Genomic DNA, 72,089 nt, shown 5'->3' on the forward strand with positions numbered 1-72,089 from the left:
TAGGATGATTGTCCATATTGGGTTGAAGAAACCTATTGATTTTGGGGTCAAAAGGTCAAAGGTCAAGGTCACTTTTACTTAGAAATTGAAAGCAGTTTCTTTAGCATAACTTAAAATTAATTTGGCCCACAATATTCAATCTTTATAGGATGATTGTCCATATAAGGTAGAAGACTCCTTTTGATTTTGGGGTAACAAGGTCAAAGGTCAAGGTCACTATTACTTAGAAATTGAAAACAGTTTCTTTAGCATAACTTAAGTTTAATTTGGCGCACAATATTCAAACTTCATAGGATGATTGTCCATATTAGGTAGAATACTCCTATAGATTTTGGGGTCACAAGGTCAATGTCACTATTACCTTAAAACTGAAAACAGTTGTGGGAACATAACTTAAGTTTCACTTGGCCCACAATCTTCAAACTTCATAGGATGATTGTCCATATTGGGTTGAAGAACACTATTGGTTTTGGGGTCACAAGGTCAAAGGTCAAGGTCACTTTTACTTAGAAATCTAAAGCAGTTTCTTTAGCATAACTTAAGTTCAATTTGGCCCACAATATTCAAACTTTATAGGATGATTGTCCATATAAGGTAGAAGACTCCTATTGATTTTGGGATCACATGGTCAAAGGTCAATGTCACTATTACCTTAAAACTGAAAACAGTTTCCGGAGGATAACTTAAGTTCCATTTGGCCCACATTGTTCAAACTTCATAGGATGATTGTCCATATTGGGTAGAAGACCCCTATTGATTTTGGGGTCACAAGGTCAAAGACAAGGTCACTATTACCTTAAAATTGAAAACAGTTTCCGATGCATAACTTAAGTTCCATTTGGCCCACAGTGTTCAAACTTCATAGGATGATTGTCCATATTGGGTTGAAGACCCCTATTGATTTTGGGGTAACAAGGTCAAAGGTCAAGGTCACTATTACCTTAAAACTGAAAACAGTTTCCGGAGCATAACTTAAGTTCCATTTGGCTCACAGTGTTCAAACTTCATAGGATGTTTGTCCATATTGGGTTGAAGAACCCTATTGATTTTGGGGTCACAAGGTCAAAGGTCAAGGTCACTTTTACTTAGAAAATGAAAGCAGTTTCTTTAGCATAACTTAAGTTCAATTTGGCCCACAATATTCAAACTTCATAGGATGATTGTCCATATTGGGTAGAAGACTCCTATAGATTTTGGGGTCACAAGGTCAAGGTCACTATTACTTTAAAACTGAAAACAGTTGTGGGAACATAACTTAAGTTTCATTTGGCCCACTGTGTTTAAACTTCATAGTATGATTGTCCATTTTGGATAGAAGACCCCTATTGATTTTGGGGTCACAAGGTCAAAGGTCAAGGTCACTATTACCTTAGCATGAAAACAGTTTCCGGGGCATAACTTAAGTTCCATTTGGACTACAATATTGAAACTTCAAAGGAGGATTGTTTTGTGAAGGAGGTAATACTTTATTTAATTCCCATGTCTTACAAATGCTTCATCTTTACTAAAAAAATCACTTTCGGGCATATAATGCTCCGCCTAGCGGTGCTCTTGTTAATTTCTGTTCTGATGGCAAGAAACTTTGTTAGCCCATACCGGTTCAACTAATATACACCCAGATTATAGTTTATGATTGAAACCAAATTAATATTTTGTTTTTAATTTATAGCGGACATTCCTTATTTCTATAGAGGAGAAAATATGCATTTTTATTTTTGATGAAAACTGTCAGACATTTACATTTTATAGTGATTTCATCTTGAGTTTATTGCTTCCTCATTGTATTTCATGTTATGTTTTAGAAAATTATTAAAACCATTAGAAATTGAAGGTGTTTTTGTTTCATTTGTAGACCTATAAGTGGATAGTGATGAAAATGAGTACCGCTCGCCACAATAAGCCAAGGCAATTTCCTTATGGCAATCAGCTTGCACTTAACAAGTAAATCCAATTATGCTGGTCATGAAGCCAATTTAGTTTATCAACATAAACAACCTGGTTAAAACAATTGAGATGTACTTTTTAGGAATCGGAAAAAGTATACCAATCAACATGTTTAGCTCCGCTTTGAAGAAAAGTAGAAAATGCCTAGACCTTAGAGGTCAAGTAGTATCATACGTATTATTAAAAGATTTTTCAGACAAGTTTCTTGATTGGGTTGCTACCCTTATTGAATGATTATTCTCGATTCCTCAAACAAATTCACATTTGGTCTAATATTGCCCCGCTTTTGAGGTGCTCTTGTTAATTTATTTTTCCTGATAAGATCAATGCTAATCTGATCACTTTTAACTTGGACAACTTTTTTTAAAAATTGGAATGCATTTCAAAATGACCCATCACCTGGTGACATTTGTTTACAATGACAGGGGAATCAACACAATGCATTTTATATAGACAGTTGATGTAAAACATGACCTTGTTGACGACTACAAAACTTGACTTTTCAAATTGTTTCCCTTTAACCATTGGCCAATATTTAGTACTATATGCTTGAATGAGTCACCATAATTGTGTTTGATGAAAGGGTAATGACAGCAAAGCTATTGTTTCCTTTTTTGCACAAGTCTGTCAGTCCGTCAGTCCGTCCGTCCACAAAACTGGATCCCGTGATAACTTGAAAAGTACTGAAAATATTTTTATGAAATTTGATATATGGATAGATGGCAGTATGGAGATTATGCACGTCTTTTCTTTTCTTCCTATGTTAAAAATTCTGGTTGCTATGGCAACAAATAGGCTGATAATATGGCAAATTTTACACATAAACTGGATCCAGTAATAACGCAAAAAGTACTGGAAATATTTTTATGAAACTTGAAATATGGGTAGATAGCAGTCTGGAGATTATGCACGTCTTTTTCTTATCTTCCTATGTTGAAAATTCTGGTTGCTATGGCAACACATAGACTGAAAATATGGCAAATTTTACACATAAACTGAATCCAGAGATAACTCAAAAAGTACTGGAAATATTTTTATGAAACTTGACATATGGGTAGATGGCAGTCTGGAGATTATGCATGTCTTATCTTTTCTTCCTATTTTGAAAAAATTTTGATTGCCTTGGCAACAAATAGGCTTAAAACATGGCAAATATAACAATATTTGTGATTAGTCAAAAAGAGCTGATTTTTTTTTATGAAATTGCATCTTTTATTCAAGAGTTATCTCCTCTTTAAGAATTTTGCTTTTAAAAATGTTATATTTTGGTAACAGGGATATAGAGGATATTGAATGAGTGTAGGTTTAATACTAAATTTATTGAACGAGTTGAATAAAATCATATTATGCGAGCCTCTGGCGAGCATAATATTGTTTTATTCAACGAGTTCAATAAATTTAGTATTGAATCTACACGAATATGATATTCTATTTATCACATATATAAAATAAGAACGGTAAACTGTTAACAAAAGTCATTTTTCTTTGACGAGCCTATAGTGTAACGCTAATATTAGCGCGCTTTAACGCTATGTTTATAGTGCAAATGACGTGACGTCAAAGTGTTATTACACTAGTGTAATATTGTCTAGTGTAATATCGTTTTTGTTAAAGATCCTGTAACACATTTTTTTTCATGGTTTAATTTCATAAATATGATGCTCAAATTAAGATTTGTCAATATTGTAAGTTCCAATAAGCATTATTTATAAAGATATTACCGAATATAACATTTCATGTGAATAAAGGGGGGTAATAAGAAATTAATTTTCTATAAATTCTAAGTCAAATTTTCCAATAAGAAATGAATGCATAAAATTTATTGATTAAATATAATGTGCACAAATATTTGCAGTGCACATTTTACATATTCTTCGATGTTTGAAAATTGTTTAATTTGCATAATTATATATATATATAACTTTTTGCAAGAGTGGTATACACACAGTAAAAATATCAATCACAAAACATACAGGATCTTTAAATGGCTTTATTACACTCCTGCGCCGCGGTTTATGTGATAAGTTTCAAATATTAACTTTAGAGTGTCCTTCAGTCCATCTGTCTGTCTGTTAATAAAAACTTTTTCCTGTGATCACTTTTAAAGAACTTTTTCAAAAAATTAACTTAAAACATAGAGAAAAATTGAAACATTAGTGAATGGCCAATGGCCCTTCAGAATGTTGATGGGGTTCTAAACCGGTAGGGGACTTATGGATTGCTTGCAATACTATGATAATTGCTTGTTATTTATGACTTATTAACTAATCACTTGTTATAATAAAGCATGGTCAGCCGTCACATATATAGTCTTACCAGTCAACACACATGATACAATTGTATGATAGGTTGTAATGTTGGCTCTTTAATAAAACGATCCTGTATGTCGTAATTAAAGATGTAACATGCAGTTAAATGAAGTTTTATATGTGTACATAATTTTTCTTCTTAAACAATTTCCAAACATCCAAGAATATGTTAAATACATGTATGTATAGCAAAATTTAATGCTTATTCACATAAAAATTAAACATTGAAATTTATTTAATTTTTATTGAAAACACTACCCTACACTTTGTCGACAATAAGTTTATAATTACCTCCCTGTATTTATATGAACTGTTAATTTCGGTAATATCTTTACAAATAATGCTTTCTGGAACTGTAACTTACAGTATTGATAAATCTTTATTTGAGCATCAGATTTATTATATAAAACCATAAAAAATTGCATTACAAGATCTTTAAGTATGACTTTAATTAGAATTTCATTTCCATTTTCAAAACTGGTCCGCTATCAACAATAATTGTGTATTTGACTTTAATCTACCATTTTAGTAAATGATAGCCTTGCACATTTAATTTTCATATATGGTTCCTTATTGTGCCGAGATATATATCAACATTTTTTTTTCAAATCTGTAAAGTTGAAACATTTGAATGTGTGAGAAGCAAAACATAAGCTTCATAAAATTATTAATAGTACATTGTATACAGTTTTTTTTATTAAATTTTAAAACATTTTCCAGCAAGCATTGGAATTATTTTGTTTTAAAACAATATTTGAATTTTTTTAAGGTTTAATATTTAAGCAGAAGTACACCCTTTTTCCATTGTAACTTTTTTCCTAAGCTTCTTATAAATAATATTTTTTTTCTATGTTTTCAGAATCATTGTAAAAGTTTCAAAAAGACATGTAAAATATCTTTAATCAGCAATTCATCATTTTCATATTTTTAAAAAAAATGCATTTATACCAGTTATTTTGTGTTGCGCTAATGTGTAGAATTGTGTTTGGTATTACAAAGGGACACTATAAGAAAGTACAATGTCAAACTTCTCACAGTGATTACCTCCCTTGACAGATTGTACTGTTAAAGGGCAGATCACTGCATAAGAGATTGGTACAATATAAGATGTAATTGGATATTGCAAAAATTAAATTTCTGTTCTGAAGGCAAGAAACGTTGTTAGCCCATAACTGTTAACAAACTATTATATATCTTTATACAGCCAGATAATAGTTTATACTTGAAACCAAATTATTATTTTGTTTTATAGCGGACATTCCTAATATTGAAAGAGGTGAAATTTAAAGATGCATTTTTATTTTTGATGAAAACTGTCAGACATTTACATTTTATAGTGATTTCATCTTGACTATATTGTTTCCTCATTGAATTTCATGTTATTTTTTAGAAAATTATTAAAACAATTAGAAATTTAAAGTTGGTGTTTTTGTTTCATTTGTTGACCTTTAAATGTATAGTGATGAGGATGAGTACTACTTGCCACAATAAGCCAATGCAATTTGCTTACAACAATCAGCTTGCACTTAACAAGTAAGTCCAATAATACTGGGAAATGAAGCCAATTTAGTTTATCAACATTAACAAACTGGTTAAAACAATTCAGATGTACTTTTTAAAAATCGCAAAAAGAGTAGACAAATCAACATTTTTAGCTCCATTTCGAAGAAAAGTAGAAAATGCTTCCACCTTAGAGGACATATAATGTCATAAGGATGATTAAAACATTTTTCAGACAAATTTCTTGATTGGGTCGCTACTATAATTGAAAGATTAACAAATTTACATTCGGTCGTATATTGCCCAGCCTTTGGGTTTTTTCTGCTAAGATCAATGATTGTCAAATCTCATCACTTTTAACTTGAAATACTTGTTCTGTTTTAAAATTGGAATGCATTTCAAAATGACCCCTCACCTGTTGATATTTGTTTACTCAACACTATGCATTCTATATAGGTATTGATGTATAAAATGACCTTGTTGGTGACTACAAAACTTGACACGTCAAATTGGCCACTTTTAATTAACGATTGGCCAATATTAATTATTATAGGCTTGAAAAAGTCGCCACAATTGTGTTTGATCAAAGGCAATGACAGCAAAGCTATTGTTTCCTTTTAGCAAAACTATTTTTTTCCTTTTCCACAAGTAGTCTTCATCATTTCTATTCAAAATATTCACAAATATCTTCGATAGTTTTGATAGACCATTTACTATTTCGTGCCATTTGAAGTTGCTGGAGTCATTCAGGTCATTCAGACAATATTTTTCCTACTATGTTCATGAAATCCCCAGTATTGAAGGGCAACCGATGGACAACTTAGATATTTGATATACGTGTACTCGTTTACGTACCTTACATGGTGCACTGCACTTGCATGATATTTTAGGTCACCAGTTAATTACGAGGTTGAAGGTATTTCTCAATTTTATCATGGGATTTCTCTGAACATCATCATCAGAGATCATACTGGTAGTAGCTACATTCTTACCTAGGAGAGAGATAAATAGGCCATCATTGTTTTAGCTCACCTCAGCAATGCTCAGGGTGAGCGATTGTGATGGCCCTGTGTCCGTCGTGCGTCGTCAACTTTTGAACATTAACAACATCTCCTCTGAAACCAATGACTGCACATCAACCAAACTTTACAGAAATGATCCTTGGGTGGTCCCCTTTCAAAGTTGTTCAAATGGTTCCGGTCTGTTGCATATGTAGGTCATAGGACCAGAAAAGGATTTCAAAAAACACAAAATTAAAAAATCTTCTTGTCTGAAAGTACATGGGCCAGAGCTTTGATTTTTGGTATATGGTATTATCTATGGGTCTTCTACCAAAGTTGTTCAAATTTTGTCCCTAGTGTCAAAGAGCTAGAGCTAAGATAATCAGCATGAAACATGTTCTAATGGATGTCTACCAAGTTCGTTCAAATAAGAGCCCTGGGGTCAAATTGGCCCCGCAACGGGGGCCTATATACAGGTGAGCGACTTTAGGGTCATCATGGCCCTCTTGTTTGGGAAAGGCGTGGGGATATGGTTTGTCAGGAAATTTGTTGTTTTTATAACATCATAATATGCTGATAAAATACCGTTAAAATGATCACTATGACCAAAACTTACTAAAATTCTACAGAAATTTATTCAACTTTGAAATAAATAACTATGGTATGTAAACATCCATAATTTAACATGAACGTATTTTTACTAAAACCAAGCAAAATAACATGGGAACAATTCTACACATAACTCTTCTCTTACTCCAGTACTTATTATTTTAACCCCAGTCTTTTAAAACCATACCTGGATAGCTTTCACTTGTCAACATCCATACACTTTGACCATTTAGCAAATGTTTTACTACTCTACTGCTGGCAGCTCAATTTTTTTTGTATTTTGATCTTGATATACCTTAAATTTTGAATGGACTGTAACAAAATGCATCCCACAAATTCAGCCGGATAAGGGTACAAAACATAAAAAGTTTGGATGGCATAAACTGTAAATGTAAAATTGATATATTAATTTGCAAGTTAACATAAATGTATAATGTCATTGTATATCTATAATCAATGGTTTGTATCAAGAGTTTTCACAAGTAAACGAATTCATTCCAATTGAAGGTGTATACGAGATTGAAACATATCATTATTCTAGTTCGATGATATAAATATTGTCATTGAAGTCACATGTTACAATAATGTTGTTGTTTACTTTGTCAAAGAGCATATTAATAGGACTCTTCAAACCAGGATCTGCTGCAATCAACTCTCCAAGACATTTTCCATCTTTATTGAACATCACAATATTATCGGAAGTATAACCACACAAGAAGACAGTGCCATCATCAGCTACACAAACACCTCGAGTTTTAACCAACTTTCCATCCTGAAGTTCTCTCAAAACTGTACCATCCTTGTTCAAACAAACAGCACCATCAGAGGCATTTGTAACAATCACCATGTCACCAGAAACAGCCATATGTTGAACACAAGTAATTTTAACGTTATTTTTGAATATATCATTATTATTTATCTTTTTTGCGAGTGTCCCTGCTGTATTGTATATATAAATTCTATCTGCTATGGAAAGCCATATGCCGTCATCAACACATATCATTCCGTAAAGACCTCCATCTGCTACTGAAATAATTCTTGTCTTGGTAAGATTTGACAATTTAGTTGATATAAACTGGACTTTGCTGTTAGCCATCTTTACAGCTATTTCATTTTTACTGATGAAACATATACCTCTAGGTGAAGCTTCAATGTCACAAACATTTATTATAAGGTAGTCTACGTTTAGTTCTTTTATTTTATTATTTCCACTGTCAGCAACAAGGATATGCTTGTCAGGGAGTTGGCATATATCCATTATTCTACATCGCGATGCATCGTTGTCCATTTTCACATTGATTTCTCTCTTCGACTTTATTCTGTAGCGTTTTGGTTCAGAAACTTTCTTGCCACCATCGTCTGATATCACCTGACCTAAAACATTTGCAGCCATGACCAAACTATCCAAATTTGTATCACTTGTGTAATATAAGGAAAATGTACCATCAGATGCAATACTTGTTTGTAAATTTAAGGCGTCTGTAGCAGCTTTCCTCATCAATTTCATGTGAACAAATTGTTGCTGTATATCAAGGTTGGTTACCGTTTGCAGCTGCTTTTCATTTTCTTCTAAATCCTTTATTTTGCAAGAAGTTTGGCCGATGCTCAAATTAAGTTTTTCCTTCAAGGAGGCATGCTTCTCATTTAAAGAATCTTCTGTCCTTATCTTTATTTGACGGATATGCTCTACTAACTTCATTTCAGTACTATCCAGTTTGTCTTGGATTACCTTCCTCTGCTTATCAATGGATGTAAGGTTACCATTTTGTTTGTTTACCGTGACACTCAAGACGTCTTTTGCCTTCTTTGTTTCGTATAACAATTGTTGAATCTCTGTCTGATTTACACACGATTTAGACACGGCCTCTATTTTGTTAACGCCCTCACATAATCTTTAATAAGAAAATAATTATAAAATGATTTATAATTTAGTTTTGTAGTTATTTCAAATACACTTAATATCTATACAATATGCAAGTTGCAATTAATGCATAAGAATGCCAATCTGATTGAAGTTGTAGAACATTACTATATTAATTTGACAAAAATGTATCAACTTAAACTACTTCTAAATTTGCATATAATAATACCAAATGTCTATACCTATGTTCTGTAGCAATGCACATAACACAATAAACCATGTCATGTGTTTTGCAGTACATTTCAATGTCACGATCTTGGTGGTAATGGCATTTGGCCTTGGCAACAACTAAGCATTGTTTGGCTGCATTCTTATCAACAAGCACATGTCTCTTTGTAGCCTTTAGCCGACCATGATGCTGACTACAAGTGATACAAAGGTACTCCTGGCAGTCAGGACAATATTTGATAGCCTCTTCTCTTATATTGTCTTCTCCACAAGGTGTGCATGTGAGATCAAAGTCAGCATCAGAACCATCTTTTAATAACTGTTTTTCACCTCCTTCAGCCATTTTACAGTCCTGTATGAAATAAATATAACCACATGTGTGTGAATTCTGGAAAGCAAAATGTCAGTTATAACATATTTTTACTACTTAAATTATGACTGATATTTTATTAACCAACCTTCTAAAATAAAGCATGCGAATAGTATTTTTAACATCTTTACATTTAACAGGGCTCAACTATAATTTTGTTATGACATGAAAGGACTTAAATATTTTCCAGAGATTTGTGTATCGTTTGATCAGGATCAGGACCAATATTTCAGATCATTCTCTCACCTCTTTTTTTGCCAGAATACTCAATTTGGCTATGCAAAATGGCCCAAAATGAAACGTGTTGCATGCTTATCGCTCAAATCGGCCTAGAATCGCACAACAAAAAAATCGATATCTAATTTAAATTTGAGCATATTCATTTATCTTCCTTTAATTTCTTTTCCATTTTAAGTGTTTCATTTGATTTGTGTTACAATTTCAAATTTTATGTTTTTAACGCTTTTGATCTCAGTGGAGCTCATTTATTTTTGAATTAAAAAGTCACTTTAATAAATATTTCAATGAATAAGATCAATGGAAAGAGTATGGTTTCTCATGTGTCTTGTTTGTTAACAATGAGGACAGTTAATTGCATCAGAATGATTATCAATGATTAAAAGTTGATATCCCTGAATATAAAAAAGGCGAGGCGTTTCATTACTGTCAAAATCATATATTTGTGTCTATGACGTCTAGAATGTCTACATGCCTTTCTTTACACAAAAATTACAAAGAAATTATTAACTGACTCTACCATGTTTATGTCTCCCGTTAATGTCACTTATGGAATAAACGCCAACGTATGACAATCCAATTATTTCGAAAGTACTCGATAACCTTAAAATACGAACATTTTTGTCTTGAAAAGTTGTTTAAAAAAACTTTTTGTTAAATATTATGGTAAAGAGTGTAACTTTTCAAACCACAATTATTGAATGTGGGAGATAATTACAGTAACTCCTGATTTTAAAAGAATACATTTGATAGTATTTTAAAAAGATTTATTGAGTGCCTATTATGTCTAATGCTAATATTATATATACTTATTTGACATATAACAGAATACAACACATTTATCCTAGAATTTACTTCCTAAAACATGATATGTAACTCAAGCATGCGCCTTTATTTACAAGATAACACCTTACGATTTATAACGTTTTTTCCCTCGGCCAATCGGCCGGAACTATGCAACAAGGGACTAAGCAACTTTTATCTGTAATTGATAGCCCCGATATACAATTAATTTCATATAATCTCACCCAGAGAACATGTAAGTTTTAACAAAGTTTACAAATAAATGGATGGAATCATTTATGTTGACATTACAGCAAGCACACAATACCTCAACATATACAACAAAAATGTATTGTAAATAACGCATTTAATTCTTAAGATGTAATTTAGCAAAATGAAAATGATAACATATCTTACATCCTTGACAACCAAAGTCAAACTACACTGTATTTTTTATCATTAGGCAATGAGTAGAATGATTCATACAAGACACGAATCAAAAATTGATTAATGTACTTCACTATAGCAATTTTGCATTTTTTTCATGCCGTTAATGGCGAAATTGTTTAATTTAGCTTTTTGTATTTTCTGATCGAAGAGCAGTAAATACAAAGCGGACATTCAATCTCTGACGACAAACCTAACAACAAATAGTTCTCAAAACAGCTTAAATCTAGCGATTTAAAAGAAAGAAATATTCTTATTTTGTTACAAGTATCCAACAAATTACAACTCATTCAAAGTTTAAAAGAAGAGTTGGCTTATAGAATTGTCAATAAATGCACAATCACAAATTACACGGATGAATATGGTTTAAATCAATAAAAATACTATTTTTAGCGATGTCGATTACCGAATACTACACAAATAAATCTGACTGCCGAGTGGAATATAAAGGTTCTACATATCGGACTGTTTGGGCGAGAAGATTTTCGCTAAAATATTTACTTCAATTTTAAACAGGTTTATCCTGAACAAAATACCTCGAAATAAATAAGGATTACAAAACCGAAATGCAATGGAAGTTCTAAATTTAGAATGACTTGATTTTATTCAGGCATTGTTTGTATAACTTCTCCGTGATACAGGGGTAACGCGCTCGTTTTGTGTGTGAGAGGTCCGGAGTTTAAATCCCAGTCGAGGCATCTTTTTTTCAAATTCTTTTTTAAGTGTTAAAGAAGAAGCCATGATATGCAAGGATAAAGTGTGGCTGTCATAGAAAATGAACATAAATGATTTTTTGATGCAACTCTAGTTATGCAAAATTCCGTATGTATCAAACTCTGGTGCCTCTAACACATATATAGTACGATTTAGATTACAAAGACAGAGCTTGCAGCCCTTTGATTATGAATATGTAAGTCTTTGTATATTTTCCTCATCATAATCAATAGGCGAATGTAGGACAAAACCCCTTATGTCAAAACTCCACACCTCATAAGTTAATAGATTGAATAAAACCCCACACCTGAATTTTATAGAGTGGACAAAACCCCACACCTTCTACACTACTTTAACACTGTTAAGTTGAAACCGAAACAAGATAAAATAAACTTAAGATATATCCATCAGTCCATGACCTCATTTTGAAAACAAAATCGATAAAGAAATTTTTAAGCCTGAAAGAGATTTATAAAAAGTAGAATTCAGTCAAAAGAATAAAATAAATTGTGTATCGATATACCTAATTTTCAACACAAACATTAAAAAACAACAACATTAAACTAGAAAGTTTTACCTTGTCCTGAAAGAAGTTAAATTCTTGTTTCGGTTTGATAGTTATGGCGGTTAACATCACATGTTTATCAAGCGACGTAAACAGCTAGTTAAGGTCGCATTAATTCTAGATAGTATAAGTTTTGCAAAAGTTTGTTTGAAGTGTATCGTTACAAATAAACATATGTACATGTATTTAAGCGTAATCATTTAAATATTTAACCATCATACCGTCTTTTATTATTTGATTATCTGTATCTTAAATAATGTTTAAACGTAAAAAACCAACATGCAAACATTTTTGATAATAATATATAAAATTGATAAAATACTCATTTAACCGTCCAACCATAGGTTACTATAATAACGATAGATTAGTAAATACTACATTTGAATGAGAAAGTATGCAAGTTTTGTTTTACCTCAAGCTAGGTTACCTTTCCAAAACACAGTCAAGAATTCATTCTTTACATCTATGATCATGATTTGACTTAGGCATACTTGCATCGTGTTTAAATGGGATATGACAATTTTTGTAATATCTATTTATATCATTAAATGATTGTTTAAACAGATATTGGATATGTAATCATCCTTTTATGTCGTCACTAATTAATGATAGTTGTCTGTGATACGCAACCTTTGATCCACTCTCGAAACTATGTTTTTGTCCTGCCAATGATTGTCTTGTGTAGGACACACGCATCGTTTTTAACTTTTATTTGGTTATTGATAGAAAAAAAACAGACTTTTTCAATGATCATTGCTATATCAACAAAGCTGTATAAGTTGCAAATTCTTAATCATATCAAATATCTAATTCTGCATAGCCATGAAATCGACCGAAGCGTTTAAGAAGCGTTTGTCATGCTTGGTCGCTACCTGTTGGATTACTGTTGTCACGCCAGCATTGTTTTCAGTCAGAGATGCCCGACCTATTTAGACATTCTTGATGCATTTGCATTTGTTTCGTTCAATTTTTATCTTTTCGTTTATTTCTATCTTCTTCTTTTTTTTATATTTTTTACAAATAACGAAGTGAAATAAAATGAAGTACACTTTATCAATTATTATCATTAGAAATAATGACATATCTTTTTAGAGAAAAAATTTTCTTCATAAAGCGACAGCAACTATATAAACGTCACGATTATCCAATTAAAAGTTTTACAAACGCAATATTGAGAAATATTGATAAAATAAAACGCTTTTTTTTTCATTTTCTGTATTTTCACTGCAGTGAAGCATATTTTCCGTATAAACCTTTTTACGACGCGGTCCGTTGCTATTAAGAATTGACCGAAAGTAGTATTTTCTCGCGCATGCGCAATTTGCGTAGGGAAAAAAGAGCATGGCCCTACATAGAAATGTAGTGAGAGTAATAGAGTCAATTTAGTGAAATAGGGATATAATATCTACATTACATTTTGATAGGAGTTAGAAATAATTTTTTACAAACAATTTTTGTTCATAGAAAAGAATAATAATGGAATTAATATCTACTGCAGTACATTACATTTTGAAAGGAGATAAAAAAATTGTTCATAAGGAAAGGATAATAATTATATGTTTATAATAAGAATAACATTTAAAAGGTGCTGAAAACTAATGTTAAACTCTAATTCTGCTATGCAGCCATGTTGAAATGTTTACCCATTTGTTATTGCTCAATTTGTTTGTCTATTTATGTTATCATCTACTGTGTTATAGTACTTTTTATATGTTATATACATGTACTGGTGAATTGGTTTTTATTTATTACAATTTTGTTATTGAACCCACCAAAATTAAAACCTTAAATAACCTTTTATCAAATAATCACTTATTATTGTAAAGCTAGTCCAGCATATATATAACAATTGATCCTAGAAAATATTTAGCGTAAAATTATAATCTGCCTAAAATATAAAAAGACTGTACCACTCTTTTGATTAGTTGAATGTTACTGCTAAATTCTAATGGATATTAACATAATTTTCCTTGGTCCACATGAGTCATATATCTATCCTTTGTGTGAAGCATTGTAGCAAAATGTTAACTTATTTTGACTTTCACCTTTTCACTCAACATATTATACCCTTGGTTGGTCATAATGTCACTTGAGTGAGTATCATTAGATTCATTTTCATTTTCAAAACTTTTCCGCTATCAACAATAATTGTGTATTTGATTTTAATCTACCATTTTAACACATGATAGCCTTGGAAATTTAATTTTCATTTATGGTTCCATATTGTGCCAAAATATATATCAACATCTTTTTTTCAAATTTGTAAAGTGTGTGAGAAGCAAAATATTAGCTTCATAAAATTATTTATTGTAGACAGTTTTTTCTTCAATTTGAAAACCTTTTCCAGCAAACATTGAAATTGTTTTATTTCAAAAAATTATTTCAATTTCTTTATGCAAAAGTACTCCCTTTTCCATTAAAAACTTTTTTCCTAAGCTTCTTAAAAATAATTATAATATTTTTCTTATGGTTTCATATTTCTTGTAAAACTTTCAAAAAGTCATGTAAAATATCTTTCATCAGGAATTCATCATGTACTTTCAACAATGCTTTTAAAATACCAGTTGTTTTGTGTTTCAAATAACTGTTGTTTTTTTGTGTGTGAAATAAATGACTTTTCACTTGGTTTTTCAATAATCTTTGTGACAGTTTTGTAAAATTATATAAAATTTTCTCTCTTTATTGCAAGAAAATCATTACCTAAATGAATAAAGTTTATTTGATAAAGTTCTGTGTTGCGCTAATGTTTAGAATTATGTGTAGTAAGTTTCAATTACAAAGGGACACTATAAGAAAATACACTGTCACACTTCTCACAGGGATTACCTCCCTTGGCAGAGTGAACTGGTAAGGTGAGATCAATGAATAAGAGATGGGTACAATATAAGATGTTATTTGATATTGCAAAACTCTGAAGGCAAGAAACATTGTTAGTCAATAACTTATTTTTTATTTATAGAACATATTGAAAGAGGAGAAATTTAAAGATGCATTTTTATTTTTGATGACAACAGTCAGACATTTTCATTTTATGGCGATTTCATCTTGACTATATTGTTTCCTCATTGCATTTCATGTTATTTTTTTGAAAATTATTAAAACCATTAGAAATTTAACGTTTTTTTTGTTGCATTTGTTGACCTATAAATGGAAAGTGATGAGAATGAGTACCACTTGCCAAAGTAAGCCAATGAAATTTGCTTACAACAATCAACTTGATCATAACAAGTAAGTCCAATAATACTGGGACATGAGGCCTGTTTTGTTTGTCAACATTAAACATTAACTGGTTAAATGACTGAGAAGTATTTTTTTTAATTGCAAAAATTTGACAAATCAGCGTTTTTAGCCCCACTTCGAAGAAGAGTAGAAAATGCCTCCACCTTAGCGGACATATAACATCATAAGGATGATTAAAACATTTTTCAGACAAATGTCTTGATTGGGTCGCTACTCTGATTGAAAGATTAACAAATTTACATTCGGTCGTATATTGCCCAGCCTTTGGGTTATTTTTCTGCTAAGATCAAAGTATCAACGATTGTCAAATCTGATCACCTATAACTCGCAATACTTGTTCTGTTTTAAAATTGGAATGTATTTCAATATGACCCATCACCCGGTGACATTTGTTTTCACAGACAGGGGAATTAACACATTGCATTCTGTATATATATTTGATGTATATTATGACCTTGTTACTTGACTTTTAAAAATGTGATTTTAACGAATGGCCAATATTTAGTATTATAGGCTTGAATGAGTCGCCACAATTTTGTTCGATCAAAGGTAATGACAGCAAAGCTATTGTTTCCTTTTTTCCACAAGTAGTCTCTATCAATTCTCCATCAATTCTTTTCAAAATATTTACAAACATCTGTGATAGTCTTCTTAGAACATTACTTATGTATTACATGGCATTTGAAGTTGCCGTAGTATAGGTCATTCCGACTAAATTTCCTACTTTGTTCATGAAACCCCCATTGCTAAGCTCTGCACTTAGATGGTATTTTAGGTCACTAGTTAATTACGAGGCTTATGACATTGCTCATTAAGTCGACTTTACGAAGTATATCAAGAGCTGTCCTACTCGCCCCCAACGTCGGCGTTCGCGTCCAGATTAAAGTTTTGGTGCAGTAAAATATTTTTCACTATAACTTTTTTCATTTCTTAAGGTATCAACTTCGAATATATGTTCCTTATCATAAACCACATCTTATGTGATAAGGTTCATAACTCTTGAATCAATATTTTTTTAATTATCTCCCTTTGAACTTTGAATTTCCTTCTTTACTTTTAAGGTACATTGTATCTACTTCAAACTTCCAATATATATTTTTTTTCCATTACATACATGTTGTTTGACAAGGTTCATAACTTTAAACTTGACTATTTCCAGAATCATTCCCCTTGAATTTGGAATTTATGTTAACAAATATATATTTTTTACTATAACTTCTTGTCATATAGAGTTATTAAACTGAAGCTCCTGTATTCCCAGAATTATTTCCATTTAATTTTGGAACTTAAAATCATTTTAAGTTGATTTTTTTATAGAATTATCTTTGTTATTACAAATGGTATCTACTCTAGACTTAAGATAAATAATTTTTCTTTTTCATTACTCACATCATGCATGACAAAGTTCCTAACTATAGCATCTTTTTCAAGAGTCATTTCCTCTTTGAACTTATGATTTTACTTTAAAAACTTCAAATTCATTTCGCTGTTATAATTTTTGTTTTTAAAGGGATTTACTTTATATTTCAAAGTGCTGTCTTTTCCATTAAAACAAATGTCTGTTAAACATTTATTGACAAGATTATATGCATATTATGTTGTGCAAAATAAAAAACATTTGATTATATCAGAAATGATTTTTCTTTCATAGTTTTTTCTTCCTTACTGCAGCCAGTATTTAACTAGTTGAGCTTCGCTGTCTTCTGTGACAGCTCTTATTTTTGATGGAGTTAATCGTGCATTTCCATGAACATTATCATCAGAGATCATACTGGTAGTAGCTACGGAGAGATATATAGGCCATCATTGCTTTTGCTCGCTGTAGGGCGGGGATTAGGAAAGGCGTGGGAATGGGGTGTGGTAGGAAATTTGAAGTTTTTATAACATTTTTATAATAAAATAGCATTACAGGTGATCACTATATAAAAAGAAAATTTATTCCGGTTTTATAATATATAACTATGGTATGTATACATTTATGATTTACATGACTTATCTTGGATGTAATCAAAAATATACATGTGCATACACACTTTCAATGTTTTTTTTTTGTGAATATTCATCTACCTTTGTTTCTTAAACCAAGCAAAAAGTATTATGTTAAAAATTCTACATAACTTTTCTCTTTACTTATAATTTTAACCCCAAGTCTTTAAAAACCATAACTGAATAGCATTTACAGGTCAACATCAATGTAATTTGACTAGTGTCGCAGGCTTTTAATTACTCTACTGCTGGTAGCTCTCTTATTTTTAAATTTTGATCATGAAATCTCTTTAACTTTGAATGGACTGTAACAAAATGCATCACGTTAATTCAGCTGTATAAGGGTACAAACATGAAATTTTGAATTGAATACATTGTAAATGTAAAATTGATCTATTAGTTTGCAAGTTATACATGTATGTTAGTTTGCAAGTTATACATGTATTTTGCCATTATATATTTATAATTAATGGTATGATATAAAGTATAATATTTTGTAATCAATGGTTTTCACAAGTAAATGAATATCTTAATATAGAATGAGTATACGAGGTTGATTATACTGAAACATACTATTATTCCAGTTCTATGACAAAGATATTGTTATTGTTATCACATATTACAACAATGTTGTTGTTAACGTTGTCAAACAACATATTAACAGGGCATTTCAAACCAGGATCTGATGCAATCAACTCTCCAAGACATTTTCCCTCTTTACTGAACATCACAATATTATCGGAAGCATAACCACACAAAAAGACGGTGCCATCATCAGCTACACAAACACCTCGAGTTATACGCAGCTTTTGATCCCGAAGTTCTTTCAAAACTGTACCATCCTTATTCAAACACACAGCACCATCACAAAAATCTGTCACAATAACCGTGTCACCCGAACCGGCCATATGTTGAATAAAGATTGATTTAAATTTCGTCTGGGGTGAATTATTTTCACCTATCCTTTTTGTACGTTTTCCTTTTATATTGTATATATTAATGCCATGTGTTCTAGAAACCCACATTTTCTTGTCAAAATACATCAATCCGTAACCTCCACCTTCTATTGAAATAACTCTTGTCTTATTAAGATTTGATGATCCAGTTGAGATGAACTGGATTTGATTGTTAGCCATTTTCACAGCTATTTCGTCTTTACTGATACAGCATATACCTGTAGGGGAATCATCAAGGTCACATGTGTTTGTTATTTTGTAGTTTACATCCAGTTGTTTGACTTTCTTATTGCCAAAGTCAGCAACAAGAATCTGCCCATCAGTGAGTTGGCAGATATCTGCTATGCTACATTTTGATGCATCGTTTTCCATTTTCACATATACTTTTCTCTTCGACTTTATTCTGTTGTGTTTTGGTTCACAAACTTTCTTGGCACTATCGTCTGACATCACTTGATCTAAAGCATTTGCTGCCAAGACCAAACTTTCCAACTGTTCGTCACCTGTGAAAGAAATGGGCTTTGTACCATCAGACCCAATGCTTGTTTCTAACTTTAAAGCGTCTGTAGCAGTTTTCCTCATTAATTTCATTTGAACAAATTGTTGTTCTACATCAAGGTTGCAAATTGTTCGCAGATGCTCTTCATTTACTTTCAACTCCTTTATTTTGCAAGAAGACCGGCTGATGCTCAAATTGATTTTTTTCTTCAAAGAAGCATGCTTCTCATTTAAAGAATCTTCTGTCCTTATCTTTATTTGACGGATTTGCTCTATCAACTTCATTTCAGTACCATCCAGTTTTTCTTGGATTATCTCCCTCTGCTTATCAATACATGTAATATTATCATTTTGTTTAATTACCGTGGCACTCAAGACGTCATTTGCCTTCTTTGTTTCGTCTAACAATTGTTGAATCTCTGTCTGATTTACATACGATTTAGGCACGGCTTCTATTTTGTTTACGCCCTCACACAATCTTGAATAAGAAAATAACTATTATATGATTTATGATTTAGTTCCGTAGTTATTTTGAATACACTTAATATCTATAAAACATGCAAGTTGCAATCAATGCATAATTATGGTAAACTGATTGAATTTGTAGCACGTAAATATATTCATATGACAAATAATGTACCAAATTGAACAACTACTTATGTTAAATAAATTTGCATATAATAATACCATGTGTATAACATTTAACTATACCCATGTTCTGTATCAATGCACATAACACAATAAACCATGTCATGTGTTTTGCAGTACATCTTAATGTCACGATCTGGATGGTAGTGACATTTGGCCTTGGCAACAACTAAGCATTGTTTGGCAGCATTCATATCCACAACCACATGTCCCTTTGTAGCCTTTAGTCGACCATGATGTTGAGTACAGTTGATACAAAGGTACTCCTGGCATTCAGGACAATATTTGATAGCCTCTTCTCTTATATTGTCTTCTCCACAAGGTGTGCATGTGAGATCCAAGTCAGCATCAGAACCATCTTTCATTAATTGTGTTCCACCTCCTTCAGCCATTTTACAGTCCTGTATAAAATAGATAAGACAACATATGTGTGTATCTTATTGACTCTCCTGGAAATCATTATGCCGGTTTTACGTGTTTTTAAGTACTTCAGTTATGAACTGACATTTTGTAAACCAACCTTCTAAAATATAGCATACATATAGTATTTTTCACATCTTTACATTTAACGGGGCTCAACTATAATTGTTTTATGACATGAAAGGATTGGAAAATTTTCCAGAGATTTGTGTATCATTTTAAAAGGATCTGGACCAATATTTCAGATCATTCTCTCACCTCTTTTTTCCTGAATACTCAATTCGGTTATGCAAAATGCCCAAACAATGAAATATGTTGCAATGCTTATCGCTCAAATCGGCTTAGAATCGCACAAAACATCGATATCTAATTTAAATTTGAGAATATTTATTTATCTTCCTTTAATTCCCTTTTCATTTTAAGTGTTTTATCTGATTTATGTTACAATTTCAAATTTTATGCTTTTTACGCTTTTTATCTCAGTGAAGCTGATTTAATTTTAAATCATAAAGTCACTTTAATAAATATTTCAATAAATAAGAATGGCTTTTCATATTTGTCTTATTTGTTTACATGAAGGGCAGTAAATTGCATCTGAATATAAGAAAGAGGCGAGGTGTTTCATTACTAGCAAAAACATATATTTGTGTAACGCATCGGACCATATATCATATAGAAGATAGCAAAATGACAATTTTAAGATGCTTTTGATATTTTCAAAAACAATATGTACAACTGAAAAAAGTGCAAGTCAGTCCCCCAACTGATAAAACAAGAATTCATTGTGAATAACACATTTCATTCTTAATTCAAACTACACTGTATTTGTTTTATCATTAGGCAATGAGATATGAAACTATATTTTTCTAAAATTTACACTCTGCAGTGATAAATGAAAGTAAAATGATTTATACAAGCTTTATTATTGCACATTATTCTTCCTCTGGCCAACTACGACATAGATAAGTTCAGTACAGTTCTGACACAGATATATCGGACACACTTTTCTTAAAGCTACATGCATCCAGATGAACCAAAATAGTTCAGGAAAATCAAACTAGTGAAAAATGTAAGATTTTAAGAATAGTAAATAGGGTCAAGATTCAAGTGATATTTGGCATGTTATGTGCTATTAATGACTGATTTTACAATATTCTTCAACATACGTATTTCTACTGTGTGACTTATAGCAAGTTCTTAAACTAATGATTATACAATGCTATATATTTATCTTTCACGCCTTAATTTAATGTCGAGCATGCTTCAATGAGCTTTTTAAATTCAGTCAGCGTTTGTACATTTTCCTCTTCATGATCAATATGCTCAATATTTTTCATGATAGCCGAGAGATCTGTATGAATTACATCACATATGGATCAGTTTAAAATATTTGTAAATTGACATTTATTTTAAGTATAAATAGCCGAATTGAATACTCAATATGTTGCTTTTACGCTTCAAATTCTCAAATGTACCATCGAACTTTACATATATTTAAAGGTGATATGTGAACCGTTCACCGAAATAGTTATAAATTGCATTGAGTTTATCGTTGTTTTCTACAACACTGTTTAGTTGAAACCGAAAACAAGACAAAATACACGTAAGGTGTATCCATGACCTCCTTTTCAGAACAATATAGCTGTGATCGATAAAACACAAAGAAATTTTTAAGCCAGAAATAGACTTATACAGTGAACATTTCAGTCCTTTTTTACTTGCCTTGTTAATTAATTCGGTTATTTTTTTTTTAGATATTATGTAAAATTTCTCTTAATTTGAACACTTAAATACCTTTCATGCATGATTTTCTCTCCTTTAAAAGCAAAATAATCGTTAATTCACAATTTTAATAGAAATTTAATTTTCCTTGTGTATAAACTTTAACCCTTAAATTTCTTAAAAACAAACGTTGGGAAAAAAAACAGCATCGAACTAAAAAATTTAAAAGCTTTTACCCTTGGGGCCCCAAAAAAAGTTTTTTTTCTTGTTTCGGTTTTTAAAAATTAATGGGCCGTTGTTAAACGTTGTTTTTAGGGTTTTCAAATTGTTTTTCTAGGCCCCAACGTAAACAGCTTTGGGTTTAAAGGGGAATTCCCCTTGTTAAACGAATTTTTTTTAATTTTTCAAAATTTGGTTTTTTAAATTACAATTTAAAAAAATATGTAAAATTTTAAATGCCACCCAAAGGGCATTTAAATTTTTAAAATTTTTAAAATTATTTATATCTCTTTTTTAAAGTGATTTTTGAAATTGAATCTTTTAAAAAATTTTCAAAGGGTACTATTAGGGTTTTAAAAAAATAAAAAACAACATTCAACATTTTTGATAATAACATAATGATGACATACATAATAATTTTTCATTATTATTAACTTATTAAAAACCCTATCTTACTAAAATAACGTTATAATTCTAGTAAAAACTACATTTGAATGAGAAATTATGCAAGTTTGTTTTACTTCAAGGTTACCTTTCCAAAAACATAGTAAAGATTTTATTCTACAAAACCTATGGCCATGATATCGATTGGATTGAGGCATATTGACTTCGTGTTTAAATGGGATATGACAATTTTTGTAAAATCTATTAATATCATTAAATGATTGTTTTACCTAATATTAAATATGTATAATCATCCTTTAATTAAAAACATGTCTTCACTTATAGCCCTCTATGATACGCAATGTTTATAACCTTTGTCACACGCATCGTTTTATAAATTTGATTTGGCATTCACACACCGCTTTTAAATGGGAAACACGTTTGTGTTAATAGATTCCTATGAAAATTGCTATATTAACAAAATTCAGCTGTATGATTTGCAAATTTTTAATCATATCAAATATCTAATTCTGCATATAACCCTGAAATAGGGACCTGTAACAACAGGTTCAATCAAACGAAGCGTTTAAGAAGCATTAAACATTTTTATCTTGTCATGCTTGGCCATGTGACATTAAAAGTACACTCTTTAGAAATATATGGGTCAAATGAATGTTTACGAAACAAACGGAGAGAAGTATCAATATACGAGGGATGTTCGAAATGTATTGCTTATTTCTATCTGCAGACTTCAAATTTCAAGTTAGCTCAAAAGTGTTCATTTCATGCCACTCCCCGTGGCTAGAAAATGCGAAGTTTCGGCCGATTTATTCACTTCTTGAAGGCGTCACGGTACGCTGATTTGGGCACAGTAATAAGGTACTGATGAATGTCAGATCCAAGTGCCTGTCGGGACTTGTATTTCCTCCCAGCAAGGAAGAAATTCAATTTCGGAAACAAAAAGAAATCATATGGGGCAAGGTCTGGAGAATACGGGGGGTGTGTGTGTGAGGCAAAACAGTTACGTTTTCTTTTTTTCAAAAACGCCGAAACTATTGCGGAGGTATGAGCGGGGGCAATGTCATGTAGAAGACGGATATGTTTAAAACCAGTGACAGGGCGTCTTTTGTTATAATACATTTTCAGTTTCTTAAGGACTATGTCTTTGTAGTACTTCCCAGTGATACTTTTGCCCTTTTTCATCGGCACTTTTATTGCGACTCCTTCATCAGAGAAGAAAATTGCATTCAAAGACCGTTTGGTAATTATAGGGCGTTTGTTGTGTTTAGTGGCCCGGATTTTGTTGCTAACTTTTCTGACGGGCTCAAAATAATGGACCCAAGATTCATCACCTGTGACGACATTGGCAAAATGTTTATTGTCATATTTTGGAAACATTTGAAGCAGCCTTTTGGTCACCTTAACTAGTTGCCTCTTTTGCTCATCGGTCAACAGATGTAGCACCCATCTAGCAGAAATCTTTCTGACTTTCAAATGCTTCTTCAAAGTAAAGTGACCCGTTAATAGTGATATGCCTACCTTTCATGCAATATCACGAACTGTAAATCTGGCATCTCCTTCAATGATATCCTTTATGTTGGAAACGATTTCGTTACGAGATGCAGATTTTGGCCTACCTGATTTTGGTGCATTTTTGATGCACTCTTCATCAGACTCAAATTTCTTTTTCCATCGCCTAACTGTGTCATAAGACACACAAGAAGGCACATAAGCAGTAGAGAGTTCAGCCATCAACTGCGTCAAAAAGCAACCCAGTTTTGAGCGAGCTTTGATGTAAGCCCGTATTTCATCTTTTTGTCGACGCAGAAACCAACCATTTTTACTACAGAGGGTATTTAAATGGCAAATTGTTTGTCTTACACCTAGTCTAACATGTACATTTATACACCGTTGTTTAGGTATTTAATTACCCTATACAGTTTTATCGTGTCCCACGTGGATCACGAGATAAAGGACAGTAAGCAATTCTTTTCGAACAGACCTCGTAGCAGTAGAACATGTAATTTAGCATAATGCAGTGACGATAATGAAAACGGTTATTGATATAAAACTATAAAAATTAAGCATGAACAATACGTTTTTTGCGGAGATTATCTTCTTCATTTACTTCCTGTTGTCATTTATCATTTAATTTTTTAAGTGTCAAGAGGTCTTTGTTTTTAACCCCATGCAAGTTCTTATGGTAGCTAGGCGAGGGTTTTCAATTTTGAAGTTCTGAGTTCTGTTTTTTATCTATTTGATATTGCAAACAACTGTTTATATACGGTAACGAATAAATGATACGACAAGCGTCTTTTTAAGAAAAAAAAGTGAGATTTCTTCATAAATTAACAACAGCCGTGTATATAAAACCATGAAAAGTGACGTTACAAACGTGCAGTTTTATAAAAACGGCTGTTTGCAATATAACCCTCGCCTAACGGCTCGAGTTATATTTACAAATACCCGTTTATATAGGGCCATATAACCTGTCAACGATCTTTATAACTGATATTATACACGGCTACTGTCAATGTATGAATTTATGAAGAAATCTCATTTTTCCCTAAATAAAGGACGTTTGCTGTTCTATAAATTCGTCATAAAGTTTTTTGACAGTTGATATGACCGTATATAAACGGTTGTTTGCGATGTAAAATATTATAGGGACATATAACCTGTCAATTTTTTTTGTAATTAATAATATACATATTATTAGCTAAATTGGAAGAAATGACAACGCTGTTTCTTCTATCTAGTGAACAAAACAGAAGCAACATGATATTAAATAAAATTGTCTTCATTCATAGAAAATGTATTTTTTTACAAGAAAGTTATCCATGAATAATTTAACAGAGGTCCGCAGATATGTTTGACTTACAAACCCTTGCTTCCGTTTTTATTTTATTATCAATAAGAAAGGGCATCATTTGATTTAAAAAAAAACAACATTTGTTTCAATAAATCATAAAACAAGCTTGAAAAGTTCATCAAAGTTACAACGAAAGTTTTGTCCCCAAATAAATGTTATATAAGTATTATTAAGTAACGTCATCATAAAACATAAAAATTAATGTCATTGATTGGTTATCTGCAACAGAGCTTCTAAAAGAACTATGATATATTCAAACGAAACGAGTTCAAATGAAAGACATCATATTATATTAGTCCAATCACAAATACATTTCTGTTGTTGGAATTTTCACATGTTACAATTATGTTGTTTTTATGTTGGTCGAAACACATATTAATAGGATTCTTTAAGATAGAATTTCTCCCAAATAACTCTCCAAAACGTATGCCATCTTTGCTAAACATCACAATATTGTTGAAAATATATCCACATAAGAACACTGTACCATCTTCAGCTACACTGACACCCCTACATGCATTCAGTTTCGCATCAGTTCCCCTACATATGTACCATTTTTCCAAACAAACGGCGCGTTTTCAAACGTTTGTCACACTTACTGTTTCATCAGAAACATCTTTGAGCGAGCTGAACAAAGCTATTTTTGAATATTGCTTTACGTGACTTTTTATTGTCTATTCCTTTGATAAATGTTTATTCTATATATTGTGTATGTCAATGTCATCCGACGTTGAAATTCATAACTCCTCGTTGAAATTCCGTAAAATCTCCCACTGGCTATCGAAATAACTCTTGTCTTAGATGTAACAGATATAAACTGGACTTTGTTGTTTTCCATCTTTATAGCTATCTCTTTTCTGTTGATACAACATATACCTGTTGGAGAAGAGTCTATTTTAGTGAAATAGAGAATTAATATGTAATTACATTTTGATAGGAGTTAGAATTTTTTTACAAACGACTTTTGTTCATAGAAAAAATAACAATGGAATTAATTTCTACGTAACATTTTGAAGGGAGATAAAAATAATTTTGTTCATAAGGAAATGATAATGTTTATAACATGAATGACTTTTAAAAGGTGCTGAATACTAATGTTAAATTTTAATTTTGTTAACAGGCTATGCAGCGAAAAGTTGAAAACTGTTGAAAGGTTTACCCATTTGTTATTACTCAATTTGTTTGTCTATTTTTGTTATCATATACTGTTTTATAGGACATTTCATGTTATATACATGTACTGGTGAACTTTTTTTTTATTTATGACTTATTAACTAATCACTTTTTATAATAAAGCATGGTCAGCCGTCACATATGTATAGCCTTACCAGTCAATACACATGATATAATTGTATGATGGGTTGAAATGTGGGGTCCTAAATAAAACGATCCTATATGTCGTAATTAAAGATGTTACATGCATTTAAGTGAAGTTTTATATATATACATAATAATTCTTCTAAAAGAATTTCCAAACATCCAAGAATACGTTAAATATATACAGCAAAATTTAATGCTTATTCACATTATAATTAAACGTTAGCATTTATTTATTTATTGAAAACGCTGGTTAAGACTTTATCGAAAATAAATTTCTTATTGTCTCACTGTATTTACATGATATGTTAAATTCGGTAATATCTTTACAAATAATGCTTTCGGAAACTTCCAAAATTGATAAATATTCATTTGAGCATCAGATTATTATATAAAACCATACAAAATGCATTACAGGATCTTGAAGTATGAATATCATTGGAATATCATTTCCATTTTCAAAACTGGTCCGCTATCAACAATTATTATGTATATTATTTTAATCTACCAGTTAATCTACCAGTTTAACACATGATAGCCCTGGACATTTATTTTTCATATATGGTTCCTTATTGTGCCAAAATATATATCAAGCATTTTTCTTTTCAAATCTATAAAGTTAAACATATGAATGTGTGAGAAGCAAAACATTAGCTTCATAAAATTATTTATAGTAGACAGTTTCTTCTTCAATTTGAAAACATTTTCCAGGAAACATTGAAATTGTTTTGTTTCAAAACATTATTTGAATTATTTTAAACAGAAGTACTCCCTTTTCCATTAAAAACATTTTTCATGAACTTCTTAAAAATAATTATATTATTTTTCTTATGGTTTCATATTTCTTGTAAAAGTTTCAAAAAGTCATGTAAAATATCTTTCAACAATGCATTTAATTTACCAGTTGTTTTGTGTTTTAAATAATTGTTGTTTTTTTGTGTGTGAAATAAATGACTTTTCACTTGGTTTTCCAGTTATAATAGTAAAAGTTTTGTAAAAATTATATAGAATTTTCTCTGTTTATTTCAAGGAAATCATTACATAAATGAATAAAGTTTATTTGATAAAGTTCTGTGTTGCGCTAATGTGTAAAATTATGTTTAATAATTTTTAACTGTCACTACAAAAAGACTCTATAAGAAAGTACAATGTCAAACTCCTCATAGTGATACCCTTCCATGGCAGATTGCACTTATAAAGGGAGATAACTGTATAGGATATTGGTACATGTACGATGTAAGATTTAATTTGATATTGTAAAGCTTTTTAATTTCTGTTCTGATGGCAAGAAACTTGTAAGCCCATACCGGTTGAACTATATATACACCCAGATTATATTTTATGGTTGAAACCAAATTAATATTTTGTTTTTAATTTATAGCGGACATTCCTAATTTCTATAGAGGAGAAAAGATGCATTTTTGTTTTTGATGAAAACTGTCAGACATTTACATTTTATAGTGATTTCATCTTGACTATATTGTTTCCTCATTGTATTTCATGTTATTTTTTAGAAAATTATTAAAACCATTAGATATTTAAAGTGTTTTTATTTCATTTGTTGACCTTTAAATGGATAGTGATGAGAATGTATACCACTTGCCACAATAAGTCAAGCCATTTTGCTTACAAGAAGTAATTCCAATACCCATACATAAAGCCAGGTTTGTTTGTTAACATAAAAAACTAACTGGTTAAATTATTGAGATCGCAAAAAGTAGACCATTTAGCATTTTTAGCCCAAACCTTGAAGAAAGGTAGAAAAGGCCTCCATCTTTCCTCAAACAAATTTACATACGATCGTATATTGCCCCGCCTTTGGGTTGCTCTTAGTTATGTATTTTTTTTCTGCTAAGATCAATGTATCAAAGATTGTCAAATCTGATCACTTTTAACTTGGAATACTTCTTTTGTTTTAAAATTGGAATGCATTTCAAAATGACCCCTCACCTGGTGAAATTTGTTTACAAAGACAGGGAAACCACACTATGCATTCTATATAGCTATTCGATGTATAGTATGACCTTGTTGGCGACTAAAAAACTTAACTTTTCAAAATGCCACTTTTACGACTGGCCAATATTTAGTATTAAATGCTTGAATGAGTCCCCACAATTGTGTTTGATCAAAGACAATGACAGCAAAGCTTTTGTTTCCTTTTAGTACAGCTATTGTTTCCTTTTACCGCAAGTAGTCTTCATCATTTGTATTCAAAAATTATACAAACATCTGATAGTTTTGATAGACCATTTACTAGTATGTGGTATTTGATTGAAATTGCTTGAGTAAGGATCATTCAGATTGTATATTTCCTACTGTCTTCATGAAACCCCCATTATTGTAGGACAACTTATGGACAACATATGTGTACTCGTTTACGTACCTTACATGACGCTCTGCACTTGCATGATATTTTAGGTCACTTTTTTTATCATGGATTTTCTCTGAAAATCATCATTAGAGATCATAAGTGAAGTAGCTACAGTTTTACCCAGAGGAGAGATAAATAGGCCATCATTGTTTTTACTTGCTGCAGAGCGGGGATTGGGAAAGGCATCAGAATGGGGTGTGTTGGAAATGTGTTGTTTTTATAACGGCATAATATGCTTATAAAATACCGTTAAAATGATCACTATTTCTTAACCCTACTTAAATTTTACAGAAATTTATTCCAGTTTGTAATACATATATATGGTATGTATACATTCATTAATTATCACGAACTTTTAAAAAATATACATATTGTTACTGAAACCAAGCAAAAAATATGAGAACAATTGTACACATGACTCTTCTCATACTCATTATTTTAACCCCATCTTTTAAAACCATAGCTTTGACTTGTCAACATCCATGCACTTTGACCAGAGTATCAGGTTTTTTGCTACTCTACTGCTGGTAGCTCAATTTTTGTATTTTGATCTTGATATTCCTTAAATTTTGAATGAAATGTTACAAAATGCATCCCACAAATTCAGCAGGATACAAACACCATTTTGAATCGCATACATTGTAAATGTAAAATTTATATATTAGTTAGCAAGTTACACATGTATTATGCCAATATATATTTATAATCAATGGTTTGATATTTTGTGATCAAGAGTTTCCACAAGAAAATGAATTTATTCAAATAGAATGAGTATACGAGATTGATTATACTGAAACATACTATTATTCCAGTTCTATGATATAAATATTGTCATTGCAGTCACATGTTACAATAATGTTGTTGTTTACTTTGTCAAATAACATATTAATAGGCATCTTCAAACCAGGATCTGCTGCAATTAACTCTCCAAGACATTTTCCATCTTTACTGAACATCACAATATTATTGGAATCATACCCACACAAGAAGACAGTGCCATCATCAGCTACACAAACACCTCGAGTTGTATCCAGCTTTCCATCCCGAAGTTCTCTCAAAACTGTACCATCCTTATTCAAACACACAGCACCGTCAGAGTAATCTGTCACAATAACCGTGTCACCCGAAACGGCCATATTTTGAATAGATATTGATTTAAAGTTAGTCTTGGGTGACTTATCTTCACCTATCCTTTTTGTAAGTGTTCCTGTTATATTGTATATATCAATGCCATGTTCTCTAGAAACCCATATTTCCTTGTCAAAATATATCATTCCATAATAACTTCCACTTTCTATTGAAATAACTCTTGTCTTAGTAAGATTTGATGATTCAGTTGATATAAACTGAATTTTGTCTGTTACCATTTTTACAGCTACTTCATTTCTACTGATACAACATATACCGGTAGGGTAAGAATCAAGGCCACAGGAGTTTGTTATTTTGTAGTTTGTATCAAGTTGTTTTACTTTCACATTGATATAGTCTGCAACAAGAATCTGCCCATCAGTGAGTTGGCAAATATCTGCTATGTTACATTGTGATTCATCGTTATACATGTTCACATTGATTTCTCTGTTCGACTTTATTCTGTAGTGTTTTGGTTCAGAAACTTTCTTGGTCCCATCTTCTGACATCACCTGACCTAAAGAATTTGCTGACATGACCAAACTTTCCAATTTTGTATCATTTGTGTAATATATGGACAATGTACCATCAGACTCAATACTTGTTTGTAAATTAAAGGAGTCTGTAGTAGCTTTCCTCATCAATTTCATGTGAACAAATTGTTGCTCTATATCAAGGTTTCCAATCGTTTGCAGCTGTTCTTCATTTTCTTTCAACTCCTTTATATTGCAAGAAGTTTGGTCGATGCTCAAATTGAGTTTTTCCTTCAAAGAGGCATGCTTCTCATTTAAACAATCTTCTGTCCTTATCTTTATTTGACGGATTTGCTCTATCAACTTCATTTCAGTACTACCTAGTTTTTCTTTGATTACCTCCCTCTGCTTATCAATGATTGTAAGATTATCATTTTGTTTAATTACCGTGGTACTCAAGACGTCTTTTGCCTTCTTTGTTTCGTCTAACAATTGTTGAATCTCTGTCTGATTTACACACGATTTCGACACATCCGCTATTTTGTTTACGCCCTTACACACTCTTGAATAAGAAAATGATTATTAAATGATATATAATTTAGTTTTGTAGGTATTTTAAATAACGTAATGTCTATGAAACATGCAGGTAGCAATCAATGCATAATAATGGCAAACTGATTGAAGTTGTAAAACATAACTATATTAATTTGACAAAAAATGTACCAACTAAAACTACTACTTATTTTATCTACATTTGCATATAATAATACCAAATGTCTAACATGAAACTATACCTATGTTCTGTAGCAATGCACATAACACAATAAACCATATCATGTGTTTTGCAGTACATTTCAATGACACGATCTGGGTGGTAATGGCATTTGGCCTTGGCAACAACTAACCATTGATTGGCAGCATCCTTATCAACAACTACATGCCTCTTTGTAGCCTTTAGCCGGCCATGATGCTGATTACAAGTGATACATAGGTACTCCTGGCATTCAGGACAATATTTGATAGCCTCTTCTCTTATATTGTCTTCTCCACAAGGTGTGCATGTGAGATCAAAGTCAGCATCAGAACCATCTTTCAATAACTGTGTTCCACCTCCTTCAGCCATTTTACAGTCCTGTATGAAATAGATAAGACAACATGTGTGTGTATATAATTGACTCTAATGGAAATCAATATACCGGTTATTACGTGTTTCTAAGTACTTAAGTTATGAACCCAACATTCTAAAAATATAGCATACATATAGCATTTTGCACATCTTTACATATAACGGGGCTCAACTATAATTGTTTTATGACATGAAAGGACTGGAAAATTTCCCCAGATTTGTGTATCGTTTGATCTGGATCAGGACCAATATTTCAGATCATGCAAAATGGCCCAAAATGAAATATGTTGCAATGCTTATCGCTCAAATCGGCTTAGAACCGCACAACAAAAAATCGATATCTAATTTAATTTTGAGCATATTTCTTAATCTTCCTTACTTTTCTTTTTCATTTTAAATGTTTCATCTGATCTATGTTACAATTTCAAATTTTATGTTTTTTACGCTTTTGATCTCAGTGAAGCTGATTTATTTTTGAATTACAAAGTCACTGTAATAATCATTGCATTGAATAAGATCAATGGAAAGCCTATTGGTTTTCATATTTGTTTTATTTGTTTACATGAAGGGCAGTAAATTACATCTGAATATAAGAAAGAGGCGAGGTGTTTCATTACTGGCAAACACATATATTTTTGAAACGCATCGGACCATATCATATAGAAGATGGCAAAATGACAGTCTTGAGATGATATCTATATTTTCAAAAATAATATGTAGAAATGATAATAAAAAGAAAAAAAAGAAAAGAGATTTTACTTCTGACTTTAAAAGAGCACTTTTTAGTAATGTAAAAAGGCTTATTGATTGCCTATCATGACATTTGCATATTCTATATACTTTTGATATTAGACATATAACAAAAGAGAAGACAGTATTATAGAATTTATCTAAACTTTGCATGGTATGTATCTCCTTTATATACGCCTTTATTTACAGGATAAAACTTTACGATTTATAACGTTTTTTTCTCGGCCTATCAGTCGAAACTATGCAATCAAGGACTAATCAACTTTCATCTCTGATCAAAATAACGAATGGCATCATTTCATGTTGATGTAACCACAAACACATAATATGTGCAAGTCAGTCCCCCAACTAATAAAACAAGAATTCATTGTGAATAACCAATTTCATTCTTAATTCAAACTACACCGTATTTGTTTTATCATAAGGCAATGAGATTTAAAACTATATTTTTCTAAAATTCACACTCTGCAGTGATAAATGAAAGTAAATTGATCCATAAAAGCTTTACCATTGCACATTATTATTCCTGCCCACTACGACACAGATAAGTTCAGTACAGTTTTGACACAGATATATCGGACACATTTTTTTTTTAAAACTGCATGCATACTTATTATAAGTATAAAAGACAAATTGAAGCCAAATCAATATGTTGCTATTACGCTTCAAACTCTCAAATGTACCATTGAAATTTACATCAGCGAAATAGATATGTATATCGTTGTTTTCTGCACTATCACTGTTTAGTTGAAACCGAAACAAGACAAAATACACGTAAGATGTATCCATGACCTCATTTTAAATACAAGATAGCTGTGATCGATAAAGAAACATTTAAGCCAGAAATAGATTTATAAAGTGGACATTTCAGTCCTTTTTACTTGCCTAGTTAATTAATTCGGTTATTTTTTATTTCTTTAGATATTATGTAAAAATACCTTTCATCCGTTAAAAACATAATAATCGTTAATACACATGACACAGCTTTAATAGAATTAATACATTGTGTAAAGCTTTACCTAATTTCCAACACAAACATTAAAAAACAACATCAGAACTAGAAATGAAATGTTTACCTTGTCCTGAAAGAAGTTATATTCTTGTTTCGGTTTGATATTAATGGCCGTTGTTAACGTTGAATATAGGGTATCAAGTCCCCGTATCAAGTTCGCCGTATCACTTGTTTATCCAGCGACGTAAAGAGCTAGTTAAGGTCGCATTCATTGTTAAACGAAATACATGTGTATCGTTACAAATAAAGATAGCATTTAAGTATACCTACAAACTAGTAACCATTTTAATGTAAAATTATCATATCTTCATTTTCTGATATGATGATTTGTATCTTAAATAATGTTTACTGTATGCTACTAAATCTTAAAACAAAAACAAAAAACAAACACAAACAAACAAACAAAATAAAAAAATAAAAAACGACATGCACACATTTTTGATAATAATATAATCAATCATATTAATTTTTCATTATTATTGACTTTGATAAGATTGATAACATACTCATATAACCGTCCGACCCTATCTTACTTTAATAACTTTATAATTCTAGTAAAAACTACATTTGAATGAGAATTTTGGTTACCTTTCCAAAAACACAGTCAAGAATTTATTCTACACATCTACTATCATGATTTGATTGAGGCATATTTACTTCATGTTTAAATGGGATAGGACAAGTTTTATATAATCTATATCATTAAATGATTGTTTTACCGGATATTGGAAATGTCCTTTACTTAAAATCATGCCATTTATGATAGTTGCATGTGATACGAAACGTTCATAACCTTTGATCCACTCTCGAATCTCTGTTGTTTTTTTTGTCCTGCCAATGATTTTCTTGTTCAGAACTCACGCATCGTTTTATAAACGTTATTTGGAGCTTTCAGATGGGAAAAACACTTTAGTGTCAAAAGATTTCTATGATCCTTTCTATATTTACAAAGCTGTATAAGTTTTTAATCATATCAAATATATAATTCTGCATTACCCTGAAATAGGGGACATGTTACAACAGGTTCAATCAAACGAAGCGTTTAAGAAGCGTTTAACATTTTAATCTTGTCATGCTTGGCCGCTACCTGTTGGATTACTGTTGTCACATCAGCATTGTTTCTGTTATGTGGAGGCCGTATAATCTCTCCCAGTTCATTAAGTTAGAGATGCCCGACCTAAATGTACGGTTAGCTAGACACTCTTGGTGTTTTTCTTATCTTTTCTTTTAGTTTTTTAACATATTACGATGTGGCATTTAAAGTAAATTTATTGATAACTGTCTCCGGAAATATTGAGGTAAAATGAATGTTTTCGAAACCAACGTAAACAATATCAATATAGCAGCGGTACGTGTAATTCAGCATAATGCAGAGACGATCATGAGTATCTCTAAAAAAAGATTATTGATATAAAATCATAAATACTAAGCCATAAATACTAAGCCATAAATACTATACTAAGCCATAAATACTAAGCCATAAATACTAAGCAGAAACACTACACCCTGTTTAGCGAGATTATCTGATTTTTATTTACATCCTATGAATAATTGTCATTTATCATTAAATGCTGCCAGTGCCAAGACGTCTTTTGTTATTAACCTCGTGCAAGTTCTTATGGTGGCTAGGTGAGTGTTTTCAATTTTGCATTCTGAGTGTTCATTAGGGATTCTGTTTTTGTCTATTTTATAATGTAAACAACCGTTATATAAGGTCAGAAATAAAGAATATTATAACGAATTTATAATACAACAAGCATATTTTTAAAGAAAAGGTGAGATTTCTTCATAAAGTAATCGCAGCCATGCATATTATTAGTTATAAAGATTGTTGATATGTTATATGGCCCTATATAAACGGTTGTTTGTAAATATATTACAAATAACCGTTTATATTCGGCCATATAACCTGTCAGGAATATTTAAAACGAATTTATAATACTGCAAAATTTCCTTTTTTTAGATTTCTTTATAATTTGACAGCAGCCGTGTATATTATTAGTTATAAAGATTTTTGACAGGTTATATGGCCCTGTATAAACGTTTGTTTGTAAATATTACCTGAGCCGCTAGGAAGAAATATCCTGTACAAAAAAGCTGTATAACTTACTTAATTTAAAGGAAGGACAAAGTTATTTCTTCTATCAGACAGAAGCAACATGATAATATGAAATTGTCTCTATTCATAGAAAATGTATTTATTTACAAGAAGTGATATTTTAGTTTTCATCCAGTTGTTACTACCATCAGCCAAAAGAATTTGCCCATCGGGCAGTTGGCAAATGTCAATTATCAAACATGAGGACGCATCATTAGAAATCTTCACATTCACTTCTATCTTTGCCTTCATTTTGTAGTTGTTTGGTAAACGTGTCTTTCGTGGTCTAACTTCGATATTAACTGTACCAAACGAGTCCGTTTCAAATGCATAACTTTCTAACTTTTCATCCCCCGTGAAAAACAACTTTGTTTCATCTTTTTCAACACTTCTGTGTAAATTGTAGGCCTCTGTTATTATTTTACTAATCAATTTCATGTAAACGAACAGTTGCTTTGCATTAAGCCTGGAAAACCTTCGGTTTCTTTTAATTCCCAAATTTTTCTTAAGTTATAGCCTTTTTAAATTTTCTAATACGTTCAATCAAATTTACTTCAGTAGCACAAATAATTTCCTGTACGACCTATTTTTGCTTTTCAACACTGCCACCTTCGTTTCGTTGTCAGTCGTTGAATATCTGTCTGATTTACACTTTGCTTAGATATTACCTCTATTTTGGTAATTCCTTCGCAAGCTCTAAAGAAGAATGCAATACAAATCTTTATTTATTAATATTATGTATTGTTTGATTTTATTAACTTGCTTATTGCATACTTATTATACGGTCAATGCACACAATGTATTAACCTTCGATAGATTCCCTGAGATGCACGCAGTAAAATCTGATTAAGTTTTATTTGTGTCTGGAAGTGTTATAGCACAATATGGTAAACTACGGCTTTATAATTTCTAAATGTAATACAAATTGTAAGATGAAACCGCTTGATCCATGTTTTTTTCTTATTTACATTTGCAACATTATCGAAGCTATAAGTGTTAATATGTTGTTCGTTTTGTTTTAATTTGTTTTGCACTTAGTTTCTTAGAGTCTAAACTCTTTTCAAAATACAATGATGAAATAATTAACATTTAAATTTCGTTCGGATAGAAAGAAAAAATCATTTCAATGCCATATACAAAATAAAAATCGAGACAAAACAGTGCTTCTAAGTTGTTTCATTTATGTGTAGACAAAGTACTCGACTATTTCTATTCAAATATAATGCAAAAAAATTCTTTAACAAAGGCAATAGTAAGGATCGAACATTAACCTTTTAAATATTGGGTAATCATCTGACCGATTGTGCTAATGCGGATGTGCCAATGATCCATATATTAATTAATCTACACGTATATAATTTTGACTTTTCAAAACCTTAGTTATATTCTCCATATTAATTCTTGTAAACTACATGGACAAAACGGAAGTGGGATCGAATATTCAAATGAGTGCTATCGTGTATTTATAATTGACAGGTAAAAAATCAAACTATAATGATCATGTGAAAAACATGTTGACATTTTGAAAGTAAATCTGCACACTGATTATCTGTTTAGTTCAAGGAATGCAGCATTAAAGAATAAGAGTACAATAAAAAATCAAACCACATGTTGAAGTAACAAACTAATACATTCGTTTATAGTTTAAACCAATAGATAAGACAGTGACATAAGTGACTACTATGATATGTCTAATACGAAACTATACCTATGTTCTGTAGCAATGCACATGGTACAATAAACTATGTCATATGTTTTGCAGTACATTTCAATGTCACGATCTGGGTGGTAGTTGCATTTTGCTTTAGCTACAATTAAGCATTGTATGGCAGCATTCTTATCAACAAGCACATGCCTTCATTGGACCGTGATGCTTAGTACAGTTTATTCAAAGGTACTCTTGGCATTCAAGACAATATTTGATTTGATATATACTTTTCTCTTATACTGTCTTCTCCACAAGCTGTGCATGTGATATCAAAGTCAACATCAGAACTGTCATTTAATGTATATGTGCCACCTCCTTCAGCCATTTTACAGCCCTGTATAAAATAGATACGACAACATGTGTATGAATTTGATTAATTCCATTAAAAAACAAGAGGCCTGGTTTTTAAGTCAGCATCAACACCGTTTTTGTCTGCTTCTTCAGCCATTTTACGTTCCTATACAATGTGAGTGTGTGAAGGATTTGCATAAATAACATTCGAGTTACGTCGACCAATATAATTTAAGATAAAATTGATAATTTGATAAAAAGTAAATAAGGATTAATTATTGTTCATGGTCGTTTTAAAAAAATCATAAATGCAACAGAAATAAAATCATATTCAAAACAAATTTATAGTACATTTATAACAAAATAAAACAAATCATAAACAATAGCACATACCCTTTGCAGCTCAATGAATGTCCTCTCGTAAGAAAGTGAAAGATAATGAAACATTCGACATTGTTGTACAGGAGAGAGAGTACATGTACAACAATAGTTGAGTGATCTTTATTTGTTTTTAAAATCATATATTTACAAAAACCGAAAGGGAAAGCAAAGCAGACGGAACGGAGTTATTAAGTTAATCTGGAGCACCGCATTATATGTTTGAATTATAATGTTTTTTCTATCCAATTATACATAATTAAAGTGATATTATACCCAGCCAATATATTGAGTGAACAGGTGAAAGACATAATAAGTTTACATTTTGCCATAATTCTTTTCAATTTTATAACTTATTTTCCATGATGAACAATAAATAATCATATGACCTGAAGAAATTTCTATAAACGTCTATTAGAATGATATTGCCTGTTATGATTAATTTATAAAAAAAGAGAATCGGGCAGTCTTTTTATTTTTAGCTAGATTTATAATTTATCAAAAACATTTCCCAATATTGACTTTTGGCCAATCACCATAATATTACAATAACAGAAAACAACAATAGAGATGTTCACAATGTATATTGTTTTGAAGAACTATGACTTCAAAGATAGATTTATTCAAATAATATTTACAAGTATCATTCTTTCTTTTGATGAAATTCCATATCAAAGAATATGATAAACAGTATATGGCTTTGTAGGCATGAGTGTACATTTCAAAATACATCATGTTATATATATCTTCAGTTTCAATGTTACATCATTACTCTAAGACTGTTTTCTTCATACTGTTAAACTTTGGAGAAATGTTATTGCTTGTAAATCAGCTGTTCTGAAAATAATCCGTCGTGGTGATATTGTACCTATTATATGAATCTGACACGAATGCAAATCGTAAGCGCCTCGCGAGTTCGTTCTTATTAATTAAAACATGCAATATTGTAATTGTGAAGCTTATTTCCGCAAGACATATTGGCAGTGCGTGACTTAATGAATTGAATAAAGCAATAATCTCTCTGATACAATATCTTGCTTTAAATAAACAATATTTTCTCACCAAGAAAACTTGTCTTACAAGTATTTGTAACCTTTTTTTAGGGCACATCATTGTTATACTTATAAGCTGCTTTTTCACGGAATGGCAAAAAAAAAAAAAAAAAAAAAAAAAAAAAAAAAAAAAAATGTGTCACATGGAAGGCCGTATGAACAAATCGGAAGATTTTCCTTATTTCAAATTTTAAATTCCTTTTAAGCCGGTGCTAGGGGGTGTAAACGGTAGCTTTGGGGGACGTCCGTGGCTAAGTGATTAATTGGTTAAGGTCGTTGATTTCATACCACTTGCTTCTCACTGCGTGTTTATGAATTTAGTGATGAGATATCTGTTTTAAAAGGTAAAATGATACAATTGCAGTGAATTTCTATTTGTTTAGTTTTTTTTTTTGTTTATCTAATTGGCCATGTTGAACGTTACGTTTTGTAACATTATTAAACGGTATGTTATGGATTTTCCTAATTACAGAACAGAACAGTTAAAATGTAACATGTTTTGATGGCATACGATGAAACTTTTAAAAGTATGATGTGAAAAGGTTAAATATTTTTGAGAAAAAAAAAGTTTTGTACTTTATGTTAATAAAAACAGTTAAAACTTTTTGGATTAAATGCTGTGATATTGCAATAAAAATCGGGAGTTGCATTAATTTAATCAGCAATAACCGAAAAGCACACATATAAAACTGAAGACGGATAATTATAATAGAACTTTTTTTCTCACGATCAGATAATTTTGATCCTCATTAATCTCCCTGTAGTATTGAGAAATAGGCTGATGTGACATATAATATCACATCATCATTTGTAAATGCTTTTACTTCGTCCCTTATTGCATTACCATTTATATATGCCTGTAAAGAAATGAACATTAATGCGATAAGGTATTTTAGTTGCACAAAAGTTGTTCTATTACTATCATTTATAAAACGTCACTAATCTTAACAGTTTTTGTTCTGTTTATTTGGAACATTTAATGATTTTTTTTCTTCTAACATGATTCAATACTGTACAGTTAAACTATTGTACATGTATTTGTGTTCAAGTGACACAGCAATTTTAGTTTTGATAAATAAAATGCATGTAATCATTTTATAAGAAAATCAAAGCACAAAATGCGCTGAATTTGTTTGGGTCTCAGAATGTCAGAAAGGTGAAGGTTGTGAGATTATAAACCAAATTGTTTTTGTATAGTGCCACCAATGCTTTCCAGCGTTTTAATTGTAGTAAATTGGCTATAAGACTAATTGCAACACTGATTTTCAATCCAATGTTTATTTGACTTAAACAATTTGAAAAAAAAATGAGTTGCCTTACCTGGGATTTAAACTCCAGACCTCTCGCTTCCTAAGCGAGCGCGCAAACACCTCGGCCACGGTGAATTTATATGTTTACGACCTGAAGAAAACCATATTATTCTAAATTAGGGTTTGTAACGACGCTAACTGTTGTTTAACACATATGTAAATAATCATGGAGCTTACTTTAAGCATGTATATCTATAAAGAATAAAACAATATTAGAAATCTTCGACCATTCGGGAATTATTTTGATTAAAAATTAATGCGCCTGTCATTTGACCATCTTAACGCAGTGATCTCCCCTGAATTTTTCGGCGTTAATGTACATGTAAAGGGAAGTAACCGCTTCAAAAAGAGAACTACTTTCGGCAATTGCAATTAACAGCATTAGAGTCTAAAATTTCGCTACCATTATTTGTTTGGTCTGACGATCCAAACAAATAAAAACTGAATCAATCCTTTTATTCGTTTGTTAACAAAATATATGTTTCTATTTACTGTTGAGAAAGAATAAATCACGTATTGCCTTGTCTGCTTAAAATAAAAGTCTTGGTAATATGTAAGGAACGGAGAAGATAAACGAGATAAACGATATTCGTTTTAAGGAAATACGAAAATATGAGAAATTATAAATGACGAGACAATAAATTCTCATTTTGTTGTCGATGCGTAAACTGCTTCATTGAAACATTGGAATTACATATGATTATGACTTGTGTATTTCAACGTGTAATTGTTGAAACGATTGATTTGAAATGATAGAATTTGCAATGAAAGATTCATTCTAATACGATGTTGAATATCAGACGTTAATGGATTTTAATATTTTGATTAACAACTATAAGTTAAGGTTTTTGTTATATATTTGAGATTAATGTATTGGTGTTTAACCCGAAATTTGACTTGTGTGAATCTCACTGAAAAAGGAACTTATATTGTAATGTATTGTGTATGTGTAAAGAATATTCGTATTTATTTTGCTATGTACGAATGAATTGTTTCACGCTATAAAATGTACATTAGATATAGATAGCTGCACATTAGGACAAATATGATAAAAAAACTAATAAACTAAAAAATGACAATACGACTGAGGTGATTTTCTATAGGAAGCCAGATTATCTGTATTAATATTTTTTCATATTAATTCATTCAAGACATCATGATATTATTTTTGAAAAAGGGTGATACACAACAATTATTGTTCCTTTTCTATTGTTTCTGAAATCAAGGTATTGAAATATCTTAGCTCAATTTTTTCCATACTATGATAGATATCTTTTTCTTATGTTATAAGTTATCAATATCTTTTAAAAGACTTTGAACATGCATGCTTTTATATTGTTATTTTCCTCTGTTTTTCCTGTCACTGGTCTTAAATTCCTAACATATCGTTATATAATTAATACGCTAGAAATAATTTAATTGTAAAAATATATGTAAATATTCTATTAATAAATAATATGTTCATTTTTAAATGACATTTTATGTTTTCGACTGTTAATGGGCAACACTTTTTGGAAGTAAAATGGACGAATATGATGAGCTAGATAATGTAGAGAAACCTTTAATATTCTGGAATTGATATGACATACACTGCTTCGTATATATATCCGTAAAAGCTTTATTAAGGTTACTATAGCTCTAAGAGTCTATCGATATATAGATATTCTCCTGCGGAGTGGATCCCGCGATGTAATAATCCTTGCTAATTAAAAGAGCTTTTATAATAATCTAAAGCTGCTTGTGTTGAACATTTTTCCAAGTCACACAAGTTTTCTTTAATTGTACAATATTTTTCACTTTTTATGTGTCTTATAAACACTGACAATAAGTTTAAAAACACACAAACAACAACAACAATAACAACAACAACAACAACAACAACAACAAAACAACAACAACAACAAACAAAATACAAACACTATACAATCGAGTTCTGAGTAAATCTATATATAAATCTTCTGCAACTTGGAATAAATAATGCTCTTTGAGTTGTGTTTCGGGTAAAAAAAAAGTATAATGAAAAAATAGTACCTTTAAAAAAGAAATTGAACTGTACCGATACAAGTGCTTCGGCAGAATTTCTCACTAGTACCGTCCTTGAGGACATTTTGTGTATACTAGGTCCATGGACAATGATACGTTAATGTAAAGATTTTTTAAATTTTCAAAACTTGGTAGACATGTGAAATGTACGTTTTGAGAATCTAAGATGGCGGGTAAGATGGCGCACTATAATTTAAAATAAACTACCCATATTCATTTTATCTGATAATATATGTTATCTTTGTATCTATTTTAGCACAGGTGATGTAAAAACCTCCATCTCCATTTGGCTCAATATGAAAATGAGCACTTTTTAATTTGTTATATAATCTTAATTCTTTAAATAAATGCATGAAAATATAGCTAACTTACGGTGTCATGGGAGTAAAATATTTACCTATTAGTCCAGGCAAAGTGAATAACGTGAATATTTTAACCATTTGATACGAAGGCATGAACAACATCTTTCTAATAATATCACAAAGATCTTTTATAACTGTTTTTTTGATATGTGTACAATTTGTAATGGTATCATTTAAATAATAAATAGTTTTGATAAGTTATCGCTTTAGCTAATGTCATGTTTCTTTAAAAATAAGTGAATATTCAAGCCACTTTCACAAGATATATCGGAACCATTTTGTTGCAAGTATGCAAAAATGTTTTAAGCTTCTCATAAAAAATTATACTACACCAAGAAATGTTCGATAACAAAGGAAAGATCGTTAATGTTCAACTTTATTTTGCAGAAAGTCAGTATGTTATAAACATCAATATAATTTCATTTTAAAACTTTAATTCCGGAGGTATATCATTTATTTGCTTACATGCCTTTGATCGAATTATTTCTAAAATTGAGTGTATAGAAATAACAAATATTCATTTAATTTCTTTTCACGCTAAAATAAAAGTCAATTTGACTCGTCAATTTTGATTTAGATGACTGATATCTTTATTTCATCAATTATATCAACATCTGGCGTTTTTCTGTATGACTAGAAATACTTTTACAATACAAACTTGTACTTGTATAATAGTTAAATTATTGGATACATTATAAGATGCAGCAAAAATATAATTATAAAATTAAGTAGTGCGTTTTATGTAACCCATTTAGCTAAAAGCGTATTTCCAATGGAGTTCAATTACTGTAATATTAACACACAAAGTTATATTGTAATAATTATCATGTAGTTCAAATTCGTGAAATAGTTTTGTGTTTTACGTTTTCTTTTTAAAGGGAGACAAAACATATAACATTCTATGTCAACATCATAAATTTCGTATAAAAAGCTAGACCCGGACATTAAACCTTAATAAGTATTGTCGAAATGTTTTAAATGTTTATTTGGATGAAATTAAAGAATGTGAATTGGTATGAACTATCATTATCATTATACAATATTTTTTATGCACCCCAAAGAATGTTGTTCAGCCGAAACGTTGTAATATTAAAGGGATGTTAATAATTTGAAATTGACTACCCACTTTTTGTTATTATTTGGTATGACAATAATTATGACTGAAAAATGTGATGTTTCAATTCTTTAAACTGAATGAAAAAGAGTGTTTTATTCTTGGACATTAAATTATAAATCTACGTAGCAAGCCAGTATATCGACTATTAACTAATTGATCGTGAATTTTGTCAAACAATTGCATTGACATATAAGACATATAAGTTCCCTTTAAATTTTAGTGTTTGTCATGACATGTACAGCAACTGTCACACTTTTTTTTCGACAAGTACGTGATAATTCCAAAATGTATGAATATTATCTTCCATTTAATATGTGCTGAAAATATTTCACTTAGACAGTCAATTTAATGACTGTGTATATTTTAGGAATACATGAATAATTAAAAGAATGTTCTGAAATATACAACGATGAATTCCCTGTCAGACAATTTAAGTGGGAATTGTGAGGAATCCGTATCTGGTTGATAATTTTGGAATTGTTCTCTTGAATGCTATAAATTGTCTAAGCCAGAAACAATGTTATCTTAATTACTTTTTTACTTTCTATGTAAATTTATGATGAAGGCAACATAAAGCTTTTCAAATAAATCAGCGAATTGTATAACAGTACACTTGTTACATTTGTAATGACGTATTAGCCGACAACAAATCACATTAAAACATTATTTTGATAGTATTTGAACATTTCCTTTTATCATAATTTATCTATATTTAAAAATTGTAGACTTGGTTTGATTTAGACTGTGTACATGAGGGATAATAAAACAAGTGCAACAGCCCTAACGCCTCCAGCACCGGCTTGAGTGTTGCTCAATTTTCAACACTTAAAAATGCTGGAATCAATAATTCCGAAGGACCAGAAACATATCACAACACTGAAGTGAAAAACTCTCATAAGAAAAGAAAACTGATACTACATCTTATAGAGTGACTTATCTAATTTGCAATGTTCCCCATTCATACATTTAACCTATTTTCTAGGTGTTTCGTAGTTTAGATTATTATTTTCTAGTTATTACAGACTTATTACCTAGTTACGTATTTTAGATTATGCTTTTATCTTATAATATTACCATAAATAGTTTCACAGGTTCTCAAACAATTCTCCCGAGAACAATTTATAATGTACTAACTTTAGTTAATGTATCACTCTGCCATAAAGGAAGACGACTTCCTTTAAAAAAGATAAGGTAACGAGGCAAAATCATATTAGAATGTAATTCCTAGATCCCTGACCTGTCTAATTATCAGATTAGTGGATACAATAAGATTTTCACCACTACATTTTGTAAAGAAATGAAGTACAAGTCCATGTTTGTGGTTAAATCTATTTTTATTCAAATATAAGGTCAGAGTAGTGATCTATCAATTACTTAAATCATAATATGTTTTATTATAATTATGGAAATAAGATAAGTCGATATAGCTTGAACCTTCTAACATGGAAGCTAAATTATTCTTTAATTCAGATATTGTGGAAGACTGAACAATATATTTAACAAACAAAAAATCAAAGACTATTTTGTTCTACCCATAAACGTTTACCTTTGATTGAGAAAACTATATGTTTTAATGCTAAGTTTCTGCAATATAATAACAAAAAAACGTCAAACTGAAAAAAAAACAAAAAACATTTATATATAGAAAGCAACAATGTATATAGTATGTACATTAATGTAGTTTCAAAATGTTTATGGTATAACTAATTATTATTAAGATACCAATTAAGAAAATGGTTATTTATTTATTTCCGATAATGCCTTAGACCAAAATAAACCTTTAAAAAAGACCAATCATACCGCTATCTGAATATCAAATTTGAATAATGAATGATGTAACTAGTGTTTCTTTAGAGTTGTATCTCATATAAGCGGAAAATGTTTCTTACTTTCATACAGTTGTTTCAGATTGATGTCTTGCTTGCTTATAGAAGAAAACGTAATTAATCATCAGCCAAATGTTCTGAAACTTCGTGACTGTTATTGCAACAGAAATATGTAACTTATTCGTATACGGTACAATACAAATTGGATAGATTTACAAGTGCTCAAGCTTGGTAGTATCACTTGAATGGACACATGAATGCAAATGTCCGTTACCAACCTCCTGGGTTCATTATTAATTTAACTATTCAATATTGTAACTGTAGGTGAATTGGCATTAATATCACTAATGTAGAATTCTAGTCAATGAAACCAGTATATTCTGAAATGTTCCCTACAAATTTATTTCGTTTGTGTTAATTATTTGTGGTTAAAACGGATTTTCAGCCATATAATTGTGCTAACATAGATAAATTTCATCTTTAATTTCTACATAACAATAAAAACATACATGAATGATTTGTTTCTGTGATAAGAATTCATTTTTAAATAAATAAACATAGGCCTTTTAGAAATAAGATTGAAAAGCTTCAGTTTCAGAAAAAATATATATTAGGTTAAAGTATTGAAAAATGAATGTAAAGAACTATTACAAAATCCCAATTTAAGAATAAGGAAAGAACAGCTGTATCATTATGTGTACCATATGTGACAAATAATAGCTCTATAAATGATTCTAGCTGATACTTTTTTTACTTTAGTTTAGTAATCATATATTAAATTGGCTGACATTGCGCTTTGTAACACTGTACGATAATAAATTGTGTAGTTTTTATTTACTAAGGTTAATACTGTGTTACATATAAGGAGAACGTTTTCCAGTATGTTATGATAATGTTCAAAACGATTAACAAACTGTCTGTAGATGTAGTTGCTGTCTGAAAAAGTGCACTGATTATTTCATATCACTGCTGTGCATCCTGCAGTGTAAAATGGGACTGGCGATTACGCAATAACCAAACATTAGATTAAAAGAAAAAAAACAAACTTAAGACAGATAATTGGAAAATAATTTTGACTTACGATTACTTATTTCTGACAGATCCTCACTTGTCTAACAGTATCTATTGGAATTTGGGCCGACATGAAAACATATTAGAAGTGGTTTGTGTTCTAACACAAAGAACTGAATCAATTGGTAACCCATATTTTTTTAAATTTAGATGAATTGGTTGCGCTGAACTCCTGCGTGTTAAAATTTATAAATAACTTATATTCGTGTGTTAGAATTAAATAAATGTATTTCTTTTCTGCTTGAGAAAAATAAATCACATTTCTCCTACTTTTCTCAAAAATAAAAAGAACGTGTAAGCGAGGGAAAATAGACAAAGCACAGTTTAAGAAATTTGAAAATATGAGAAATTATAAATTACGACGCATTATATTCTCATTTTTTAAGAATAAGTAAGATGTGCATTTGTTACATCGGGATTTAGCACGACATAAAACATTCATTGGTCATTGATCATGTATTCAGTTGATTTCGTCTGATAAAAATATAAAGACTTTGTATTTTTAGCGTTGTTATATTTTTCTGGTCCTTTGCAACAATTTTAAGTGTTGAAAATTTGAGTACCGGTGCTAGAGGGGCATGAGGGATGTTGCACCTTATCCTTATCACTCAAGTACAGATTAAATCAAACTGAGTCTGAAATTTTCATGTTATTTTGTTATTATTAATTCTTCCGAGGTATCACACGTTATCTAGATTTTTTTACTTTCACTTATCGTTTCATTGACATGATTAATTACACATACTTAACACAGCAAAATGACTATGAAGCTTTCAAAATGCATGTATTGTTTGTTGTTGTAGTTGCTCCTCTTCTTTCGACAAAGAGAGAACTTGGAGAGCTTTGTGAGTTTATTCTCACAGACTGAATACCGTTGCTAATTAAGAGTACTTTATTGTGATCTTAAGCTACTTATGTTGAAAACTTATCCTTCACATATAAAATCTTCCTTAACTGCACATCACCATGACATTCACTATGTATGTAACATGTCAATACCCAATCTCCGAAACGTTAATAAAAGTGGAAGAATGTTATGCAAGATCTAAATAAATCTAAAAATCGAAACGACTTCAGTGTGCTCTCTTAACCGCGTTGTTAGGTTCGGAACAATCATATAATTTTGAAGTATTGATAACGTTGTTCCATAATACCAATACCAGTCAAGAACGTGTTGAAACATCATTGCTGCATTGCACGTACTGTATGCCCCCTACATAAAATAAAACCATGTCAAAATTATGTTGATAGAATATATACAGAAAATGTAAGAAAACTTCTGAACTTTATGATTTTGATTCAAATTTAAACCTATCAATTGTCCTATTAAACGTCATCACAGCCTGATCCAAGGACCAATACCCAAGAATGAAACTTTTCCGGACATCTACGTTCTTAATTTTATTTAAGTAAAGGCCGTGATTAATTAGTTTTTCTACATGAATGCTAGCTTAATTGATTACCAAAACAAGAAAGCGCTACAAGTACATTGACCCTACCAAATTGTTTGTTAAATTCGAATAACGTTATTAGTTACTCTAACACAACAAACGATTGTATTCGTTCTCGTGGTTGGAAATAAAGAAATATATGCTTCTGATATTCAGTTTTATTCAAATCTTTATCAGTTGAAATGTTTCAGGATGACAAAGTTTGCGATTTTATAGCGTGTGTTGAAAAAGACAAATTTAGTTAAGTACAGTTACATAATATTTCTATCTGATGATCATTATTTATATAATATTATATAGGATTATCTATTCTAAAGGCAAACGTTCTTTCCTCATTTAAAAAAGAAGTTGAAAAAACATTAAATTATTTAAAGACATGGTTGGTTTCTTTGGAACCTATTTGGAAAACAAGAAAGTAGTTACACATAAAAAATTATATAATTTGTCCCGATTATTTTTATGGAAAAACGTATAGGTTATTTATCATCAACAATACAATGCTTGGACGAGAACAAATCAGGAGAAACCGTATTGGACGATGCTTTTATCTGTTCAATTTATATTTAAGGCATGCAAAAATGTGACATTGTAATTATTTTGACTAGATGTGTCAGACTCGTTTGCAACGCTCCATATATGAGCCGCATCACGACAAAACCAGCATAGTGTGTTTGCTACCAGCATGGATCCAGACCAGTCTGATCAGGATCCATGCTGTTCGCTTACCAACCCTATTACAAGTAGAAAAATTGATAGCGAACAGCACGGATCCTGATCAGACTGTGCGGATACGCAGGTTGGCCTGGATCCATGATCGTCGCAAACGCACTATGTTGGTTTTTCATGACGCGACTCATATATATATATCATTCCGATATTTTTGTCGTAAAAGCATATGTATTATTGCCATTTAATGAAAGAGTTCCTACGCAGCCAATTAACAAATATATGATAATTATATATGACGCTATAGTGTCCATTATGGAAATATAATGGATGGTCTCCCAGAACAATTTTAAATTGGTAGTTAATAATTGACAGAGAATAATACATCTTAACTTTAAATCGAGTAGTGTCTGACCTGTCAAACATGAATTATTTCTAATATAACAATTTATCTATTCCACGGTGATTCATTAATGGCATCCTTGTCTAACTTTTATTGACTTATTACCTAGTTATTTGTAAATAATTGCCGGAATGTTTGCTTAATAATGATATAATGTAATAGACTAGAATTACCATACATATTTTTCACAGGGTCTCACATATTTCTCCTGAGAACAATATTTTAATGTTTACCTAGGTTAATGTTTCACTCCACCAATAAACAAAGACATATATTACAGAAAAAAATAAGATTACGACGCAATAATCAGATTAGAATGTAACTACATAAATCAGAGCGGTATTTTGACTAATTAGTATAGAAATAACTGACATGTTGTTAAATCAATACTGCTTTAAAACAATAATCTGACAGCTGTATTATGCTTTAGTTTCAGTCACCGAAGAATGTATGGAACACTGGAATTTAGAAATATTGCAAAAAAGTCAGTAAGTTACATATGTGTCCCGTCATTGTTTATTTACTGGTTATCATTAAATAATTATTTCTTTAATTATATTGTTATGTATAATAATTATGTTTAAAAATCTCTTGAAAGCTTTTCTACATTTCTTTTTTTAGAAACTTATCAACATCAATACCAAGCCCAATACAAAATAAAAGAGTTACTGCAAACTTCTTCGAATTTACCATACATCCCCCGTGCATGTACATTCAATTATTCAACAATTTGTGAATATTGTTGAATATTCTATTACAATAATTATTTTGTACATTAGTTAAAACACGATTTTACTTGATAAGGACATTATCATCAGGGTTAGACAAGATTAAAAATAATTTCGGGTGCTCAACCCATTTGGGAGAAGAAGCATCTATCTATCAGCCTTACAATGATACTGATAAAAATGTATCTTATGTTATTGCTATAAAATAAAAATAAAATTATTTCAAAACACTGTCTTCACTTTTTAAAGTTGTTCTTGATACATGACCGAAGCGTCATGAAATGTTAGATATTGAATTTGTTATAGGACATTTTACATAATATAATTAAATGGAATAAATACATGTAACGAAACTCGTTTTTAAAGATGTTGGCGTTACACTGAACATGACATGAACATGTCAAATATTGTGAGATAGATTGATATGAAATGTGTAAATAAGACTATAAGATTTTTTTTTTTGCAATAAGAAGCTGAATTTCAGTTGAATATAATGAGATGTTTATCACTTTGGGGTTTTGATCAATTTTAATAAAATTATTTGTTGTTTTTTTTTGTCCATGCTTTCACTGGCTAATTTCGTCGTTGAAATAATAAATTTTAAGAGCATTTGTACACATAAAATAAACTCGTATTTATTTTAATTCAAAGCTTGAATTTAGATATACACGCCTAATGTGACATCAGAAAACAAGTATTTGTCTTTACTATTAAAACAAAAACAAAATAATTAATAAATACCGCTGTGTTTCAATCGTATTATTATTCATTTATTATTGATCACATGTTCAAAGAACATTTTGCCTGATCTCGTCTATTTAGAAAGACAAGACCAAATTTAACAATATAATGAATATGAAATTGTCACTGCTTTGCTTTTGTTGTTATGACTCTCTAGGTGAGCTCCTTTCCGTTTTCAGATTTCATAATTGCGCTCTTATCTGTGTCATAAAAAACGTTGTTTCTTAACACCGAACAAATCGCTACAGCAAATGGTCTCATACATTCTATGAGTCTTACTATTGTTTTGCTTTATCTGGTGTACGAATGGTATTTGACTCTAAATGCTGAGTGCATTTCTTTTAATATCCTTGAATATTTCATATTCTCTAGCATTTACATATAAAAACAGAAACGGAAATTTGATTTTATTAATTCGTGTTCCATACACAGAAAACAACTTTAAATATTTGATAAACGCTAACATTCTTGTTTAACCCATGTTAAATACATAGATTGATGGTTCATTAAAAAAATAGAAGTAAAATGAATAGGACTGAAGTGTAATATCTTTAAATGTAAGAAATATTCGTTGAATGTGTATTTAAGTCAGCACCACGAATATGAATAATTACGAACTGATAATAATAGTTAGAATTTCTCCCTTTTCATTCTCTTTTTCTCATAGCTTTCAAAACCATAATAGTTCTGACAAATATGATTCATATTGAAACGTTTACAACAAAATACACAGTTTTTATGTTAGAACATAGGAGTTATGCATATATTGTCCTGTTGTATAACTCGTGAATTCAGATATTTCATCATTGCATCTGTGACCGTTCTAAAATTAATTATCGATAGAATTAATTGTTTAATCTTGATATGTTAAAAATAATAAAATAACACGTGCAGATATTTAATGCATTATCTGTCTGATCTGTCATAAAACAGCACCGCAATCGTTATGAAAATATATTTTCTATAGCAGCTCAACTGCTTTGAATTCTTATTTGATGACAGTAAATAGTAAATGCTACAAGAGCATTATTCAAGATGAAGCTTTAATCTTTTTTTTTCGTATTCATATGCATTTTTGATATATAATTATTGAGTTTCCTGTATATTTTCAGGAAAAACAACTAAAAGATAAAACGTATTTTCTGGTTTTTTTTTCCTCTGTGAAATTGATACTGTGTTTCAAAAGATGTATGATTAGGAAAAAAAAGTTATTTAAGAAAGCCTGGGCTTAATCTATGAACAGTTTAAAATTAAGAATAATATAAAATATGCACAACACAAGCTTGCATGATTGTCCTTGGAGGATTTATTTGGATTAACTGTGTGCTCTGAAATTAAAACAGTATTTTATGATAGGCTTCCTCCTGAAGGATTTTCTAAGAAAGAATTTTTTTCAGAAAATGTGGAACGTGATGTGATTTCAATAAAATATAGGAGTATGTTTTTTTTTATTTCAAGATATTCGAAGTTGTTGTATCAAAATATCAATGCGAGTATAACAATAGGAAACTAATTAAATAACGAAATAAACATAATGTTGACAAGGCAATATTTGATTTTTCTTACTACTTTTACAACAAATAAATAAATGAATAAGTAGATAAAAATTAATAAAGATTTATATAATTTAAATAAAAATGAATGAATTAATTGATTAATCAAAACATGTCACTAAAATCGTGTAGACCTCGGGAGCTTATGAATCATTAAAAGCAATAGTCACATGTTTAGTTTTAATGTTAAGAAACAACGTAGAATTTATTGCTAATGATATTTTCTGTTATTCTGAGATTTCATATACAAACTGCATTAAAGTAAATTGATCTGTAATAGAAGGTCTGGGATACAATGAATAATTATGTTTATACTCTAAGTATATTGTATTAGTCATAAAACAACAACATAAATCAAAACTCTCTCACACACACGCACGCAAATCAACACAAATAGTATGTTATCATCCCTTTATCATAATTTTGTCATTTTAGAATTGCTGGCATATCTTTCAGTTTTCCCAGCATGGCATTCGAAAAAAATCATATCTCTTTATTGTAAGGGGATATTCTTATACTTATGCTATTTTTTTTATTTTATACGTACCATATTTGTCTTTTGTTAGTTACTATGTAATCATTCTTCCTGTAACACATATTTACATATCTGTGCACCACTGTTAATCACAACGTAAAATTGAACACCTTAAATGGCAAAAACTGAAAACTGAAAGACTCGGCTTTTTTTAGCCTATACATGGACAAGATACCGTCTACACTCCCTAGAAGCAATGAGACTTGTGTTCTTTTGAATTGAGTTATCCAACGCAGCTTGCAGATGAAACAGCATATTCTGTAGAAGAAACACAGGAATTCCTTTTAAAAGAAGTTATTTTCACCATAAACAACAAATTTCCCTTAGCAAGCGTGTAAAATTGATTCAAATGTATAATTCTTGCATAGCATAACATAGTGTGCTTTTAAATTACTGTTTTTTTTTGTTGTTGATAAAATACATCGATAATATGAGAAAACGTTCGATTTAAGGTTTGACAATCTAATTTACCGCCATGAAGTATTATAAATGCATTCCTCGTTGGCAAGATCAAAGAACAAATACTCGTACCAGAATCAAATTATTCTTGAGATCTAGATTGTAATCTCAGTGATTAACTATTTTTTCTACATGAAGGCTAATACAATTGATTACCATGTCAAAACTCGTGTTGCTAGTTCCTTTACCCTATCATATTCTTTACAGTAATTGTTGCTTGTACAAATAAAGGTATTAGTTACAATAAAACCACAAACACTTTAAAATTTCTACGGTGTTTAAGTACATGTATATGTTACCATTGCGTGCTTCTCTTCTTCGTTTGGTATCTGCATTAAAATATATACTTTTTATATAGAGCTCAAACAAAATTAGATACCCAGGAACAATACAAATAGGCGAAAGTTAATTGTCACTTATATTTTTCAAAGGCACGTTTTGACTTAATTTATTTATAAAATACTTTAGAAATGTCAAAAATGTGTTTCATAATGTTCTAAAAATGGATTTAGAGCATGTTAGATGTTTAACAGCCGAGGAAAGTACCACTGAATTTGCAGTAAGGTGTCGTTAAGATAGCAAAATATAAACAAAGTAGTATTTTGATTTCCATACAAAATACCAATTCACTTTAAATATACAAATTGCCAACAAAGCTAAAGGGGTAAAATAGTTATAATAATTAAATGGCATTTTTTTAACTATAACAAGATACAAACAGTAAAAAGGTTTTGAGAAATAAAGATAATAGCATTTCTGAGTCATAATGGGCCTTTAAAGACAAAAATACTATCAAAAGTTACGTGATAGTGTATTCCCAACAATTAATAACAAATAACAAAACCGACTTATGCTTCTGTTTAAAATTGCCAAAAAGTTTTCATAAAGTTACACATAATTAGGCCACGAACAAAAACATGATTAAGTTTGCAATGTAAATGTATGCTCTGTATGATGCTTACAAAGACATTACTTGGAACTATTGCCATAAAGTTATCAATAATTTGATTGTGATTTTGTCCGTCAGTCTTAATCGATTAAGATATCACATCATCTGCCGATATAAATGATTTCAATATTTGATATTCTTATATTTGAACACCTTTTACATAATATCCTGGTTGTTGAGGGAATTTATATGATATGAAAATTCCCCCAAAGAATTCGAACAATTCATGTGAGAGAGCATATTAGCGATTAGGAAAATATCTACTAAAACTGAAATCATTAAAAGTATGGTAAAATAGTGCTCTGGAAAAATTGCTGATTCGGGCATTTAAATCCTGTTTCCATGTGTCTCTAACTCTCTGGTTAAATACGTTAAGAAAAATTTTAACATGCGGAACTCCTTGGTTTTGCCATACATTGTTAAAACCTAATCTAGACAATAATGATCGTACGTTCGAAACCCAATTTATTTTCCTACTATTATTTTCACAATCTGCTTTTAATAGTAAATATGCATGTTTAGTAAACTTGTTGTCTTCTGACATACACAATTTCAACCAATATCTGATTATTGAACGTAATCTGTAAACTTCTAGATTAAATCTGCCCAGTTCACTATATACAAAATCATTTTGAATAGGTATCTTAACACCAATTAACGTTTTACAAAAATGCAAAAATGTTCGTTCTACCTGTATACCTTTGTAAAAGCCCCAGACTTCTGAGGAATAACACAAAATTGGTAAAATCAACTTATCAAAAAGTTCTAAATGGTGTTTTACAGAAAGATCTGTATATGTACTAACTAATAGAATAGAAAGCTATTTTTGGTTTATCTTCATTTATTATTTATTCTTGCAGACAAAGTTTAGGGCAAAAGCCAACTCAATTTATTTCATTTATCCTATGTTTCTGTCGTTGTATTGTCTTAATACGTTTGATCTGTATGTAACCTTATTCTACAATCAATATTCCTCAAGTAGGCCGGGGAAAATAAACAAATACTAACGTTTTATGGATGCACAGATAATTATTTTATTTCAATTGTAATTGTTGGCAGTTCTGGGCACTTTTTACTGTTTTTGGAAGTTAGATAATTATTCGTTATTTATATATCTAACATAAAAGTATGTAGTTAGTTTATTTATCGTGTTAATACGAAAACTAACTAGTTAGTCAGATAGTTAACGCTATAATTATGTGGTTAACTGTTGGCAGAAATATGCCACCATAGTTATAGATAAATATTAAAATCTTTCGCGTTAGTGTCCGTGTGATGTTATTTTAACATAATATGAAAAACAAACATAATAGAAACAAAACTTATCAATATATTTACTTATTATTATTGCTGTTATTTTAATCTATATATCGGAGGGAGAAGGAATAGCCAGTGTTGATTAGTAGTTACAAAAGTCATTTTAGAATTAACAATAAAATGATGTGGACCATTTGTTATTGTCATGAAGAAGCACTTTCATTTAGTTCGGGATTGTCATAAAATGTAAGGCATATTTCAATGTACAAGAGAGGACATAGATAACTTGGATGATGTTTCCTGCTGTAAATCATGTTGTAAATCATTTATTATAGGTTCTGAAGCTAGGTAATCCAAATATGACCTTTGAATATTTATACAAAATTGAAATTTAACAGAAAACACATGTTACAGATAGATCTTTAATTGCTTAAACAGGACCAAATACCAAAACCATCTCCTACCGATATATAAATTGATACAAAATAAATAAATAAACAAATAATGATTTGTAGAAAAGTTCCAAAAAATCTCTAATGGCTTACATTATGTATGTGGCAAGTCTTCGCGCAGATTTCTTTAGCAGAAATGTTATAATAACAAGAAATAATAAAAACTAAATTGAAAACATAATAAACTTGAACTGATGAAATTTATCAAAAGATAAAGTTGATTTAGAGTAATTGCCTTGAAACTCTAACTATATCAATACACGATAATGTCTAAATATTTTATGATTGTTGCTGATACAAGAGTGCAGCTTTCAGACAAATTGATTTCAATGCAATTTATTCCATATTATCACAGTATCGCAACATAATGTACGTCCCGCATGATTGCTTGTGTCTAAATTTTAATTGAATTCTCTCTTAATTTGGAAAGTAGACTTGATAATATCATAAAAAATGATTTCATTGCACAATTTATATAACAAGTTTATAAAAACGTTTACAAATAAATACATAAATTTTACTAATCTTTTCACATAGACTTGTATAATTATAAGAGTAGTCTTAATATGTGTATGTTGCTCATTTTTAGCTCGTTTTCTTTGTTTACAAAACGAAACTTATTAATCAGATATTTGTTGAATAATTAATATAACTCACAAGTTTACTTAGAAAGTAATGTTTACTTATATTTTAAGTTTTCTCATTTATTTTCATGACTTTCTGTTGCCAATCGATATTTCTTTCTTTTATCTAGAATTGTCAAAAGATTAATTAAAGACATTTACAGCTAAGACTTGTAATACATGTATAAAGCAACGCGCAGCCTGAACTATCGTTTTGAGAAAACTTTGTCTCTTTAAGCAATTTGCTTATTCTCCACAACGTTAAGAACATGCATACATTGAGAACATTGGATGACTGCATCTTTTGAAAATATAATAAATATCTGAACAATAACATACGGCGTTGATATAAACGAGAAAACACATACTTTAAGCATTTCTTAATAAATAAGAGTATGAACATGCTTCAATATTATTTTTACGTCTTGATCAGGTTTAGTTTCAGCGTTTAGTTTTAATAGCATTTTTTATTTATATTTTGTTGTTTAATTATTTACATTATAGTGAAAAATATAATATAAATAAATATGCACTTTTTAATCGGTGTTTCAGAAATTATGTAAAAAATACCAATGTACATGCATTTGTAAACATATGTCAAATATGCAAACCTTTTTCACCTTATGTTTGTACCTATTATTTAATATTTAATATTTTCCTTAAAATATTTGTACGATATCTATATAACTGTAGATGAAAAGGCTTAAACCCTAATCAATGTCAAGCATAAGTAAATTTAAGTAATAGATAGGAAAAAAATGAATGTTTTTATTTGCTTACATTTCAACTAATTTATTTATGCTTAAACTGGACAAGAAAGAATCATTTTTATGGAATGTGTTAGATGCATGTCTATATCTCCGATAGTTAACTCGAATGATATGTATAAATATTCAATGGTTTTGTATCTTGTATATATAGATGTATTTGTATGTATTTGTAAGACAGATGTTTCTTCCAATTTGTATGTTAGTGACTCATTGAAGTAAAGTGTTAATTTGACTAGGACTAGTTTTCAGCATCACCACAAATCATAATGGATTCTTTATTAGTTTTTTTTTCAAACAAATATTCTTTGATAACACTAAAGGCAATGTATTCTTTAGTTTTGCGGCATTATTTGATATTTTCGTTCACAAGCTCAGCAGTGAGCTGGGACTATTTTAACAGCATTACTCAATCTGTTTGAAAGTTGCAGGGCATGATTAATTTCTCTATTCAGTTGGGAGTTCATTCCAATCGTTTAAGCAGAAACATTTGCTCATATTATTCTGAGAAACCTTGACAACATTACGCGTTGTAAAAAGCATTTGCCATTTCATCGACTTCTGTTATATTTCCCATTATTGTAAAAGAAGATAAATATACAAATATCATTGCACGAAATCATAAAAAATCTGAATGTAATCAATCAAAACTAGAACAGAAGATTGATTAAGTATAATATTGTCTTGAATTTAAATCTTTCGTCTACTTGAAGTTTTGCTTTTCTGTATTACAAACAAATGTGATAGCAATTTAACTCTCTGAACAGAAGATATTTTCTACCGATCTTTTCACTAGACTGACACGTTTGTAAAACATGAACGTTGTTATATTTCTTGGAAATGACTTGTTTCGGTTTGAAATAATATCCATACCTTTATTCTACATTAAGAATTTGTATTGCTTGAAGTTTTTGATGATTTATATTTGTATGTTTGCGTGACTGTATTATATTTAAATTAACCATTATAATATTTTTCGAACGAAGTCCGTCTGAGAACGGGTTAACTTTCTGTTAAATTTACAAGGAAGAACTGAATATTTGTAGGATTTAATTGGTCATTTTAAGATTATCATAATTATCTTAAGGATCTTGCTGAAACGTATAAATATTCAAATTATAAAATAATCTAAAGGGGTATCAGAAACAAACTTTCTATATAAATTTCTCAGATATTTTGAGATCTGTGAACTTCCTCCATATAAACAATTTACATTGCTTTTAAAAAATTCATTAATTCTCTAGTGCAAAACTTATTTAACATAAGAAATTTACCGAGTTATAAATCATATCCTATAAGTTTTGTCCAAAATGACGAGATTACCAATAACGTTCACGATCCCGAAAACTCATGTGCATACCGAAAGATAATGGTTGGCTCAGTGTTCATGATATATCATATGATTTTGATGTGTTCAACTGTTATAAATATCAAAACTTCGATATATTTTTGTATATTAATAAAGCATTATATTAATGTGTACATGAATACGCAAGTTTAAGTTACACTTACGAAAACACGTCAGTTCCATTTATAAACATATCTTGCATTGTGTCTAGATCTAAAAATTAAATATTATTACAAAACAATGAAGTAACCCATGTAAGTAAAGACAGTTTTACCTCGTCCAAGTATCATTTTAAAGATAATAATTGTCCATGGTACAAAGTTTCTGATGTGAATGGAAAACATTAAAAGATTATTTTTTTTACTATTGCCATGATTTGTTTAGACTCTCATGCTGGTAAATACTAATTCGCATCAATCATAAAGGCGTTAGATGTATAAAACATTTAACGGTACGATGACTGCAAATCTAGACCCTTTGGTTGATGCTGAATTGTGGTGCTCTAAAAATAAAATTCTTGTAAAGTCTTATCTTCGGTTGATTTGCTACCGTTTCTTTGTGAAGGTTATTGCTATACAAAAGATAATTTTACACAGGTTGCACTGTATGATCTGAGATTGCTGTGCAATAAATGAATAAATAGACTCTATTTTAAAGCAAGAAACAATGTTAAGAGAATTGAACATTCATTGAACTCATACACATATTAACATAACACATTGTCTGTAATCAGCTCTTTGTGATGTTTTGGTAAAGTTGTAACTACCTTCAAAACGCATTTCCACTTAATTATTGCAGGCTTAGTGTAGCTTCTTTAAATCATCTTGCGAAATTCCTTGACGACAGGACAGCTCATTACATTATTGATATTTTCTCATGAAACGGATGCCACTTTATGATAATCCTTACTAATAAAATGTGTCTTAAAGAAAACTTCTGTCCTGATATTTTCCCAAGTTGTTCAAGGCATATAGTATCATGATTTTTTCTTTTTTAACAGGCGTAAGGAAACTGTTGATGTAAAATTTTCTAAAAACTGCAAGTACTACATAAATGTGGTTTATTTATTATGTTTATGAAAGATGACATTAAATTCTACCTGAATAACAATTATATGTGTAAACGACATATGTACATTTAAACATGACTTCTCAAGTAATTAACGGACACATCAGATGCATCCTCAGTGAATATTGAGTCACATATTTGGCTGTTTTGCTAATTGATTACTGAATCAATTACCGTCTATAATTAAAAAACAAACATTACCATTTTATTGTTTTCTTTGTTTGATTGTTTTTTCGGGGGATGGGGTGATTTATTGGAGGAAGGGGGTTCTTAAGAAAAACATGCAGATTATTGTGTAAATTACAGATTGACATCAATCTTTTTGGTACGAAATACAAAGGCGTTTTACTTTAACATTTAGTTAAACATTTGCTTTAGACAGGGATGCAAATACTGAAAACAGTAAAAATTCAGATTTTACTCAAAATGTTTTGCAATTATTATAACAACGTTGATTGCTTTGATTTGTACTTTGTGATTGAGGAAAAAATGTTGGAATAAGCACAGAATTAAATTCAAACGTTTCTTATTTCTTCAGAAGATAATAATTAAATTCGTTTGTTATAGTTGTTTAACACTTGTCCACTTGCCTGTCTATCTACATTTTATTTACATTTTTCTTTCGTCCTTGAAATCTTCATATTAATATATTTGATACACGATCTGACAAACAAATACCAAACATCACATTGGAAACGCGGCTTACACATTAAAGAGCGTAAATAACGTTATTTTCAACATAAACGACGAATTTCCCTCAGCAAGCGAGTAAAATTTGATTCTAATGTATACCTCTTGCATAGCATATTATATTGTGCTTTCAAATTACTTTTTTGGATAAAATAAATCAATAATATGAGAAAACATTTGATTCACGGTTTGATAATGTAATTTACTGCTACGAAGTATTATAAATACATTCCTCGCTGGCAAGATTCTTCTTGAGATCTAGATCGTAATCTAAGTGATTAATTAATTTTTCTACATGAAGGCTAATTCAATTGATTACAATGCCAAAACTCGTGTTGCTAGTTCTTTTACCCTATCATATAATATACAGTTATTGTTGGTAACAAATAAAGGTATTAGTTACACTAACACTACAAACGCTTTAAAATTTCTATAATTTAAAGTAAATCTTATGATTGCGTGCTACTTTCTTCATCCCTTCGTTTGATATATGCATTAAATTATATTATTTTGTATATAGAGCTCAATCAAATTAGTTGTTCTAAAATAATACAGATAAAGCAATACTTTTTTGTCGCTAAATATGTTTTGAATCCTTTTATAAATTCTTGACAACTATAGAAATGGGTCACAAAATTCGAAAAGCTCGTGCAAATAGCAAATTAGCAATTAGGATTTAATCAAGAAACAATAACGGTCTCGGCGGTGTTTATCGGTTATTTAACACCGGTTATGAGTTTTGATGCGTAGGAATTAACCACGAGGGCAGAAGATATAAGCTTTATTCTATTTGTCAAATGTTTGAGTTATTTGGCATTTCCAAAATTAGTCATTACAACTATTTTTTATGTTTTTCACAGCTTATACTAATCTACAAATTAAAGGGAAACATTTTATTTGTATATCCAATAACGGGACCACTCACTGTATCCAAAATATCTGTATCCAGTAGTTGGAAAATTTCTATTCCGAATTTCAGCGGGAAGCATGAGTTAAGAAAACAAAATATTATACATGATGATACTTGAAGACATGATAAGAAAAAATATATACAGGTCTTTCTTTCTCTGAAGTCGTTCCAAGAGCTAAGACCGTAGCTATGGTTTATCTTTTTCTGAAACCTAGCACATTAGAGAAAAGCTTGATCACAATTCGGACAATTTTTAATTTTGTAAGCGCTTAAAAAGTAAGAATTAAGATAAGATATAATAATTAATATAAAAAAGAACTTTAAACTTAGAAAGAGATATGACTGGTCAAGTATGGGCCGTGTAAGGTAAGTGCGTTCATTGAACGCCGCCTTTGCTTGTTGATCTTGTTTATCATATTTTGAAAAATTAATGTCAGTTATTTTAAGTTTTCAGAAGCAGTATAGCCAAAACATATCCCTGCAGTTGTTAAACCATAAATTACCTACTTCTGTGCAAAGAAAAAACTTTTGTATATGTACTAACTAATTGAATAGAAAGCTATTTTTGGTTTATTTTCATTTATTATTTATTCTTGCAGACATAAGTTTGCGCAAAGCCAACTTTATTTCATCTATCCAATGTTTCTATCGTTGTATTGTCTTAAAACATTTGATCTGTAACCTTATTCTACAATTAATATTCCTCACGTAGGCCGGGGAAAAATAAACAAACACAAAAGTTTTATAGATAAACAGATAATTATCTATTATTTAAATGGTAAGTGTTTGCAGTTCTGGGCACTTTTGGGTGTTTTTGGAAGTTAGATCATTATTCGTTATTTATCTATCTTACATAAAAATATCTAGTTAGTCTGATAAATATCTTTTATTTGTCGTGTTAACAAAAACTAACTACAGTGTAGTAAGTCAGATAATTAACGCTATAATTATGTGGATAACTATACCTCCATAGATAAATAGATAATATTTGAAATCTTTCGCATTAGTGTCTGCGTGATCTTACGTGTCTGCGTGCCTTTCCTTGTTGATCTTGTTCATCACATAATATAAAAAAGTTGTTAGAAATGAAATAGTACATTTACTCATCATTATTACTGTTTTTTCATCCATTTTATCGGAGGGAGTACATGTGAGAAAGAACAGCCAGTGTTGATTTGCAGTTACAAAAGTTATTTTAGAATTAACAATAAAAATGTGTACCATTTGTTATTGTCATGAAAAAGCACTTTCATTTAGTTCGGGATTGTCATAAAATGCAAGGCATATTTCAATGTACAAGAGAGGACATAGATAACTTGGATGATGTTTCCTGCTGTAAATCATGTTGTAAATCATTTTATGATAGTTCTGAAGCTATGTAATCAAATATGACCTTTGAATATTTATACAAAATTGAAATTTAACAGAAAACACATGTTAACAGATAGATTTTTAATTGTCTTAAACAGGTTAAACCAAAATGGCAAAACCACCTCCTATTCCGATATATAAATTGATACAAAATAAATAAATAAACAAATAATGATTTGTAGAAAAGTTCCAAAAAATCTCTAATGGCTTACATTATGTGGCAAGTCTTCGCGCAGATTTCTTTAGCAGCGATCATGTTATAATAAACAAGAAATAAAAAAAAAACTAAATTGAAAACATAGAATAAACTTGAACTGATGAAATTTATAAAAAAGATAAAGTTGATTTAGAGTAATTGCCTTTGAAACTCTAACTATATCAATACACGACTAATGTCTTTTAAATATTTCAATGGATTGTTGCTTAGTACAAGAGTTGCAGCTTTCAGACAAATGGATTTCAAAAATGCAATTTTATTTTCATTATTATCACAGTATACGCAACATAATGCTACGTCCCTCCATGATTGCTTGTGTCTAAATTTTAATTGAATTCTCTCTTAATTTGGAAAGTAGACTTGATAATATCATAAAAATGATTTCATTGCACAATTTATATAACAAGTTCATAAAAACGTTAACAAATAAATACATAAATTTTACTAATCTTTTCACAAACACTTGTATAATTATAAGAGTAGTCTTAATGTTCGCATGCTGCTAATTTTTTTTAGCTCGTCTTCTTTGTTTACAAACGGAACTTGTTAATCAGATATTTTGATGATTCAATGAGAGAACAAACAAGTTCAATGAGAGACCAAACAAGGTTACTTAGCAAGTAATGTTTACTTACTTTAACTACTGTTTGTATGTTTCTTACTTTTAAGCTCGTTTTCTTTGTTTACAAACGAAATTTGTTAATCAGCTATTTGTTGAATCATTGATATAACTCACACGTTTACTTAGAAAATAATGTTTACTAATGTTTTTAGTTTTCTCATTTATTTTTATGACTTCCTGTTGCCAATCGATACTTCTTTCTTTTATCTAGAATTGTCAAAAGATTAATTTAAGATACTTACAGCTTAGACTTGTAATGCATGTATAAAGCAACGTGCAGCCTGAACTATCGTTTTGAGAAAACTTTGTCTCTTTAAGCATTTTGCTTATTCTCCACAACGTTAAGTACATGCATACATTGAGAACATTGGATGACTGCATCTGTTGAAAATATAATAAATATCTGAACAATAACATACGGCGTTGATATAAACGAGAAAACACATACTTTAAGCATGTCTTAATAAATAAGAGTATGAACATGCTTCTATATTATTTTTACGTCTTGATCCAGGTTTTAGTTTCAGCGTTTAGTTTTAAACAGCATTTTTTATTTATATTTTGTTGTTTAAATTATTTACATTATAGTGAAAAATATAAATATAAATAAATATACACTTTTTAATCGGGTTTTTTATGTAAAAAAAATACCAAATGTAACATGCATTTGTTGCAAATCTTTTTTCACCTTATGTTTTACTATTATTTAATATTTGATATTTTATTAAAATATTTGTACATATAGATGAAAAAGTACATTAGTTAATAATACGAAAAAAATGAACTGCTTTTTATTTGTTTACATATTTAATACCATTTTTTTATGGAAATGTGTTAGAATGCATGTCTATATCTCCACTGATTGTATATATTCAATGAGTTTTTGTAATCGGTATGTATTTTCAGATATTTCTTCCCAATTTGTATGTTAGTGACCTCAAAAAAGTGTTGATTTTGACCAGGACTAGTTTTAAACAGCATCACCACAAATTTCATAATGGATTCTTTAACATTAGTTTTTTTTTTCAAACAATATTCTTTGATAAAACACTAACCGGCAAAATATTCTTTAGTTTGGGGCATTATTTGATATTTTTCGTTCACAAAGCTCCAGCAGTGAGCAGGGACTATTTTAATAGCATTACTTCAATCTTTTGAAAGTTGCAGGACAGATTAATTTCTTTCTCTATTCAGTTGGGAGTTCATTTCCAATTCGTTTAAGCAGAAACATTTTTCTCATATTATTCTGAGAAAGAACCTTGACAACATTACGCGGTTGTAAAAAAAGCATTTGCCATTTCATCGACGTTCTGTTAATTTCCTTTAATTGTAAATGGACGATAAATATACAAAATATCAGTGCATGAAATCAATAAAAAATCTGAATGTAATCAATCAAAACTAGAAAGAAGAATTGATTTATGTATAATATTGTCTTGAATTTAAAAACTTTCCGATCTTTACTTTTGGAAAAAAAAAAGTTAAAAAAATTGCCTTTTCGGGGAATTAAAAAACAAAACAAAATGGGTGAAAAAAAAAAAAAAAAAAAAAAAAAAAAAAAAAAAAAAAAAAAAAAAAAAAAAAAAAAAAAATAGAAAAAAAAAAATAGAAAAAAAAAAAAAAAAAAAAAAAATTTACTTTTTTTCTCCGAAAAACACAGAAGATAAAAAAATTTCTTCTAACGGAATTCTCTTTCATTTTTAAGACTGACAGTTGTAAAACATAACGTTGTTTTTTATATTTTGGGAAATGACTTGTTTCGTTTTGAAATAATATCCAGATCTTTTATTCTACATAAAAGATTGTCTATTGCTTGAGGATTATGTAGCTGTGCGTTTATGATTTGTTTGTTTGCATTTACTGCATTATAAATTTGAATTAAAACCATTATGTATTTTTCGAACGAATTCCGTCTTGAGAACGGGGTGACCTTCCTGTTAAATTTACAGAGAAAGAACTGAAACTTTGAAGGAATTTTCCATTGGTCATTTTAAGATAAGCATAATAATCTAAAAGGATTTTGCTGAAACATAGAAATACATGTATTCAAATAATAAAAATAATATAAGGAGTTATCAGAAAACAAACTTTTTAGTTTAATTTTCTCAGTATTTAGATCTGTGAACTTCCCCATGATAAACAATTTGCATTGCTTTTAAAAAAAATTATTGCTCTAGTGCAAAATTATTTTAACATAGAAATAACAGAGTTAAATTTAAATTCTAGAGTTTTTTCCCAAAATGTACGAGACTAAAAAATAACGTTCACGGATTCCCGAAAATCATGTGCATACCAAAGATACAAAAAACTTTTGCTGGTTCGCTCAAGTGTTCATGATATAATCAATATGATTTTTGATGGTGTTCAACTTGATATAAATATCAAAACTTTCGATTAATATTTTTATATACGTTGACTCTCGGTAAACTCAAAATCCATGGGACTGGGGGTATTTTTAACTTCGAGAGAGAAACGGAATTCGAGTTATGTGGATCTGCACCATTACGTTGACATTCGTAACAATATATAACATGTGCCTGATTCATTCAGTAAGTACATGTTTTTAATAACAAACTCATGACAATTCATAACAATAAAACACCAATAACAACATTTATTTTCAACAATTTATATCTAATATTTTGGAGTGAATTAGATCATCGGACGCATACGAAAAGAAGCAATTCGTGAACCAGAAAATTACCTATTAATGTATGCGAATATTTGCCGGGAACATTAATTATACAAAGTCCCGTTACGTTTTATAACACACAACAAAACCTTTTGACCCGTTTTTTTAAATAACACCCGAAATTTTTCCCCCCTTTTTTAAAAAAACCCAATTAAAGGGGGCTGAAACCGATTAAGCCCCTTTTTGGTTTTAAAGTTTTTTCGGAAAAATTTTAAAAAATTCCAAAGAAAAATTTTGAATCACGAAATTTTCAACATTTCATCTTGATGTTTTGCCAAACTGATCAAAGGTCGGGTGTTTTTTTCACTTCGACTAATTAAAATGACAAAAATGTTGGACTTTAACTGGAAAAGGACCCCAAAATTTTTTTTTTCGAAAAAACAGGGGAGTTTTTTCGTGAGTCCCAAAAATTTGACCTTTAAAACGGAAAATTTAAAAAAAAAAATAAGGAAGAAGGAAATTTTACGGGCTTGAAATAAACCGGAAAATTTTGAGTTTAAAGCGATTTTAAATTATTTTAGAGTCAATGTATTAATTTAAAACATTAAATTAATGGGGTAAACCTTTAATACGCAATTTTAAGGGACACTTTCCCAAAACCCCGTTCCCGTTTCCAATTTTGAAACAATATCCTTTGCATTGTTTCCTTATAAAATTTAAAAGTTTTTACCAAACAATGAAAATACCCTTAAAGTAAATAAAAATCAGTGATCATAATTTTAAAAATTTAATTTTTTTCCATTGGTACAAAGTTTCTGAGGGCAAAGGAAAAAAAATTAAAGGGTGATTTTTTTTCCTTAAATTATAAAAATTGTTTTTTGACTCTAATGCTGGGTAAAACTAGCTCGCAAAATCATAAAAAACGTAAGATGCATAAAAACATTTAACGGAAAAAATGTTTAGCCCAAACTAGACGCTTTGGTTGAAAGCTGAAATGTGGGGCTCTAAAAAAAAATTTCTTTTTAAAATCTGACCTTCGGATTTGAATTTGCTAATTTGGCCGTATGGAAGATTATTGCTAAACAAAAGGGTCGCTTTACACAGGGTTGCACAGTATGATTGGAGAATTGCTGTGCAGTAAATGAAATAAATTAGATCTATTTTTAAAGCACATGAAAAACCAAAATGTTAAGAGAATTGAAGCATTCAATTTAACCTCCTACTGTCCAAACCTATTAGATTAACATAACACAGTGTCTATTATAACATCAGCTCTTTGTGATGTTTGGGATAAAGTTTAACTTCTTCAAAAGGTATTTCGACTTGATTGTACAAAAGAAGGCTTAGTGTAGCTTTTTAAATCATCTTGCGAAATTCCTTTGACGACAGGACAGCTTTCGATTACATTATTTGATATTTTCTCATGGAAACGGATGGCCACTTTAAATGATAAAATCTTTACTAAAGTTTCAAAATAGTGTCATTAAAGAAAACTTCTGTCCTGATATTTTTTTCCCCACAAGTTGTTCAAGGCATATAAGTATCATGATTACTGTTTCGTTTTTTAAAAAGCCGTAAGGAAACTAGTAATTAATATTTTCTAAAACTTCTCAAAATTAAAATTTACGGACCAACATCAGTGGGCATCCTGTCTAATGTGAACAACTGAAGTCACATTTTGCGAGTTGTTTTTCTATCAGTTTCCGCCTATTATTTAGAGAACAGACTTTTCCTTTTTAAAGGAAAATGAAGGATTGCATCGTCTTTTTGGTCAAAAAAATACCCTGACGAAAATACAAAGATTTAGAAAGGGTGCAAATACAGAAGTATTATTTTTACTCGCTTTCTTACCCGCTTATTTACGGCGTTTGGCGGACAATGGGAAACCAACATCCCGTTTAAAATTTTAACAAATTTAAAAAGTTATATCAAGCCATATAAACAATCAGTTGGTTATATATGTATGAAGATTGCGATAAATATCCCCAACTCCGGTCCTTCGGCCTCGATGCCAAACTATATTATTATCTATATTCATAAAATTTAAGTAAATTTATTATCTAACGTGACATTAAGAGCCAATTTCCTACTGTACTGTAGCTAATGACATAGAACAACAGAAATAATTTTGCTTTTTTTTAAATAAAAGTTTGCAATAAAGAATACATGAAGTTTGTTGACCATCACTGAATATTTTTAAGTTAAATTTACAAACTGACTCTAGACATACTGTAAACATTCTGTTGAAAAAAAAAGCCAAATTCTGTTTTGTAAGCGGCTTCCTCAATACATGACGACATTATCGCACTCGTTATCAAAGAAATTGATATTGAAAGAAATTTCAACACGAATGGAGTTTTGCATATTAAACAATCAATCATTCTGAGAGATTAGTAAGAACAAAAAAAGGAGACAATTTTCATCATTTTATTTTGGAATATTTGTCTTGGTGTCGTTATTTGTTGCCATATTCTGGAGATTCAATAATTGATAGCGTTCTTGAAATCTCTGCAGATGACTTTAAATTACTTTTTTTCTAAATAAGAAATTTCGTATTTTTTTCTTTATAACTTGTATTTCATTATTTTGTACATAATAAACCAATATAGAAGTATAATTAATATATTGTTTGCCTCTCGTAAATTTAATACCCTAAAATGTTTTATAGTCAAGTTTAGATTAAAACACAATAAATAATATTTTCTCGGCTGAGCTCTAGATAATTTTAATACATGAATCTGAATGTGCATTTCTAATTGGAAATAAGATGTGATTAGAGCAGACATCGTTATAAATGTTCACAGTTTAGAACAGGAAAGAAAAATTAACAACGATCAAGAAGGGAGATCCACATTCACGAAATACAGCCCTACGATGGACTTCTGAAAAGGCATCCCCATCCAAGGTCCCAAATAAAAACTTGTACCCCGGGTTTTTTTATGCGCCCCTAAGGCAAAGAGCAGAAATAATACTTAATTTAAATGAAATTTAAAATTTTATTAGAATTTCATTTTTTAAAAACGAATTATTTTAACCCCCAAATGGTCATAAAGGAAAAAACCCTAATTTGGATTCCTTTTGGGGCAAAAATTTCTTATCCCTAAATTTATAAAAATTTTTTTTTTATCCTTTTTTAGGGTTCAAAAGATATTGAGATTTTTAGGGGGATGTGGGAAAAAAAGGTTGAAAATTTTAAAAATATGACTATCCTGCAATTTTTTATACAAAATTTATCGTAATCCCTTTTTAATTTGGGGGAAATAATTTTACTTTTTAAAACTAAAAATTTGTAAAATGCTGGGGGATGCATGGGGCTATTTTATGTGTTTTATAAAAAAGTATTTTAGGGGAACATCACAAAAACAAAACGGATGTGAAAATGTTGTTAAAATTTAACAGAATTCAACATAAAAATTTGGACCAAAATTGGAATTCCCCAAAAAACGCAAAAGTTTAGGCCTTTTTTCCCAAATTAAAAATGAAAAAAAGGGCCCTTTATAAACGAAGGACAATATTATAAAAAATTGTACTGGCGTAATTTTAAAATTTTTAAATTTTTAAAAATTTTAAAACTAAAAAAAGGGGCCTGTATTAAAATCCCTGGCAACCCAACATTAGAAAAAACTAGTTAAGGGCAGGGGTAATTTTTGGTTTTTGTAATTTCCGGGTTAACCTTTCCTTCCCTTTATACGATCCCGGGGTTTTTTCTTTTAACCCGGAAAGACAAAAAGGGGATGTCAGGTAAATATTTTAGTAAGATGATCTGGGGCTTGATTCGGGTTTTTTTCAATCCATTATTATCCCTTCATTTCATCTAAAATAATAGGTACTTTTTTCAAAATTGCAAATACATTTTTTTATATCTTAAAAAAACTTTTTATTTTAAAGGTTTCTTTACAAGTCTAGATTGGGCCCCAAATTTCCCTTGGCAAAACCTTAAAATTACGACCCGTTATTTAAACCCCGAAAAACCGGGGGTGTGAATCCCCAAAAAAAGAAAAAATTTTTTATTAAAAAAGCTAATGGGATAAAAATTTAATTTATTTTAAAGGGCATTTTCAACAGGGACCCATTTTGAAATAATATTAAACAAATGTCCACAATGGGGATAATAAATTTTAATTTGCATTTTTTTAGAATAACGTGTCGACCAAACTTAAGCTTGGCTTTATATACGGGGTTTTAAAAATTGGAAAACCCCCTATTTTTGATGGGCACAAGAAAAAATTACATTTAGTTTAAATTTATCATTTTAAAAAAAAACCGTAAAAAAGAATTTGCGGGAAAGGGAAAATTTTTTTTCTTTTAAAAATAACGTAAAAAGAATGTTTAAACGTCTGTTTTCGTTGTTATGTAGCTTGTTAAATCATTATGAACCTTACGACTGAAATATTCTCTACCAATGTTATACGATAACGGTCTATTTAAATGTAATTTATACATGTTTATGAATCATATGCAGCTTAAAGACGACTTGTTTATTAAAGTGACATCATGCCCATCCAAGTGATAATGTTAAGAGCACAGATAAAAGTCAAAATAAGTTTCTATTTTTGCCAAATTTGTTTCCAATTTCATATCTTTTTTTAATGAATATTCAATTACCCATGTGGCACACAGATTTTCAATCTCCTTTAAAATGTATAAATAACGCTCAGTTGATAAAAAAAGTGTCTTTTATAGTTTAGGCAGTTTTATTTTTTATCCTTAAAATTTCTTATTATCAATAATTGGTCACTCTTTATTAAAATAGTCAAACTTTTTAAAGATATATCAACTCAACTTGGCACAGAAAAATTGAGAATAATGTCATTTTCAATATAAAACGTTTTACTAAACATGTAGTTTTACAATCTTCGTAAGATTTTCGGTCATGGTAATTTTTCTGCTATTTTTATTAAAAGGGGTTATGACCCTTACTATTTAAAGCATACTGATGCTTAGTGTTCAACCCCTTTTTACAGTTGGACAACTACGCTTTCCTCTTTTGATTACATCTGACGGACCAAGTTGGAAGGACTCTATGATGTCAATTCTTATAGCCCTTTGGAACTGACTTGTTTTAATGATGTTCCTGTTTTCTATGCCCTTGATTCCGTACGGACCTTTTAGGTGATTTTCTTGTTCTTCTCTCTTCCTTTAAGAACATTGGGTACTTTTGTTATTTGGTCACCGGTTTTTTTTATATGTTTTAAACAGGGTTTTGGTGTTGGGGGTTTTTCTTATTTCACCTTTGGAAACCAATAATAACTGTGTTAGAATTCCATCTCCGGTAATTTATTTCATTTACACTGTCTCGTTTACAGGAACATGGTGGGGCTAAGGTGGCGGGTTGTTTGGCCACCCATTTAAACTCCCATTTAGTTCTTATTATGCTTTGACTGTTCCAAGGCGGCAAACCCCCTGGGGGTTTTCCCCGAGTTTTGTTTTGTTGTTTCATACTATTTTTTTTTTACACTTTTTTTTTGGTCCCCTTTTTTTTCTCGTCTACGGGGTAATTTTGTTACCCTTTAGCCCCAATTTTATTCTTTAATTTTTTCCCCCCCCCCCCTTCCCCCAATTTCTATCCCTTTCCCCTGTGCCCTTTTACTTAGTGGGCCTATTAATCAATTTTTTTCTTTGATTTTGATTTCCTTATCGGTTACTATTATTTCTTCTTATGTATTATTTTAGTGATTAGCCTGTCCGTGCTCTGCCTTGC

At 30.1% G+C, this 72,089-nt stretch overlaps 3 protein-coding genes across 4 annotated transcripts; all 3 read right to left on the reverse strand.

Moving 5' to 3' along the window:
- Positions 1 to 7,372: 7,372 nt before the first annotated feature.
- On the reverse strand, positions 7,373 to 12,718 carry LOC132719076 (uncharacterized). Its single transcript, XM_060702819.1, has 3 exons — positions 12,581 to 12,718; positions 9,467 to 9,804; positions 7,373 to 9,255 (listed from the first exon to the last, which is right to left on the reverse strand). Exons 1-3 carry the CDS (start codon positions 12,635 to 12,637, stop codon positions 7,896 to 7,898), a joined length of 1,755 nt encoding a protein of 584 aa, XP_060558802.1. The 5' UTR covers positions 12,638 to 12,718; the 3' UTR covers positions 7,373 to 7,895.
- A 4,720-nt stretch (positions 12,719 to 17,438) lies between these two features.
- Positions 17,439 to 20,764, reverse strand: LOC132719078 (uncharacterized). The gene is made up of 2 exons (XM_060702822.1): positions 19,960 to 20,764; positions 17,439 to 19,726 (listed from the first exon to the last, which is right to left on the reverse strand). The coding sequence occupies exons 1-2, from the start codon at positions 20,286 to 20,288 to the stop codon at positions 18,370 to 18,372; spliced, it is 1,686 nt and encodes a 561-aa protein (XP_060558805.1). The 5' UTR covers positions 20,289 to 20,764; the 3' UTR covers positions 17,439 to 18,369.
- An 8,835-nt stretch (positions 20,765 to 29,599) lies between these two features.
- LOC132719077 (uncharacterized) lies at positions 29,600 to 37,572 on the reverse strand. Of its 2 annotated transcripts, XM_060702820.1 has the most exons (3): positions 33,755 to 33,881; positions 31,597 to 31,934; positions 29,614 to 31,364 (listed from the first exon to the last, which is right to left on the reverse strand). In XM_060702820.1, the coding sequence occupies exons 2-3, from the start codon at positions 31,923 to 31,925 to the stop codon at positions 30,005 to 30,007; spliced, it is 1,689 nt and encodes a 562-aa protein (XP_060558803.1). In that variant the 5' UTR covers positions 31,926 to 31,934; positions 33,755 to 33,881; the 3' UTR covers positions 29,614 to 30,004. The 2 variants fall into 2 exon arrangements, with proteins under 2 accessions (XP_060558804.1, XP_060558803.1); XM_060702821.1 differs by lacking the exons at positions 31,597 to 31,934; positions 33,755 to 33,881 and adding an exon at positions 37,497 to 37,572 and having other exon boundaries at positions 29,600 to 31,364.
- Between the last annotated feature and the right edge of the window lie 34,517 nt (positions 37,573 to 72,089).

The sequence above is a fragment of the Ruditapes philippinarum genome, unplaced genomic scaffold (genome assembly GCF_026571515.1).
Source record: "Ruditapes philippinarum isolate M1 unplaced genomic scaffold, ASM2657151v2 ctg5214_1_1_1_1, whole genome shotgun sequence".
NCBI lineage: Eukaryota > Metazoa > Mollusca > Bivalvia > Venerida > Veneridae > Ruditapes > Ruditapes philippinarum.

Excerpts from the sequence above, each read along its gene's own strand:
- LOC132719076 (XM_060702819.1), bottom strand. The coding sequence starts at position 12,637 with ATGTTAACCGCCATAACTATCAAACCGAAACAAGAATTTAACTTCTTT. Across the intron at positions 9,805-12,580 it reads TTAACTTCTTTCAGGACAAG|GACTGTAAAATGGCTGAAGG; the intron begins GTAAAACTTTCT and ends TATTTCATACAG. Across the intron at positions 9,256-9,466 it reads TGCATTGCTACAGAACATAG|ATTATGTGAGGGCGTTAACA; the intron begins GTATAGACATTT and ends TTCTTATTAAAG.
- LOC132719078 (XM_060702822.1), bottom strand. The coding sequence starts at position 20,288 with ATGGCTGAAGGAGGTGGAACACAATTAATGAAAGATGGTTCTGATGCT. Across the intron at positions 19,727-19,959 it reads TGCATTGATACAGAACATGG|ATTGTGTGAGGGCGTAAACA; the intron begins GTATAGTTAAAT and ends TTCTTATTCAAG.
- LOC132719077 (XM_060702820.1), bottom strand. The coding sequence starts at position 31,925 with ATGGCTGAAGGAGGTGGAACACAGTTATTGAAAGATGGTTCTGATGCT. Across the intron at positions 31,365-31,596 it reads TGCATTGCTACAGAACATAG|AGTGTGTAAGGGCGTAAACA; the intron begins GTATAGTTTCAT and ends TTCTTATTCAAG.